Source organism: Bos grunniens, chromosome 2, assembly GCF_055505025.1.
Source record: "Bos grunniens cultivar Pamir isolate PY7600 chromosome 2, Bosgru_T2T1.0, whole genome shotgun sequence".
Taxonomy (NCBI): domain Eukaryota; kingdom Metazoa; phylum Chordata; class Mammalia; order Artiodactyla; family Bovidae; genus Bos; species Bos grunniens.
Window position 1 is genome coordinate 98,154,889 of NC_141166.1, and position 72,089 is coordinate 98,226,977.

Below are 72,089 nucleotides of genomic sequence, written 5' to 3' on the forward strand. Positions count from 1 at the left end.
GACCTACTTATTTGTCAGTAGTGTCAAAGATGTGGTTGATTGACAGCTCATTAAAGTTGACATATGGTCTTATCCCATCTGCCCTTTTCATGGTGCTCAGCTAAGAGCCCTGTTTACAGTGAATGCTTGGTAAACGTGCCTGTTGAATTCAACTAAACTAAATTTGCCCTTGGAAAACCACAATTTGACTTCTGCACCAGCATTTCTGGAAGTGGAGCCAAGGTAGGGCAGCTAGAATATCACTGGCTTTCTGATGTCCTACAGTTCAGTTAAGAACAGCAATCCCGTAGGCTTAGCGGGGTGGTTCACAGATGTGTTTTATTTCCAACTTTACTTGAAGAACTGGAAGATGCAGCACCACTGAACCAGCCCAGGATTAGGTACTTTGGGAAAAACTAGCAGCTGCCTCACTTTATGGTATATTTACATTCCTCACCACCTGGTTCCAGGCTTACCGTGAGGGGCTTGTAAACTCAGGTGCCTAGAGGAAACAGGCAGGTACAGAGAGGAGCAAAGCAAGCCAAAATGGGACCTCAGTGCCTTGCAGACTGGAGGATCAGTGCTCCACCCAAATCTGGCTGCTTACACTCAGATCCAGTCAATTAACATCATTTGAGAATAAGGGCCCAGAGTTTCAGTATTCTGTTTTCCAAGAGAAGTTTACAATCCAAATTTTATATTGAAATTTCCACATTTTTCTCATTACTTATTTGCTACTACCACCAAGAGCTGCATCTGTGGCCACTCCACCCGGGTCTACACCCAGGCTTCGCGGCTCCCTGCTGCTTCCTCCTACCCCTGGAGTCACCGCATAGCCCTGGGCCTTTCCTGCTGCGGTGGCGGCGGTGGGAGGGGCACACACAGGGTCTGTGCACGCACGCAGCTGCAGCGCAAGGACGCCGCATGCGCCCTCCCGACCGTGTTCTGCTCTCTCGACTGCCAGCAAAGGCAGGTATGGGCCGCAGGCTCCAGCTTCATCCATTTTCGGGGCGACTTGACTCGGCAGGTGAGTTGTTACACACTGCCCAGAGGGTGGGATTGGGTCCCAGTTTGCTGGGGGAGAAGCCGTGAGGGTCAGCTCTGAGGTGGCTCAGTTCAGTTCAGTTCAGTCGCTCAGTCGTGTCCGACTCTTTGCGACCCCATGAATCACAGCACGCCAGGCCTCCCTGTCCATCACCAACTCCCGGAGTTCACTCAAACTCACGTCCATCCAGTCGGTGATGCCGTCCAGCCATCTCGTCCTCTGTCATCCCCTTTTCCTCCTGCCCCCAATCCATCCCGGCATCAGAGTCTTTTCCAATGAGTCAACTCTTCGCGTGAGGTGGCCAAAGTACTGCAGTTTCAGCTTTAGCATCATTCCTTCCAAAGAACACCCAGGGCTGATCTCCTTTAGAATGGACTGATTGGATCTCCTTGCAGTCCAAGGGACTCTCAAGAGTCTTCTCCAACACCACAGTTCAAAAGCATCAATTCTTCGGCACTCAGCTTTCTTCACGAAAGTCCAACTCTCACATCCATACATGACCACTGGAAAAACCATAGCCTTGACTAGACGGACCTTTTTTGGCAAAGTAATGTCTCTGCTTTTCAATATGCTATCTAGGAGTAAGTGTCTTTTAATTTCATGGCTGCAATCACCATATTCAGGGATTTTGGAGCCCAGAAAAATAAATTCTGACACTGTTTCCACTGTTGCCCCATCTATTTGCCGTGAGGTGTCTCAGTTTCCTTTAAACGTGCGTTCTCCCCTCATCCAGCACCGCCACCATCACCCCCGAGCAAGAGGGTCCAGTGTGGGTGTTCATCATGGGTTGGAGTGCAGACTGTGGTGGTCCAGCTGGGGTCAGAGTCCCAGACTGGGTCTAATGGCTGCCTGTGGAAGCACCAAAAAAGGCTTCCCCTGCCTTGCTCAGACGCTGCTTTGAGTCCAAGCCTCTTGTCTCTCACAGCTGAACTCTGCCAGTCTATGCCACCCCTGCCCTGGTTTGGAGCTGCACTCCAAACCTGTTGGTTTGCTGAACAGTCAAGGCCTGCATGGGCTCTTGAGGTAAGGTTGGAAGGCAAGCTGTGGCAGTCTGGCCATAGACAGATCAGGGATGCTTCTGAGGTGCCACCTGTGTGAGCACCAGCAAAGGTTGCCTCTGCCTAGTCTGATGTCGCTTTGGGTTTGAACTGCCTCTCGGTCTCACAGCTGAGCCTTCTGGTTGTGAAACATGTGAGACAGGAGCTTTTGCTGGTCTCAGGCTGGTTGCATACCAGGGCAGTCCCAGGAAACTGGCCAGCTTCCTCTGCAGTTTTCAGTCTACCTTCCCTGCCCTGCTTTAGGAGCGAGCCAAGTGTGCTCTCAGGAGTAGATCCCAGGCCTCCTACAGCCCCCTGTTTGTCCCATTTACCCTCTGACCAGCCAAGGTGGCTTGTGTTTCCTGTATCAGTCCCCAGGACTGGGGTGCCCATTATGTGGCCAGAGCTCACATTCACTGCTCAGGGAGAATCTCCACCTGTGTAATTTCCCTTTTCCTCTGAGTCCCCGCCCAGGGGCACAGGTCCCTATCTGATCCCTTCGGTGGACCTGTCTTACAGCTTTGGTGTAGAAGAGCTTTTCTGCCAATTTTCAGTGAGAATCATTCCATATGTAGATGTAACTTTTATGTGCTTGTAGGGGAGGTGAGATCCGCACGTACTCCACCATCTTGATCTTCTCTCTAGATGTAGTTTCTTATATTCTGGTCAGCTCTGTAGTATCTCTGTCAGCAGCACACTTTTTGAGATTTTGGGGGAGAAGAGAAAAAGTCATGGCAGAGGAGGATAAGGTGGTGTTAGGAATGAGGTGAGGGAATCTGGTATACCATGATTTAGAACATTTTGTAAGCAGAAATATTAAAACATTGCTTCCTCCGGGAATAGACGTCTCAATTTGATATGATTTCCCTTTGTTGTTGTTGTTCAGTCGCTAAGCCTTGTCGGACTCTTTGTGACCCCATGGATTGCAGCACCCCAGGCTTCCCTGTCATCCATTATTTCCTGGAGTTTACTCAAGTTCATGTCCATTGAGTTGGTGATGCTATCTAACCATCTCATCCTATTCCATGATTTCTGTTACTCTCATACAGTGTGGGAATTCAAACAGTGATTTTTATGTGAAGTTTTCTGATACATTTGAATGTTTAGTATTTTAATAAATTTATCTTTTAAAATAATTTCTTTGAAACTTCATCACTGATTTCTTTCTAAGGTTCTCTCATTCTTTCCTCTTCCCAGATAGAATTGGAATGGCATCTTAATTTTTCTCTCAACCAGTGTTGGCTTACTTCTCTCTATTAGACTCACTCTTTTTACTGCTTCTGTAAACTAGTTCAAACCCATGTGAATCCTCTATCACCAAATTGGGCAACTGGAAACTTTCTTTTTATTGGAGTAATGAGTTTGGATATAGGAACTCCAGGAGTTCCCTGCTGCTGCTGCTAAGTCACTTTAGTCGTGTCTCTGTGCGACCCCATAGATAGCAGCCCATCAGGCTCCTCCATCCCTGGGATTCTCCAGGCAAGAACACTGGAGTGGGTTGCCATTTCCTTCTCCAATGCATGAAAGTGAAAAGTGAAAGTGAAGTCACTCAGTCATGCCCGACTCTTCGAGACCCCATGGACTGCAGCCCACCAGGCTCCTCCATCCATGGGATTTTCCAGGCAAGAGTACTGGAGTAGGGTGCCATCGCCTTCTCCTCTAGGAGTTTCCTAGGTGGTACTTTATTCTAAAGACAAAGTTTCTACCCTCAGCTTCTTAATTATGGAAATATCTGTTAGGTATAACACTTTGGTAGCAAGTATGAAAAATGAGCTAAATTTAAAAGTTGTATTTATTATCACTATAACAGAATGTCTCAGACATCCAGTGAAGAAAGGCTACTGGGCTTCAGGAGAGGACAAGAATGAGATATTGAAAATCTTTCATTCCCTTCTGTCTTAGCATCTCTCTGTACATCTGTTTCCTTCTTATTTCTCTTTGCAGCTAGCTTCCTTTGCCTCTCCAGACCACAGAATAGACAACAACCACCCCCAGCTCCTAGGTTTGCAGATTCTCATTCAATCTATTCACAGAAATGAGCTTGCTGTCATTATCATAAATCTGAATTCCAGAAGAGAGCATCTGATTGGTTTCTGCCTGGTCCCATTTACCATACCCAGGTGGCTGAGTCACACCGAATAAACATGGCTGCAGTTCAAGTAAAGGAAATTTCCCAAGACAGTGTGGGATAATTTAGCTTATGTGCTCAGTGTATACCCCAAAGTATGACTCACTGAAAAAAAAAAATCTCACTTAACCAATGAGGCTTACCAAACAGGCAGTGTAATATAGTGTATTTGTTTCAAACTTTTGTATCTAGATAATACCATCACAATTTTTCCATTTCCAAGTGCCAACTATCCCATTGCTTACTTAATCTATTTCTTGGATCAAATTTAAGATACCATATTTGCCTGTTCCTAAGCAATTTTCTAAGTTACAGGGTTGATGTGTTTTATTTTTTCTAGTATACATCTATAACTACTAAATTAAGCAGTTAAAATGGGGAAATTTTTTTTTTCATGGATGGTTCACTAATGACTCTCTCCTCTGGCCTACCTATTTATCCTCCTAACTAGGCACCTCAGATTCACCCTTGTCCATTTCCAGCCCATTCTCCATATTACAACCTGAGTGATCCTTTGGACACACATGTGTGATCATGCTGCCTCCCCTTCCCAACTGAAAATGTCTGGTGGTCTTCCTTATTCAGTGCATGGCAACTCCATTCAGCCCATGGTTCAGGTCAGGCCCTTGGGGTTATCCTTGACTCCTTTTCTTTCTCCAGAACTCTTCATCCTATTTCCCGTGTATCATGTGGTAGGCTCTATCTCGGAAACACCCAGGATCTGACCTCTCCTCACCACACCTGCTGCCACTGTCATCAGAACCACCATTGGTTTTACCTGGGTTATCAATCTAGATTCCCAACTGTTCTTTTACCCTTACCCTCTTACAGTCTATGTCCACAGAGCTGCTAAGGTCTAAAACATAAGTCATACCATATCAGCCTTGTGCTCAAAATGCTCCAAGGACTTCCCATTCCATTTAGAGTCAAAGTCAAGGACTGTACTTCAGCTCCAAGACCCTATTACCTGCTCCCTCTAAGATCTCTTCTAAAATCCTCACTCTTTCCTTTGCTGGCTATTCCAGGAATACTGGCTTCTCTGCTGTTTTAAGTATTTCAAGTACATTCCCATCTCAGGACCTTTGCCTGAGCTGTTTCCTCTTCTTAGAACACTTCTTCTTATAGCTAAGTGTTTTTCACCCTTACTTCTATCTTTTGCTAAACATTTATCATAACAAAAAAAAAAACTTTCTTTGTCACCCTTTGTATAATAAAATAGGACTTTGCACCACTCTTATTTTTCCCCTTGCCCTTTTAAATTAATTCTCATGGTACCTATCACTACTTGACACATTACATTTTATTTCTTTATTATCTTTATCTCCCTCCCCATGTAATCCCTATGATGGCAGAGATCTTACGTTCAACATTCAAACTTTGATGATCAGAACAATACTTGTTTCTCATTGGATGTTCAAAAAAATGGTTAAATGACTAAACCAGTGATGTAAGAATGAATGAATAAAGAAATGAATAAATGAACATAACCTTCATAGTTTCATGGTCTACCTTCAAAGTCCGCCTCCAGTCTTCTCTCTTGCCGTCATGCCTCTCCTTCTCCATGCTCTAGCTTTTAACTTCTGAAACATGCCATGTTCCCTTCTGCACCAGGACCTTTTACTCATATATTGTGTCTGCTAGGAATACACTTTCCCTTCATCCCTCTTTGCCTGCTTAAACATCAAAGAAGAGTTCTTGTATCCATGGACAGGCCAGATTCTATGTTCTCATAGCACTGTGTACCTTTGGGTCACTTGTCACAGTTCTAATCCTGCATTTATTATTTGATTGCCTTTCCACAAGAGTAGGATAGGGTCTTTCCCATCGATTGACCAATAAATATTCACTGAATAAATAAATGAATGCAGATTCAGGTCCTGGTAATGATTCTGTAGGTAATTTTCTGTGTAAATCTGGACAAGTCACTTTCTTTCTCTGACCATCAGTTTCCCTAATAGTAAAATGCAGAAGCTGGTCTATAAAAGGCCCTGTCCAGTTTTCCCTTCTGTCCCTTTGATTTTCTGTGGATTTGAGGGTAGCCATATTCAATACATGCCTTCTGTTTAGGTGAATGAAATCTAGGTGAATTCAGAATACATCCTACACACTCATTGAAGCAAATTCTGCTTTCTTTGTTCTTGAGCTCAAATCATCTTATAGGAAAAATTTATTCCCTTGGAGTTCTTTTTGTCTTCTTTCTTTTGTTCTCTGATCCTTTCCACTAGGAGGACACAGTTATCATGAAGCCTGTCTAACAATGAGGACATGAGTTGAGTTATGGAAGAGCTCTGCTAGAAGTCTCTACCCATCCTGACTCTTCCCGTAAATTATGCTGCTTCTTGAGAGTGTGTTGACTCCTTTTTAGGGTTTGTCTGTTACCTCATTTATCTCAATATAAGAATGTTGAGAACACGCTTTGCTTTAAGAGGCTTATTATGGGATAAAAGAAGGGACTGTGCCCCTGTAGATATGAAGCAAGCCCCAGATAAACATTTTATGAAAGGACAGTTTTCCAATTAAAGCCTTTTAGCTCCTATACTTAAGTCGTCTTTACATTCCCTGTTTGATCTCTGAGCATTGCAGAATTAACAATAAAGGACCGTATTCAATATAAGCCCCTGAGTCTGTGGATAAAGGAACTGAAACCTAAAAAAACTGACTGCGTTGTCTAAGGCTACAGAACTACTTAAATGCAGAACTAGGATTAAAATCTAAATCTGATTTCTGGTCTAGTGTGTTCCTAGGAACACTTAGGTTACTAGGAAACTCTAGGGACCTAAACATCAGTTACCTAAGTTGATGAGGTGGGCATGACTAAGTTAATGCAAATCAGCACTCCCACCACTGAACTCAGCACTGAGTTTCAATGCCCCACATCACAGCGTGGGGTGTTCAATTATCTCTATTTTTAAGTATTCAACAGTCAGATTGTATTATAGACCAATCTGGGCCTGGTGGAGGCAGAATATCAGCACCCAAAACCCCTTCATTTCAAATTAAATGTAAATTCACTCTATTTTTCTTCAAGGTGGCTCTTTGCTTTAGCTAGAACTTTCCCCTCACAATTGAAAGCCTTTCTTAGGAGGTTCCTATGTGCAAAAATGTTGGCTTCAAGGCCAAGTGGGTCAGAACCAACTGCCAGAGGCAAAAGATGTATTTAATTATAATGTTTTTGTTTCATGTGGGAGAGCAATCTAAGGATATTGGTGAGTGGCTTTTCTTTGAGTACCTATGAAACTCCACGTAGCAATTGACCAAGTATATCTATAGAGTATGTCATTGTGAAGGGCTCAGTGTCTTTTTGATACTGGAAAGCATGGTCTGAAGGCAGACTATGGAACCCTGTCCTCACATCTCTACTTTTTGCTGTGTAGCCTCAGGCAAGATACTAAATCTCTCTCTGCCTCAGTTTTTAGATATCAAGTGGAGATTAAAAGTATGGACCTGGGAGTTTTAAGTGAGTTAAACAAGGAGATCCAACCAGTCCATTCTGAAGGAGATCAGTCCTGGGTGTTCTTTGGAAGGAGTGATGCTAAAGCTGAAACCTCAGTACTTTGGCCACCTCATGGGAAGAGTTGACTCATTGGAAAAGACTCTGATGCTGGGAGGGATTGGGGGCAGGAGGAGAAGGGGACGACAGAGGATGGGATGGCTGGATGGCATCACCGACTCAATGGATGTGAGTCTGAGTGAACTCCGGGAGTTGGTGATGGACAGGGAGGCCTGGCGTGCTGCGATTCATGGGGTCGCATAGAGTCAGACACGACTGACCAACTGAAATGAACTTGGACCATGCCTGGCACATAAAACATAGTCACTACGTTTTTGTTGTTATTATTTCTTGTCTTGGAATCACATCAGTGAAAGATTTATAGGAAAAGACTCTGCCCAGAGACCTACATGGCAGCAGATGCCACGTGGGAGACTCTGAGGATCCATGTGCTCTTCACTGTCCCCCAGCGTTGGCAGAGGCTTTGTTGGGCCTGACTGTTTGATGTCTCCCTCTGCCCATCCTATCTTCCTCTCCCTCTTATCTTCCTCTTGCCTCACACAGAGGTTGGTCCCTGATAAATACTCCATTTATGTTTGTAAACTCCATCTCAGCATCTGGAGAACACACCCAGTGAAAATTGACTCGCAAAGGGTGTTAGTGACAGATGGTAGAAAGAATTTGGGAGCGATGACAAAATGGAAAAATATGGGAAAACATTTGAACTCTCAGGGTTTCAGTTTCCATATCAAACGGAAATTAGGTAAATGAAGGTAATTATCCTTAACATGCAATGTATTATGAGGATTAAGAGAAAGAGTAAAGGGCCAGGTCCCTAGTAGTGAATGTTTTAAGAGTTAATTTGAAACCCCCTCTATTTTACCCTTCTGTTTTCTTCAATTTACTTTTCTCTCTTCCTTTTCCTAACCCAGTCGTTTTTGCTGTTGACTCATATATTCCTTTTCCTCTTTGTTTTCTGTCTCTTCACTTGTCACCCCCTTTTAACTTTAATTTAGTCTTTAATCAGTGTTGTTGAGGTCCATTTTACACAAAATGCATACATTTTAACAGTTCAGGTGATGAGCTTTGAAAAGTGTATACACATGTGGATCCACTATCACAATGAAGATACAGAACGTTTCCATCATCACAAAAGGGACAGTACGTACTTTTTTTGTCTGGCATTTTTTTTTCCTCAACATAATGTTTCTGGGATTATCCATGTTGTGTGTGCACCGTAGTTTGTTCCTTTACATTGCTATGCAGTAGTCTATTTGTGAATGCATTGCAATGTTTCTGCATTTATCAGATGTTGGGCATTTGGCTGTTTCCAAGTTTTGGCTACCATGAATAAATCTGCCACGAACACTTATGTACAAGTCTTTGTGTGGATATAAGTCACCTTTTCTTTTCCAGTAGAACTGCTGAATCGTATGTTAAGTGTATATTTAACTGTATAAGAAAATGCCAATGTCATGTTGCATTCCACCTAAAAAAGTATGCATGTTTCAGTCGCCCCACATTATCTCCAGCACTTGGCATTCTCAGTCTTTTTTAACTATCCTAATAGATATAAAGTAAAAGTATCTCATTGTGATTTAACCTGCATTTCCCTGATGACTAATAATGTTTCACGCTTTACTGGCCTTTTGTGTGTTTTTTGTGATTGGTCTGTTAAAATATTTTTGCCAGGTTTTAATTGTTTTTTTCTTATTACTGAGTTGTATAGTTTTGGGCATGTATTTTCAATGTAAATTATTTCTCAGATTATGTAGTATAAATATTTTCTCCCAATTTTTGCCTTGTCTTATTTTGGTTTAGATCATTTTTCAGAAAAGTTTTAAATTTTGATGAAGGCCAATTTATTATTTTTTCTTTTAAAATGCTCTTTGTGTCCTATTTATAAAATCTTTTGACTACTCCAAGGTTGCAGACTCTCTCATATATTTTCCCCTAGAAGTGGCATAGGTTTTACATATTTAGGTTTCCCAATTAGTCTGATAGTCCATTTCAAGTTACTCTTTTTTTTTTTTCACATGATATAAGGTACAAGTCTCATTTTTTTCCATATTGATACCCAGTTCTAGTACCATCTGTTGAAAAGTCTTATTTTCCTCCATTGAATTGTTTGGCACCTTTGTCCAAAATTGTATGACTGTATATATATGTGTGTGTGTGTGTGTGTGTGTGTGTGTGTGTATATAGAGAGAGAGAGAATCTATTTCTGTTCCATTATCTGTATGTCTGTCCTTATGTCAGCAATAAATTCTCTTGATTATTGTGACTTTTTAATAGTCTTAAGATGTGTATATGCCCTCAAACTTTGTTTTTCTTGTCCCAATATAGTCTTTTGGCTACTTTAGGTCCTTTGCATTTCCACACGAGTTTTAGAATCTGCTTGTCAGTTTCTACAAAAAATGCCTGCTCTGATTTTCATTGGAATTTCATTGAATCTATTTAGGGTAAACTGACATCTTAAAAATATTGTCTTCCTGTCTCAGTATGATGTATCTCTTTATTTAGATCTTATTAATTTTCTTAGTAAGATAATTTAGTTTTTAGTGTAGACATCTTGAATGTCTCTTGAAAAATTTACTCCTAAATGTTTCAGATGTTATTTTAAATGTTTATTTTTTTAGAATTTCACGTCCTAATTGTTTGCTGCTAGAGTAAAGAAATAACAACTGATTTTGTGTATTAATATTCTTTGATATTGAGATCTTGCTAAATTCACTTACTACTTATAAAAGATTTTTTATGTGGATTTCTTTATACGTGTGCGTGGCTAATAATATCATCTGTAGATAAAGACAGCTTTACTTTTTCTTTTCTAATATGTATGCTTTCATTTATTTTTGGTTTTTGCACTGGCTAGAACCTATAGTACAACAATTGAGAATTGGTATGAGCGATAATCTTGTCTTATTCAGTTTCTTCCCATTAAGTTACTTGTAGGTTGTTTGCAAATGCCTTTCATTTGGCTTAAAAGCTTCTAGTCCTAGATTGCTGAATTTTTATTGTGAATGGATATTCAGATTTGTCAAATATTTGTTTTTACAGCTATTGATATGATTGTATTTTTTTATTCTGTTCAGATGATTTCTATCAATTCAGGTTTAAAATATACATTTCTGAAATGAGTTTGTGCAGTAATACCACTTGTCATGGTACACTAGCCCGTAGACGTATTGCTGGATTCAATTCGATATTTTCTGTTTGGAGAGGTTTTAAATTATGTTGTTTTGACATAAGGCTATTTAAAGATTTTTTGTTTTTTTGTTTGTTTGTTTTCCCTTGAGTTGGCTTTGGTGATTTGTGCCTTTCAAGGAATTTTTTTCATTTCCTCTAGTTTGTCAAATCTATTGGCATAAATTTGTTCTGATATTCCCTTACTATTCACTTAAAAGAATCTATAGTAAAATCCCCTTTCATTTCTGATATTGGTAAGTTGTATCTGCTCTCCTTTAACTTGTTCAGCTTACATACAAATTTATCAATTTTACTGATTTTTTCAAAATACAAGCTTTTCATTTCATTGATGGTTTTTGTTGTTTGTTTTCTAGTTCATTGATTTCTACTCTTATCTTTGTTTATCTCCTTCTTTCTGCTTGCTTTTGCTTCAAACCCAGAAGGTTTGAAGAAAGTTTATAGTCTTCTTCAAATTTGGGAAAATTTTTGGCATTATATGCTTACATGTCTCGCCACCTACCCCCACTCACCATCTTTTTTCCCTCTTCCTGGTATGCCAGTCACATGTATGTCTTAATTGGACCCTTGAAGGTGGTGGTGTTACTGTTTAAAGTAATAATGGAAACAATATATTTAGAGGTTTATAATGAAAAATGTTTAACAATTATGCCACAAAAGAGAGAAGAAAGGAGATACGTTGTTACTGCTGCTATTGTCTTCTTCCTCTCTCTGCTTCATTTTTGAGAATAAGTATTGCATTTTCTTTAAGTCCACCATATTTTTCCCAGTTCCTAATCTCCTGTTAATTATCTCCAGCAAGGGAGATGTTATAGATGTTTTATATGTTGTAGTTTTCATATGTTGAAGTTCTTTTTTAGTTCCTTTTTATATCTTCTATTTCCATCCTCTTTGGATTCATTTTCCTCTGATTCTCTATTCTCTATTCTGATTCTCTATTTTTCTTCCTTTCCTCCCTCCCTCTCTTCTTCTTTCCTTTCTTTCTGGCTGCATGACTTGCGGGATCTTAGTTCCCTGACCAGGGATCAGACCCACACCCTTAGTGAAAGCGTGAGTTCTTACCACTGGACCACCAGGGAATTCCCTTCCTCTGAATTCTAAAGCATAATTATCATAATTGTCTTGTAATTTCTGTCTCCTGATTCCACATCTCTGTGCAATTTCTAGATTTGTTACTATAGACTGATTTTCCTCTTGGTTGGTTATATTTTCTCTTTTTTATACATGTGTAGTGATTTTTTTATTGGATTCTGAACATTGTAAATTTTATGTTATTTGAGAGCTGAATTTTGTTGTAGTCCTTCAAAGAGTGTTTGTTGAGCTTTGTTATATTAATCATTTAGCTTATTGGCAGATAAATTTGATTCTTTCAAAGGTTTTTTTTTTTTTTTAAAGACTTCAGTAAAACACATCTAGAGTAGACTTTATAGCTTTATGGCTAGTTAAGACAACATGAGGTTGATTCTTCTGTGGTCTCCATTGAATGCTTTTTCTATTTCATAGGGACTTCTTACCCTGGCTATTTGTGAACTCAATATTTCCAGTAATGTGTGAACTCTGGGGGTGTTCTGCTTGCAACTCTCTGGCAGTTGTTCTCCTTAGAAGTTGTCCTTTACATACTTACAGAATTTCACCTTATGAATGTGCAGATTAATACTTAGCCAAATAATAAAGGGGACCCAGTGAATATTTCTCTCTCCATTACTCTTCTCCACATAATCTACCTCCCTCTAAGTTTGGGAAATTTCCTCCAGGCAGAACTACTAGGACTCAGAGGGTTCACCTTCATTAGAGTTTCCCGTAAATCAGCTTCCAAAGTCTTATGCTACCTGTTGTTCGTATGGTTTGCTCAAGTTTCTAGTTAATTATGGCCTGACAGTAAGTCCAAATTTTGTTTCTTCCTAATGGCTTAAAGCAGAAGTCCAAATTTTCATTGTTATCCAAGGTTATACCAGCACAGAGATTAGAGTCCATTTTCCAATGTTGCAGTCCCCTGTCCTTGACCCCAATACTCCCTCCCAAAAGCAATCACTTCCCAATCTTTCTGTTGTTTTCATGTTTACTTCCATTTTGTTTATGTTGCTATTTCTTGAGGCTTTTGTTTTTAAAATCTGAATTTCTACTGTGGAATACAGAGATGTGGCTCTTTATCATATTCTTCAGCTTTACTCCATACATGAAACTTTCGCATCACTCCATCTTCCCAACAACCATTATACCATAATTTTGGTTGAGTAAATATTCAGTGTTTACACTATGTTGGTTTGTGGTTATTTGTATAGCTGGACCATATAACATACTATGATTATTTTTATTTATTGGACACATTTTTGTTTCCCTCGTGGTGGTGGTAAGTTGCTTCAGTCATATTCAACCCTATGGACTGTAGCCCTCCAGGCTCCTAGGTCCATGGGATTCTCCAGCAAGAATATTGGAGTGGGTTGCCATAGTTGATAACTATCTTGCTTTTTTAATCACCAAAACCTCCTCTAGTTATGTATGTATCATCTTGGTATGTCTAAACACTTAAGGTATTCTAGCTTTATCTTATTGAAGAAGATAAAGTCTCTAGAGCCTAATGCCTTTTAACCTGCTTTTATTTGGTCTTGTCATCCAGGTCCTTAGAACATTTTCCCTGATATCTTCTTTTACCATAATCCTAGAGATTACCTTTGCCTGTTTATTGGTTTAAATTCCCTGTTTCCTGTATCCCATGTTTTCTTCTTGGTTTACCACCTCATTTTTGGTGGATCAAATTCTCTGGTAACTACCTGAGAAAAGATACCTGAGAAATTGTTCTTTGTTTGTTTTTTGTGAAGTTGTATGCCTTTATTTTACCTGAATATTTGATCAATAGTTCTGCAAGTTATATTTTTATAAATAATTTTTATTTGATTAAGAGTGTTTTCTCATTTCCTTGTTTGTTAAGAATTTCTTAATAAATAGGTGTTAAATTTTATCAAATGTCTTTTCTGCCTCTGGTTATATGAAAACTTTTCCCTTCAGAACTTGGAAAGTTTTGTTTTCTTCTAGCTTTCTAATATTGTTGAGATATTTGATCTCTGTGTGATCTTTTTCCCTCCAGAAGCTTTTAGGGTTTTTTTTAATCCCTAGTGTTCTAAAATCTCACGATGATGCATCTTTGTATGTTTTAGTGTTGGTTTTCCAGATAAGAAAAAGTTAAGGTTGTATGAGTTTCAAATAGGATTCTGGGACATCCTCCCACTCTTTAGTGCCAACAGAAAAGCCTCAGGGCAGGAGTCAAGAGGCATGCAGTACTGGCTTGAAGTGAGACATACGTGAACCAGATCTGGTTGCCATAGCAGTGACTGAAACAAGAGACCAGGAGGATCTGATGTTTTACATAAGAGGTAGCTGACACATTGTGGGTCTTTTTGCTTCCATCATGCTGGGGTTTTCATGAGCCCTTTTAGTCTAGAAAGTGATGCTGAGTTTATGAAAAATGTACCAAATTACCTTTTGATGATTCCGTCTCCTCATTTTCTCTGTTTTCCTTTTTTGCAACACCTGCTAAGTAAAATTTGGATTTTCTGAATTTTTCCTGAAATCTTATGTTTTCTCCATTATTTCTGTACTATATTGTATTGCCTGACTTTTGGAGAGATTTTCTCAGCCCCACCTTCCGATTCTTTGTATTTCTTCATTTCCACTCACATCTAAATTGACAAAGAAATTTATTGTTGTTTCTGAATATATGTATTTATGTATACACATACACACACATACACATACCGGATGTTATTCAGTGCTTACAGCATTTGTTTCTGAATTCTCTGAAATATTAGTTATAGCTCATGTGTTGTTTTCTGGGTTTTCTTCTTCATAAAAATAAAGTCTTTGTTTCCTCTATGTTTATCTTTTCTTGTTAGTTTTGATCTCCGTATTTGTACTAGTGTTGCTCTCCAGGTGTTTGCTAATTAAGAGTGGAACTCTAAAAAGCTGCCTGAAGGCTCTCTGTGCATGGGCAAAATATAGCTTTCAACATCATCTCAAAGACTTTAATTCTTGGCTGGTCAAATTCCGTAGAGAAAACTCTTACAATCTTTGACCTGAAGGGTATATGACAGGCTGCCAGTGCTCAGGAATCCAAATGGGCAAAAGACTGAAAGCAGGACATTTAATACACAAACTTTTGTGGGTTAAGTATAAAGTAGAAGAGTGCATGCTGTGTTTGTGATAGGGATGTTACAGGCTTTAGACATAATATAATGGAGGTGGGCTTCCCAGGTGGCTCAGTGGTAAAGACTCTGCCTGCCAATGCAGGAGACACAGGTTTGGTCCCTGGGTCAGGAAGATCTCCTGGAGTAGGAAATTGCAACCTGCTTCAGTATTCTTGCCTGGAAAATTCCATGGACAGAGGAGCCTAGCAGGCTACAGTCCATGAGGCTGCAAAGGGTCAGACACAACTGAGGAACTGAGCATGCAAAGAACGTGGGAAGACTTCATTCAAGAGGCAGATGACTCTACCTAACCAGAGAAGGAATTCATCAAGATGGTTCTCGCTTTTGCTTCTTAGCTGATCCTTAGGACTTGGGTGGTAGGAACTCAGGGGAGTTATATAGATGTAGCAAGTTGGAATATAGTAGCAGCTCCAATGAGTATCAGATCGGATCAGTTGATCAGTCGTGTCCGACTCTTTGTGACCCCATGAATCCCAGCACACCAGGCCTCCCTGTCCATCACCAACTCCCGGAGTTCACTGAGACTAGTTTAGGGTATAACTTGGGTTTCCCAAATTTCAAGATATTTCATGTATAATAATATATATTTCAAATATGTGTATAACAGTAATCAAGTTTCTTCTAGTAACAGAAACACATTGTAAAACAAAGTGTTAATTGTTTAGTTGTATCTGACTCTTTGCAACCCCATGGACTGAAGCCCACAAGGCTCCTCTGTCCATGGGCTTCTCCAGGCAAGAATACTGGAGTGGGTAGTCATTCCCTTCTCCAGGGGATCTTCCCGACCCAGGGATAGAACCCAGGTTTCCCACATTGTGGGTAGATTCTTTACCATCTGAGCCACCAAGGAAGCCCCTCATTGCAAACTACTTCAAGCCAAAAATAAAATTCTATTGACCAATGTAATTGACAAGGTCAATGATAGAATGGATCAGGTATGATAAGGACTCAATGCTCAAGTAGTATCATCAGGAATTTCCTTTTCTATATCTCTTGGTTTTGCTTTACATTGGCTTGTTTTTTTGGTGGGTTTCTCCATATGGTTGAAATTATGAGCATCAACTGGAGTCATAAGTGACTAGAAAAACTTTCTATATCAGAGAATCTTCCTTCTTAGCTCCTATATTTAGGAAGTGTCATGAGAGGAACTCTGCTGGCCTGCTTTAATGGACCAGTCATGAAGGATAGAGGATGATTAATTGAGTATGAATCACATGGGAAAAGAAGAGCTTGAGTCTGGTGCCTTACCAGGCCAATCTGATACTCTTAGTCACCTGGGACAAAGCAGTTTCTCAGGCAAGAGGAGCCCTAGGAAGGGAGAGTGAAAAGTGTTGTTACAGACCCAAAATTACTCATTTTAGCTTAATTTATACCATTCAGCAGTTAAACATGGTTTTTCCTTGAGTTTCATGTTGTATATAGTAAAAGTCACCACCGACTTTAGACATCGGTAAAAGAATGGAGTGTTGCAGTTGCGGGGCATTACACATTTATGAGTTATCCCAACTTTTAGGTATTTTCTGTCATTGAAGACCCCACTGTTGAGAATGTAACTTCCTGGGGACTCAGCTCCTATCATGACCATCAATAAATCTGGAACTCACAATAGTAATGTGCTGATGGAAAGGGTGATTCTTTTTAGGTACTTTTGTTCATGTTTCCTAGGAGTCTTCACACCTATTTTCTATAGAAGCACAGGGAATTGTATTTGTTTGTACTTAAAGTCCTTACCTATTGGTAAGACCTTGGTAGCCTAAGAGGAAGAACTAAATCTTCTGAATCCTGTTTCATGTCAGGAGGAAAACAGAGGAATGAAAGTGTCCCAGGCAAAAGACCAAGGCCTTAAGACCTCCAGGAGTTGAAAGGGTAGGGAAAACTGCAAGGCCCCAGGACAATTAAAACCTTAATAACTATTGTAGCATTTCAGATTCAGGGTTTTTAGGTGGTTCCAGTACATATGAAAGAGAGAGAGGCACGATGATTGGGAAAACATGGCTTGGCACATAGGCCAGTGGTATGGATACAAAAAGCCTGGGCATCAGAGATATTGCCTAGACCTCATCTGGTTGTGTGGTTGTGACTGTCTTGAGTACTCTGTTGAAAAGGGTTCAGAAGCTGCAGGGAGGAGAGCTGTAATTAGTTCAGAAGATCAGTCATGATCTTCTGGGTATGATAGAAGATATATAAGCCTAATAATTCTTTCAAGGACATTTGGTAGAATGGTCTAAGGAGATGTTCAGAACTCAAACCTAAACACAAATACTTAGACTGATGCATGGAACAAGAAATCGGAGTTATAAAATGCTTTAATCTGTCAAATACTGTAGGAATTAAACTGAGAAACACATTGGTGGATTCTTTAAGATTGTTAGTTGGAGGCAGGACTTGGGGGAATCCATGGATAAATACATTCAAAAAATTATGTCAATGACTTCAAAAATCACTTGTGAGTTTTTTTGGGAAAAAAAATTGTGCTTATTAGTAACCAAACAAATGCAAGGACTATTAGAGCAGACTGTTAATTAGCAATCAGCCTTGCCTAATCTTAGTGTACTTGTATGTTTCGGTTGCCACTCAATCAGTTTAAGGATGCTACTTTGTATACAAAATAATACAAAGTTTCCAAGCACCTCTAAAAGTGTTTTCCTTCATTCAGAAATCAAATGTTTATTGAGCTTCCACTGCATGCCAGATGTGCTAGGCTCTGGAATATAGGACTGGTTATGATACACTTCCTCTCCATGTGAAGTTAAAATGTAACACATGGCAACAGCCACAGAGCTGGAAGAAAAGAGAGGAAGATTCATCCTGCCTTAAGATTTGGGGACTATGTCACAAAGGAGGTAACATTTGAGATAGGCTTTTAAGGAATGACTAAATATGTTTGCTCCATAAATTCCCCTGATACACCTGTGTGCTTTATTTTTAAATTTCTGAAAAGTTTGAGCTCCTTTATAGATAAGGTATGACAGGGAACTAAACAAAGGAAGACTTGAATTAAAAAAAAAAAAAGAATGTACCTATATATTATAGTTTAATGGAGTGTTGAAACATCAGAGGAAGAGCTATAAAACTCTGAGTAAATTAAACAATCTAATTATATATTATGTGGTGACAGTTCCTCTATTTTTATTGTAGTAAGAGCACAATATGAGATCTACCCTCTTAACACATTAAGTATACAATACAGTATTGTTAATTATAAGCACAATGTTGTACAACAGAACTTTAGGATTTACTCATTTGGCTTATCTAACACTTTATACCTTTTCTGTAGCTCTCCCTTTTCCCCCTCTCCTACGCCCAGATGGTGGCAACCACCAGTCTACACTGTTTCTATGAATTTAACTATTTTTAGATACCCCATATAAATGGAATCATGTGAAATTTGTTTTGCAGTGACTGGTTTATTTCACTTGGTATAATATCCTCAGGTTCACCCATGTTGTTGCATATGGCACAACTGCCTCTTTTAAGGTTGAATGATCCTTATTGCCAAATTCAAACTTAAATTGAAGAAAGTAGGTAAAATCACTGAACCATTCAGGTATGACCTAAATCAAATCCCTAATGATTATACAGTGGACATGAAAATAGATTTAAGGGACTAGATCTGATAGAGTGCCTGATGAACTATGGACAGAGGTTCGTGACATTGTACAGGAGACAGGGAGCAAAACCATCCCCAAGGGAAAAAAATGCAAAAAACCAAAATGGCTGTCTGAAGAGGCCTTAAAAATAGCTGTGAAAAGAAGACAAGCAAAAAAAAAAGGAGAAAAGGAAAGATATACCCATCTGAATGCAGAGTTCCAAAGAATAGCAAGGGGAGATAAGAAAGCCTTCCTCAGTGATCAGTGCAAAGAAATAGAGGAAAACTATAGAATGGGAAAGACTAGAGATCTCTTCAGGAAAATGAGAGATACCAAGGGAACATTTCATGCAAAGATGGGCTCAATAAAGGACAAAAATGGTAGGGACCTAACAGAAGAAGAAGACATTAGGAAGAGGTGGCAAGAATACACAGAAGAACTGTACAAAAAAGATCTTCATGTGTGAAGTCAAGAGGGCCTTAGGAAGCATCACTACAAACAAAGCTAGTGGAAGTGATGGAATTGCAGTTGAGCTATTTCGAATCCTAAAAGATGATGCTGTGAAAGTGCTGCACTCAATGTGTCAACAAATTTGGAAAACTCAGCAGTGGCCACAGGACTGGAAAAGGTCAGTTTTCATTCCAATCTCAAAGAAAGGCAGTGCTAAAGAATGCTCAAACTACTGCACAATTGCACTCATCTCACACAGTAGTAAAGTAATGCTCAAAATTCTTCAAGCCAAGCTTCAACAATACGTGAACTGTGAACTTCCAGACGTTCAAGCTGGTTTTAAAAAAGGCAGATGAGCCAGAGATCAAATTGCCAGCATCCTCTGGATCATCAAAAAAGCACGAGAGTTCTAGAAAACTATCTATTTCTGCTTTATTGACTATGCCAAAGCCTTTGACTGTGTGGATCACAATAAACTGTGGAAAATTCTGAAAGAGATGGGAATACCAGACCACATGACCTGCCTCAAGAGAAATCTGTAGGCAAATCAGGAAGCAACAGTTAGAACTGGACATAGAACAACAGACTGGTTCCAAATAGGAAAAGGAGTACGTCAAGGCTGTATATTGTCACTGTGCTTATTTAACTTATATGCAGAGTACATCATGAGAAACGCTGGGCTGGATAAAGCCCAAGCTGGAATCAAGATTGCCGGGAGAAATATCAATAACCTCAGATATGCAGATGATACCACCCTTATGGCCGCTGCTTAAGTCACTTCAGTCGTGTCCGACTCTGTGCAACCCCATAGATGGCAGCCCACCAGGCTCCTCCGTCCCTGGGATTCTCCAGGCAAGAACACTGGAGTGGGTTGCCATTTCCTTCTCCAATGCATGAAAGTGAAAAGTGAAAGTCAAGTCACTCAGTCATGTCCAACTCTTAGCGACCCCATGGACTGCAGCCTACCAGGCTCCTCCATCCATGGGATTTGCCAGGCAAGAGTACTAGAGTGGGGTGCCATTGCTTTCTCCACTCTTATGGCAGAAAGTGAAAAAGAACTAAAGAGCCTCTTGATGAAAGTGAAAGAGGAGAGTGAAAAAGTTGGCTTAAACCTCAACATTCAGAAAACTAAGATCATGGCATCCGGTCCTATCGCTTCATGGCAAATAGAAGGAGAAACAGTGGCAGACTTTATTTTTTGGGGCTCCAAAATCACTGCAGATGGTGGCTGCAGCCATGAAATAAAAAGACACTTACTCCTTGGAAGACAAGTTATGATCCACCTAGACAGCATATTAAAAAGCAGAGACATTACTTTGACAACAAAGGTCCATCTAGTCAAGGCTATGGCTTTTCCAGTAGTCATGTATGAATGGGAGAGTTGGACTATAAAGAAAGCTGAGCACTGAAGAATCAATGCTTTTGAACTGTGGTGTTGAAGAAGATTCTTGAGAATCCCTTGGACTGCAAGGAGATCCAACCAGTCCATCCTAAAGGAAATCAGTCCTGAATGTTGATGCAAAGAGCTGACTCATTTGAAAAGACCTTGATGCTGGGAGGGATTGGGGGCAGGAGGAGAAGGGGATGACAGAGGATGAGATGGTTGGATGGCATCACCAACTCAATGGACATGAGTTTGAGTAAACTCCAGAAATTGGTGATGGACAGGGAGGTCTGGCGTGCTGCAGTCCATGGGGTTACAAAGAGTCAGACACGATTGAGTGACTGAACTGAACTGAAACACTGTTTTATGTATATACCACATTTCCTTTATCAATTCATCCATTAATGACCTTTTAAGATGTTTTCATAGCTTGGCTATTCGTGAATACTGGGACAGCAAACATGGGAATATATATATATATATATATATATATATATATATATATGGTCCTGATTTCAATTCTTCTGAATATGTATTCAAAAATGAGATTGCTGGATCACATGGTAGTTATATTTTTAATTTCTTGAGAAACCTCCATACTCTTTTCCAAAGTGGCTTCACCAGTTTGCCTTCCCATCACAATGTACAGAGTTTACATTTTTCCATATCGTCACCAACTCTTCTCTCTTTTATTTGTAATGGCCATCCCAACTGGTGTGAGGTGGCATCTCATTTTGGTTTTTTCATTTCATTTCCCTGCGATTAGTGATGCTGAGAATCTTTTCATAGCTCTGTTGGCGATTTATATGTCTTCTTTGGAGAAATGTCTGTTCAAGTTTTTTGCCTATTTTTTGAATGGGCTTTTTGTTTTATTGGTTTTTCACTATTGAGTTGTAGGAGTTCCTTGTGTATCTTGAATATCAACTATGAAATATATGGTTTGCACATATTTTCTCCCATTCCGTTGGTTGCCTTTTCAGGCTGTTGATTATTTAATTATGAAAGCTTTTTAGTTTAATGTAGGCCCACTTGTCATTTTTGCATTTGTTGCTTGTGCTTTGGTGTCATATCCTGCATGTACTTTAATTTCTGCATTCTTTATTGCATATTTACTGAGTATAATCCAGAGACCAAATGAAGACCTGGAGGTGGTAGAAGCAAATCCATGTTTCTCAATAAAAAAGATAATCTTGTAGTTCTCAAATAAATTTGGATTCCAAAGGAAATGGCCATCTTTGTTGAGAGACTATATAGCAAAGTGATAAAAAGTGCAATTCTGGAGCCTATCTGCCTATGTTGAGTATATCTTAGACAGTTTTGTTGTTGTTCAGTCACTAAGTTGTAGCCAACTCTTTGTGACCCCATGGACTGCAGCATACCAGGCTTCCCTGTCCACCACTGTCTCCTGGAGATTGTACAAGTTCATGTCCATTAAGTTGGTGATGCTATCTAACCATCTCATCTTCTGCCACCCTCTTCTCCTTTTGCCTTCAATCTTCCCCAACATCAGAGTCTTTTCCAATGAGTTGGCTCTTCTCACGTGGCCTAAGTATTGGAGCTTTATCTTCAGCATCAGTCCTCTAAGCGGATATTCAGGGTTGAGTTCCTTTAGGGTTGACCAATTTGATCTCCTTGCAAGCCAAGGGACTCTCAAGAATCTTCTTCAGCACCACAGTTTGAAAGCATCAATTCCTTGGTGCTCAGCCCTTTTTCTTTTCTTTTTTTTTTTTGATCCAATTCTCATATTCGTACATGACTACTGGAAAAAATCATTCCTTTAGATAGACCTTCGTTGGCAAAGTGATGGCTTTGCTTTTTAATATGCTAATTATGTTTGTCATAGCTTTCCTCCGAAGAAGCAAGCATCTTCTAATTTCATAGCTGCAGTCACCATCCACAGTGATTTTGGAGCCCAAGGAAAAATCTGTCACTGCTTCTACTTTTACCCCTTTCATTTGCCATGAAGTGATGGGATCAGGTGCCATGATCTTAGTTTTTTGAATGTTGAGTTTTAAGCCAGCTTTTTTACTCTGCTCTTTCACCCTCATGAAGAGACTCTTCTATTCCTCTTCACTTTCTGCCATTAGAGTAGTGTCATCTACATATCTGAGGTTGTTGATATTTCTCTTGGCAATCTTGACTCTAGCTTGTAACTCATCCAGCCCAGCATCTCACATGATGTACTCTGCATGGAAGTTAAATAAACATAGTGATAATATACAACCTTGTCATACTCCTTTCCACTTTGGAACCAGTTAGTTGTACCATGTAAGGTTCTACGTGTTGTTTCTTAACCTGCATACAGATTTCTCAGGAGGCTGGTAAAGTGGTCTGGTATTCCCATTTCTTTAAGAATTTTCCCTAGTTTGTTGTGATCCATACAGTCAAAGGCTGTGAAGCAGAAGTACAGTCACTGAAGCAGAAGTAGATGTTTTTCTGGAACTCCCTTTCTTTCTCTGTGATCCAGTGAATGTTGGCAATTTGATATCTGGTTCCTCTGCCTTTTCTAAAGCCAGCTTGTACATCTGGAAGTTCTCGGTACACATACTGCTTAAGCCTAGCTTGAAGGATTTGAGCATAACCCTACTAACACATGGAACAAGTGCAGTTGTGAGGTAGTTTGAGCATTCTTTGGCACTGCCCTTCTTTGGAATTCGAATGAAAACTGACCTTTTCCAGTCCTATGGCCACTGCTGAGTTTTCCAAATTTGCTGACATTTTGAGTGCAGCCCTTTAACAACATCATCTGAGGTTATTGATATTTCTCCCAGCAATCTTGATTCCAGCTTGTGCTTCCTCCAGCCCAGCATTTCTCATGATGTACTCTGCATATAAGTTATATAAGCATGGTGGCCATATAGCCTTGACGTACTGCTTTTCCTATTTGGAACCAGTCTGTTGTTCCATGTCCAGTTCTAACTGTTGCTTCAAAAAGGACAGAATGATCTCTGTTCATCTCTAAGGCAAACCATTCAATATCACGGTAATCCAAGTCTATGCCCAGGCCAGTAATGCTGAAGAAGCTGAAGTTGAATGGTTCTATGAAGACCTACTAGACCTTCTAGAATTAACACCCAAAAAAGATGTCCTTTTCATTATAGGGGACTGGAATGCAAAAGTAGGAAGTCAAGAAACACCTGGAGTAACAGGCAAATTTGGCCATGGAGTACAGAATGAAGCAGGGCAAAGGCTAATAGAGTTCTGCCAAGAGAATGCACTGGTCATAGCAAACACCTTCTTCCAGCAACACAAGAGAAGACTCTACACATGGACATCACCGATGGTCAACACCGAAATTAGATTGGTTATATTTTTTGCAGCCAAAGATGGAGAAGATCTATACAGTCAGCAAAAACAAGACCAGGAGCTGCCTGTGGCTCAGATCATGAACTCCTTATTGCCAAATTCAGACTTAAATTGAAGAAAGTAGGGAAAACCACTAGACTATTCAGGTATAACCTAAATCGAATCCCTAACGATTATACAGTGGAAGTGAAAAATAGATTGTATCAGGTGTGATTATTTTTCAGACTTTTGTAACTTTAGGCATCCTAGTTAATCAGATGTGAAACCTGAGTGGGGGCATCTGGTGTGTCACAAATGAAGTTTGCTTATTTTCTGAATAAAGAAAATGTAATTAAAATGTTTTTTTAACCCACCAAAAGCTTTCTTTGACCACCAGTGGCAATCTTCTCTCAAATCTTTGCTTATTTTTATTCTTTAAAAAAGAAAATTGAAGTTTAATTAACATAGCAAAATGCACAACTCTAAGTATGCAGCTTAATGTTTGGCTTTTTTTTTTTTTTTTACATATATGCATTCCAATGTAACCATCAGCCAGGTCAAACAGAATATTTCTGTAACCCTACAATGGTCCAAGGCCATTTTTAACTTATATTTTTATAACACTGATTGTTGGGCCACAAAAGAGCATGCTTTCTCTTGGTTTTCATCTCAAGTCTCTCACCACATTTCTTTAAGATGACATCCCCTGTCTCACTGAAACTTTATATCTCATGGCCTGTCCACTTAGGACATAGCTGCCTATTGGTTAAGAAATAAATCAGGTTTATTGCATAGAATGTTAAAAACTAATACTTAAGTTATTACTTTTCCCCTAGATAATATTTTAAATAAAGCTTTCCATGCTTTAATTCCCGGAAGTGATCAACGAATGGTAGGAATTTTAGCTATTACTATGGTATTGCTTTGGTATTGTTTTTGCACCAGAGGTCTGTCATACTCCTAAAATTGTGTCATGTTTGCGCTCCTATACACTACTGACATAAATCAAATTCACTCAGGTGGCATAGTGGGATCCTGTAACCTAAAGGTGGGGTCAGCAAATTTTTTTCTGTGAAGGGCCAGATAACGTGGCTTTTTTTTTTTTTTTTTGGTTTTGTGTGCTATGCAGTTCCTGTCAAGACTTCTCTGTCATAACTAATCAACTGCTGTTATAGAGCAAAAGGAACCACAGGCAAGACTATAGAGTTGGAAAGGGCTATGTTCCAATGAAACTTTATTAAAAAAAAAAAAAAAGAAAGCAGACAGTGGGCCATTTTTGGCCTGAAAACTGTAGTTTGCCCATCCTTTGTCTGAGCTTAGCCTCATACCAGTTCTGTGACTTAAACTTTTTTTCTTCATCAGTAAATAAGGATACTGCTCCCTTTTTTCTTCATCAGTAAATAAGGATACTGCTCCCATCAAATTTTTATAAAATCACTTTGTAAACTGCCTAGTGCCCAACTAATTGGTTCATAATAATAATACACGAGCTTTGAGACTTAACCAACTAATATTGGGGCTCCTGGAAAACTGTCATCTTTGTTTCTTTTCTTGTCTCTACCCTGTTCCCTGCTGTTAATCCCTATTCACAGTCCCTCCACCAACACACACAAATACCACATCTTTGGATCTCTGTTCTCATCTGTTCCGGCTGCACCCTAGGGCCCCCTTTTCCCATGCACACCTACCAGGCTTCATTTTTGCATGCTCCCTATCAGCTCTTCCTCTTCAGATTAGACCTTTAGTGACAGAATAAATATCACGACTGGCCCAACTTTCTAAAAGGAGTGATTTTTAGATAAATGACTTTTTCTAAGATGCCCTTGGAGCATCTCACAATAGTAGTCTAAAAATTCAAGTAGGGTTTGTGATTCTAAGTATGTTAAATCACTTCTGAGAAATTCACTTACAGCCCAAACAGCAACTCAGCTCTGAGAAACAAGGAGATATCCAGGCTTAGAGGATGCCATGTGAAACTATGTACATGCATAAAGTTGTATTCACAAAGGAGGGAGCCACTGACAGCAGGCACCTGCAGGCAGGTTAGGGAGAAAGGCTGGATCTAGACCTAGCAAACCACCTGTCAGCTGCCAAAATATACAAATTAAACAGTGGTTTGTGGCAGTGCTACGCTGGTAAACCAACTCCCTAAGGGGAAGCAGGACTGCAACCCAGCACTGTTTGTAACACTTAGAAATTTCCATGGTGTAAATACTCCTACCAAGGCTTCCCTTGTGGGTCAGCAGTAAAGAATTCACCTACAGTGCAGGAGACACAGGCTCGATACCTGGGTCAGGACGATCCCCTGGAGAAGGAAATGGCAACCCACTTCAGGGAAATCCCATGGACAGAAAAGCCTGGCAGGCTGTAGTACATGGAGTCACAAAAGAGCGACTAAACAACACTTCCACCAGGGATCAATATAACAAAATATCAAGCTACCAATGGATTAACAGCCAGCTCACAGAATCACTGAATATTTCACAGTCACTTGTTCCTGTCAGTGCTTTCGCATCACTGGCTCCATGGCTTCAACTATCAGGCAGGTGGGGTAAGATGAAACAGTTTACCTCTAATGGTCACTAGAGGAATGAAAGCTTCCCAGTTTTCTCACTCAGACCAGATAGGTTTATAGGCGGCGATTTTTCTTGACCCTAGGTCCTAAGAAAATGCATGAATATTAAGCTCTTCCTCTGAATTAAATAGTATAACTAGTTAACATTATTTGATCTACACACACACACCTTACTATATGCTTCATGAGCTGATGACTGATTTCCCCCTCAAAAGTATTCACTCCACACTCTTTGTACATTTAGGAAGATTTTTGACAGAAATCTCAGTCCTTGCCTTTTTCAAAATGTAGTCCTTAGATAAGCAGCACCACATCACCAGAGAGCATTTTAAAGCAAAATTTCAAGTTGTACTTTTCATGTTTTTAAACCAGATTTAAAAATGCATTAAAGTTTGGGAAATGCTGCTTTGTGCTCCATTCAATTTATAGTTAGAAGCTAGACAAAAAAAAAAACCCTGATGAAATTTGCCATTTACCAGACCACAAAAATAATCAAAATAATCAGGCTTCTCTCTTTGTAGTGATGATTTGAAAAATTCTATACAGATTTGTTTTCACTTGAGATATAAAAATATTCAGAATTAGTCTGATTTAAAACATGAAACTGTCCTTTGCCCAGTCACAGCCATGTACTCTTACTGCTACTGCTAAGTCACTTCAGTCATGTCCGACTCTGTGCAATCCCATTGACGGCAGCCCACCAGGCTCCCCTGTCCCTGGGATTCTCCAGGCAAGAACACTGGAGTGGGTTGCCCTTTCCTTCTCCAATGCATGAAAGTGAAGTCGCTCAGTTGTGTCCGACTCTTAGCCACCCCATGGACTGCAGCCTACCAGGCTCCTCCGCCCATGGGATTTTCCAGGCAAGAATACTGGAGTGGGGTGCCACTGCCTTCTCCGCATGTACTCTTAGGTAACTACTAAAAATGAGGCAAATTGGAAAGATGTTCTTGTCTTCGTTCCACCTTCCCCTTCAGCCTTCTGTCCATCATTTAATCACATGCTGTGGTAGAAAGTGTAGTGCCCCTCCCCCAAGATGGCTGTGTCCTAATCCCCAAAACCTGTGACTACATAATCTTACATGGCCCAAGGAACTTTACAGATGGAATTAATTAAGGATTTCAAGACACAAGAGTATCCAGGTGTGCCCAATGAGGTCACAGGGCTCTTGAAAGAGAGACGAGGCAGGCAGGAGTCAGAGGAGCTATGACGACAGAAGCAGACGTCAAAGTTGTCCAACCACAAATCAAGGAATGTAGTGTCTAAAAGCTGAACAATGGAAAAATAACAACAGTTCTCCCCACAACCTCCAGAACAACCGTGATCCTGCCAGCATCAGCCCAGTGAAATCTGTTTCAGAGGTCTGACCTTCAGGACGGTAAGATTGCGAATTATGTGACCTTTTTTAAGTCCTAAATGTATAGTAACTTTTCTGTAGCAATAAAAACCCCAAACCTGTCTCCCCAGTTAGAATGTAAGCATTTCAAGACCATGATTATGTTCTATTTTAACTGTAGTGCCTAACCAATAGGTTCTTCATAAAGGTTTGGAGAAAAAAATGAGTGATTGGGGTAGTAGCCGTCCTTCTACTCTGCATCTAAATCTCATCTCACTCTTTCACTACATGAAACTTTCCATGGTTTTCCACTGCTCTTAGGATAAACAGAACCCTTGCCATGGCCTGCATGCCTGCTGGGCTAGCCTGGTGCCAGCACTCACTTCTGGCTACGCTGGCGGTTTTTCATGTTTGAATCCCTCCCCTCCCTCTGCCCCTCCCCCTCCCCAAGTATGTGATTATACCCTATTTCTTATTTCAGAACTTTCTCAAACATCACTTTCTCCAGGGATCTCATCCATCTTTGATTTAGATATTGAATTATTTTTTTTAGCACTTCCATTTGTAAATATAAAAAGATTTTCCTCCAACATGGGATTCTAAGCTGTATGAGAGTAGAGACCATTTCCACCATATATTTCAGTGCCTGGCATAGAGCAGTAACCCTGTAGTCATTATGTGTTGAGTGAAATTTTTTAAATAAAAATTAGTCATTGCATATATAAAAGAAAAGAGAAAATGCTTTAGTGATTTGAGTCTCACTTGTAAAAAATTATATATTAGGAAAAAAGTTTTAAGAAAAAAATCAGAAGTCTCTATACCATACAGCACTGTTGTTAGATTTCAGTTTCTGACCGCAATTTAGAATCTTCTATATTGAGCATAGAATCTTCTGCATTGAACTACATTTAATGGTAGTTGATATTTATCTGATAGAGTTGTTGAATGACCTCCCTCTGCCACTCCTCCCTTCCTCCTTTCATCTTTCCTGTACGTACACATATTTCCTGTATGCTATACCTGTACGTACACCCTACTACCTGTAGTCTTTTCTTTCAGAGATTTATCAAGTGGTACAGAGTTTGATGTACGCAGCCTTGAGACATTACAAGTTCAACTTGTGGGGACATGAACTTTAAATTCATTGTGTCACTCTACGTTCATTGTGTCAGGTCAGGTATTGAGAAATTCATGATCCCTCAAACATCAATCTCTCAAGGAGCTCTTCTCCTCAGTAAAAATCAGTTATCTTGGAGTGGTCTTCAGTTCCCCCATAATATTAACAGCTCTTCAAATTCAAATACAGAGCTTTTCCTTGTGGAATCTGGGCATAAGGTCCTCCAAGGCTTTCAGGAGCAAGAAAGGACAAATCCCAAAGACTTAACTACTTTACATTCACAGTTGGTTTATTTCTGTCACTTAATACTATAATAGATAAATGAATATGAGCTCAAAAAGTTTCAGTTCAGTTGCCCAGTCATGTCCAACTCTTTGTGACCCCATGAGTTGCAGCATGCCAGACCTCTCTGTCCATAACCATCTCCTGGAGTTCACTCAGACTCACGTCCATCGAGTCAGTGATGCCATCCAGCCATCTCATCCTCTGTCGTCCCCTTCTCCTCCTGCCCCCAATCCCTCCCAGCATCAGAGTCTTTTCCAATGAGTCAACTCTTCGCATGAGGTGGCCAAAGTACTGGAGTTTCAGCTTTAGCATCATTCCTTCCAAAGAACACCCATTCTGATCTCCTTTAGAATGGACTGGTTGGATCTCCTTGCAGTCAGGCCATAAGTAAAAACTGTGCTTAAGTATCCCAGCCTAACATTCAAAGCAGCCTTATGGCTTTGGACATGTATGCATGCTAAGTTATGTAAGTCATGTCCAACTCTTTTGTGACCCTATGAATTGTAGCCCACTAGACCTCTGTGTCCATGGGATTCCCCAGGCAAGAATACTGGAGTGGGATGCCAGGCCCTCCTCCATGGAATCTTCCCAATCCATGGATCAAACCCATGTCTCTCAGTCTCCTGCATTGGCAGGCAGATTCTTTACCACTAGCCTCACCTTTGGGCAAGCAAAAGCAGATACTCATCTCTACTCTTAAAGTTCTTCTGCTCTCAAAAGAAGATAGGATTCTTGTGCTGATCACCTGCTGAGCACTAGCTTTAAGTAGTTAACCTTCTCTTAAGGTGAAAGGTCTTGTGATTTTTTTTTTTTTAGGGCTTCAGTTTACTAAAGGTTCTAATCTCATTTGACAAACGCTTAATGGAGTCACAAACTACATAGTCTGTTTAAAGTCTGTTGGTGCTCTGCACATAGTAAAGTGAAGTCGCTCAGTCGTGTCCAACTCTCGGCGACCCCATGGACTGCAGCCTACCAGGCTCCTCCATCCATGGGATTTTCCAGGCAAGAGTACTGGAGTGGGGTGCCATTGCCTTCTCCTGCACATAGTAGGGTTTTACTAAATGATGGAGAGTGATTTTAACCACTTTCTTATCATTTTAAGTGCCCATCAGCATTCAGTAATATAAGTCAGTTGCTTCTTTTTTATTTTCATTTTTTTACCATTTCCACCTTGTTAAGAAATCTTAACCTTCCATCCAGGATATTTTGAATGGTGCTATAGCTCTTAGCAGTGGTGAGATATAGAAAAGAGAATTTCATTCTTAGTGAACTAAGTGCATAAAAAAAGATTGCAGTAGTCTGAAGTTTATTAGTAGATAACAGAGAACACATCTTAATAAGGATAAAATTAAAATCAAGAAGATGAATTCTTCCAGTCTTACTTGAATTTCATCATTAAAAGAATGGGCCCTCAACTGTTTCTAAATACTTGGAATAAGAAATGCTCTTAAATAAGTAACACCTACAAATGATACTCGGAGAAGGCAATGGCACTCCACTCCAGCACTCTTGCCTGGAAAATCCCATGGACGGAGGATCCTGGTAGGCTACAGTCCATGGGTCGCAAAGAGTTGGGTACAACTGAGCGACTTCACTTTCATTTTCACTTTATCCAGTTTTAAAGTAACTTTTTAATGTTTCATAAGTGTGACTCAGCAAAATATTGAAGGGCAATTTGCCAGTAGCTGTTAGTTTAGAATTTAAAATTTTACTTCTAAGATTTCTAAAGAATGATTTGCACGAGTACATAAAAATAATCAAGCATGTTTGACTTTGGAAAAAATTAATAGCCTAATTGTCTAATAAGAAATCTATTAACTGCTCAAATCCCTAATCATCAGGGAAATGCACAATGAGATATCACCTCATACTTGTCAGAAGGGCTATCATCCAAAAAGAAAACAAATAACAAATGTTGGTGAGAAAGTGGACAAATGAGAAACCTGGTACACTGTTGGTGGGCATGTGAATTGGTACAGCCACTGTGGAAAACAGAATGGAGGTTTCTCAAACTAAAAATAGAACTACAGTGTGACTCAGTGATTCCACTCCTGGGTATATAACCAAAAATAGCAAACACCAGTTCAAAAAGATATATGCACCACAGTGCTCATAACAAAACTATTTATAATTGCCAAGATACAGAAACAAACTGCGCATCAACAGATGAATGGGTGAAGAACATGTGGTATGTATACACGCGATGTATGTAATACACATACACAAGACAGAATACTACTCGGCTGTAAAAAGGAGCAAAATACCACCATTTGCATCAGTATAGATGGACTTGGTATTGTGCTGCGTGAAATAAGTCAGACAAAGATGAATATATGTTAAGTCTAAAAGATAACAAACTACTGAATATAATAAAAAAGATTCACAGAAAACAAACTAGTAGTTACAAGTGGGGAGAGAAGGGAGGGACAATATATGGGTAGTGGGGTGGGAGATAAAAAATACTGGATGTAAGATAGCTCGAAGATGTACAACACAGAGAATATAGTCGGTATTTTTAAATAACTATAAATGGGAAGTGATCTTTTAAAAATTGTATTAAATATAGCTTCTGTTACAATTTTGGTATCTATCCTTCCAACAAATTATATAGCATCATATATAATATATATGTGCAAATTATGTAGCATTTGAAAAATTTTTTAAATCTATTAAATTACAGTACAACTATTGCTGTTTGGGAAGAAAGTTATTAACACAAATAATATCCATGCTATATTGTGCTGTGGTAAAACAGGTTATATGACAGTATTATTTATGTGTTTATACATTAAAAAGTCTAGAATACTATGGCAAACTATTAAAAGTGGATATATCTAAAAAACGGGATTGGAGAAGGAGGCAATATTTTAACCTTCTATTTTTATATACTTCTATGTCCCTTACTACTACTACTAAGTCACCTCAGTCGTGTCCGACTCTGTGTGACCCCATAGACGGCAGCCCACCAGGCTCCCCCGTCCCTGAGATTCTCCAGTCAAGAACACTGGAGTGGGTTGCCATGTCCTTCTCCAATGCATGAAAGTGAAAAGTGAAAGTGAAGTCGCTCAGTCATGTCCGACTCTCAGCGACCCCATGGACTGCAGCCTTCCATGGGGTCCTCTGTCCATGGGATTTTCCAGGCAAGAGTACTGGAGTGGGATGCCATTGCCTTCTCCATCTATGTCCCTTAGGTTTATATATATATATAATATATAAAATATAAATATATATATATATATATTTTGGTGTTAATATATGTATGTCTTTTACACTATTTGTATATGGGTGTATATTTGCAATAATTTTGTGCAAATGCCTGAGTAGAATTCTTGAGTCACTACATTCCTATCTGCTGCTGCTAAGTCGCTTCAGTCATGTCCGACTCTGTGCGACCCCAGAGATGACAGCCCACCAGGCTCCCCCGTCCCTGGGATTCTCCAGGCAAGAACACTGGAGTGGGTTGCCATTTCCCTCTCCAATGCATGAAAGTGAAAAGTGAAAGTGAAAGTGAAGTCGTGTCCGACTCTTAGCGACCCCATGGACTGCAGCCTACCAGGCTCCTCTGTCCATGGGATTTTCCAGGCAAGAGTACTGGAGTGGGGTGCCATTGCCTTCTCCAACATTCCTATCAGCAATATGCAAATATGATGCTGTTTGATGCTGTTGTTAGGGATACGTATTGTTTTTTGTTTTTTTCACTATTTCCAACTGTGGGCTGCTAGTATGTAAAGATGCAATTCATTATTGAAAATTGGTCTAGTTAAACTCATTTATTGTAGTGGGTATTTGAATGTTCCCTAGAATTTTCTGTCTACATGATCATGCTATCTAGGAATATAGTTTTACAAGTATTGTTGTTCCATCACTAAGTTGAGTCAGACTCTGCAACGTCCTGGAATGTAATACGCCAGGCATCTTTATCCTTCACTATCTCCTGAAGTTTGCTCAAATTCATGTCCATTGAGTCGGTGGTGCTGTCTAACCATCTCATCCTCTGCTGCCCCTTTCTCCTTTTGCCTTCAGTCTTTACCAGCATCAGGGTCTTCCAATGAGTCAGCTCTTCTCATCAAGTGACCAGACTATTGGAGTTTTGGTTCAGCATCAGTCCTTCCAATGAATATTCAATTTTGATTTCCTTTAGGATGGACTGATTTGATCACCTTGCAGTCCAAGGGATTCTCAAGAGTCTTCTCCAGCACCACAGTTCAAAAGCATCAATTCTTCAGTGCTCAGCCTTCTTTATGGTCCAACTCTCACATCCATACCTGACTACTGGAAAAACCATAGCTTTGACTATATGGACTTTGTTGCCAAAGTGATGTCTCTGCTTTTTAATATGCTGACTAGGTTTGTCATAGCCTTCCTTCCAAGAAGCCAGTAATTCCATGACTGCAGTCACAGTCCACAGTGATTTTGGAGCCCAAGAAAACAAAATCTGCCCCAGCTTCCACTTTTTCCCCCCTTGCCATGAAGTGATGGGACTGGATACCATATCTTAGTTTTTGAACATTCAGTTTTAAGGCAGATTTTTCAGTTTCCTCTTTTCACCCTCATCAAGAAGGTCGTTCGTTCCTCTTCACTTTCTGCCATTAGACTGGTGTCATCTGCATCTGAGGCTGTTGATATTTCTCCCCAGAAATCTTAATCTCAGCTTGTGATTCATCCAGCCAGGCATTTTGCATGATGTACTCTGCATAGCAGTTAAATAAACAGGGTGACAATACACACCTTTGACTCTGTGAACCAGTCTGTTATTCCCTTTCTGCTCTATCTTTTGCTTCTTAACCTGCATACAGGTTTCTCAGGAGGCAGGAAAGGTGATCTGGTTTTCCCACCTCTTAAGAATTTTCCACAGTGTTATGATCCACACAGTCAAAGGTTTTTGTGTAGTCAGTGAAGCAGAAGTAGATACTTTTCTGGAATTCTCTTGCTTTTCCTATGATCCAGTGGATGTTGGCAATTTGATCTCTGGTTCCTCTGCCTTTTCTAAATCCAGCTTGTGCATCTAGAAGTTCTTGGTTCATGTACTGTTGAAGCCTTGCTTGAAGGATTTTGAGCATTACCTTGCTAGCATGTGAAATGTGTATAATTGTGTGATAGTCTGAACATTCTTTGGCACTGACCTTCTTTGGGATTGGAGTGAAAACGCGTTTTCCAGTCCTATGGCCACTGCTGAGGTTTTCCAAATCTGATGGTACATTGAATGCAGCCCTTTAACAGCATCATTGTTTAGGACTTGAAATAGCTCAGCTGGTATTGCCTCACCTCCACTAGCTTTGTTCATAGTGATGCACTCTAAGGCCCACTTGACTTTGTACTCCAGGATGTCTGGCTCTAGGTGAGTGATCACACCATTATGGTTATCTGTTAGGTCTGTACCATTTCTGTCCTTTATTGAGCCCATCTTTGAATGAAATGTTCCCTTGGTATCTCTAATTTTCTTGAAGAGATCTCTAATCTTTCCTGTTCTTTTGTTTTCCTCTATTTCTTTGCATTGATCACTTAGGAAGGCTTTCTTATCTCTCCTTGCTACTCTTTGGAACTCTGCATTCAAATGGGTATATCTTTCCTTTTCTCCTTTGCCTCTTGTATTCTTGCCACCTCTTCTTAATCTCTTCTGCTTCTGTTAGGTCCTTACCATTTCTGCTCTTTGTCATGCCCTTCCTTGCATGAAATGTTCCCTTGATATCTCCAGTTTTCTTAAAAAAATTCTAGTCTTTTTCATTCTTTTGTTTTCCTCTATTTCTTTTCATCATTCACATAGAAAAAATAAATAAAAATACAAGAAAAAAAGAAGGCTTTTTTTTTTTAATCTCTTCTTGCTCTTCTCTGGAACTCTGTATTCAGTTGGGTAGATCTTCCCCTTTTCCCTTCCCTTTTACTTCTCTTCTTTTCTCAGCTATTTGTAAAGCTTCCTCAGACAATTACTTTGCCTTCTTGCATTTCTTTCATTTAGGGATGGTTTTGGTCACTGCCTCCTGTACAGTGTTACGAACTTCCATCCATAGTTCTTCAGGCACTCTGTCTACCAAATCTAATCCCTTGAATCTATATATCATCTCCACTATATAATCATAAGAAATTTGATTTATGCCAAATGACCTAGTAATTTCCCCTACTCTCTTCAATTTAAGCCTGAATTTTGCAATAAGGTGCTCATGATCTGAGCCACAGTCCGCTCCCTGTCTTGTTTTTGCTGACTGTATAGAGCTTTTCCATCTTTGGCCACAAAAAACATAATCAGTCTTATTTCCATATTGACCATCTAGTGATGCCCATATCTAGACTTGTCTCGGGTTATTGGAAGAGGGTGTTTGCTGTGACCAGTATCTTCTTTTGACAAAAATCTGTTAGTCTTTATCCTGCTTCATTTTCTACTCCAAGACTAAACTTACCTGTTATTCCGGGCATCTCTTGACTTCCTACTTTTGCATTCCAGTCTCCTATGATGAAAAGGACATTGTTTGGGGGTGTTAGTTCTAAAAAATCTTGTAGGTCTTCGGAGTACCAGTCAACTTCATCTTCTTCAGTATCAGTAGTTGGGGCATAGACTTGGATTACTGTGATGTTGAATGGTTTGCCTTGGAAATGAACTGAAATGATTCTGTTATTTTGGGGATTGCTCCCTGGTACTGCATTTCAGACTCTTGTTTACTACAAAGGCTACTCCTTTTCTTCCAAGGGATTCTTGCCCGTAGTAGTAGATATAATAGTCATCTGAATTGAATTCTCCCATACCCATCCATTTTATACCCATCCATCAATCCAGTTCATTGATTTCTAAAATGTCGGTATTCGCTTTTGCCATCTCCTGGCATCTTCTAAATTGCCCATATCCAGTTCTCCTTGATTCATGGACCTAACATTCCAGGTTCCTATGCAATATTGTTCTTTACAACATCTGACTTTACTTTCACCACTAGACATATCCACAGTTGAGCATTGTTTCCACTTTTACCCAGCCACATCATTCTTTCTGGAGCTATTAGTAATTGCTCTCCACTCTTCCCCAGTAGCATATCAGACACCTTCCAGCTTGGGGGGCTTATCTTCCAGAGTCATACCATTTTGCCTTTTCATACTGTTCATGAGGTTCTTGAGGCAAGTATACTTGAGTGGGTTGCCATTTCCTCCAGTGGATCACGTTTTGCAGTAACTCTTCTCTAATGGGGCTTCCCTTGTGGCACAGCTGGTAAAGAGTCTGCCTGCAATGCAGGAGACCTGGGTTCGATCCCTGGGTTGGGAAGATCCCCTGGAGAAGGGAATGGCTACCCACTCCAGTATTCTGGCCTGGAGAATTCCATGGACTTTATAGTCCATGGGGTGGCAAAGAGTCAGACACAACTGAGCAACTTTCACTTTCACGTCACTTCTCTAATGACCTGTCCGTCGTGGGTGGCCTTGCATGGCATGACTCATACCTTCATTGAGTTACACAAGTTCCTTCACCATGATAAATCTGTGATCCATGAAGGTGTTTACAAGTATACTTGTCTCCTAATCTCTGTGCTTTTTGTTCTTTCCTTATTGCCTGAGTGGGACCACTTATACAATGTTAAATATAAGAGATAAAAAGGTATGTTTTGGTTTCCAGTCATATGGACAAAACAACTTAGTATTTCATCATTAAATATAATGTTAAATGTAGGCTCTTTATGGATGCCATTAATCAGGTTGAGGAAATTCCCTTCTATTCCCTGCTTCTGAAAGTTTTTTTAATCATGTATGACGTTTGCATGCATGTCAAATATATTTTTCATATCTACTGAAATTATCATATGGTGTTTTATTCCTCTTTTAATATGATGAAATACATTGATTCTTAAATGATAAATCAAACTTGATTTCTTGAAATGGAACTTAATTTTTATAAATTGCTGGATTGAGAATATATGTTGTTGGATTCAATCTTTTTATCCCCCCCTCCAAGTTTTATTAAAATATAATTGAAATAAAACATCATATTTAAGGTATGCAAAATAATAATTTGATATGTACAGATTGTGGAATGATTGCCACAGTTTAGTTAACATGCATCATCTCACATTTTATATATATATATATATATTGTGTGTGTGATAAGAACTTTTAAGATCTACTTTCCTAGAAACTTTCAAATTACAGTACTGTACGTAACTAGTCATCCTGCTGCACGTTGTGGGTGTTTGTGTGTACACTCAGTCCGTGTCTGACTCTGCAGCCCCATGGCCTGTAGCCTGCCAGGCTCCTCTGTCCATGGGATTTTTAGTCAAGAATACTGGAGTCAGTCACCATTTCCTACTCCAGGAGATCTTCCCAACTCAAGAATCAAACTCTTGTTTCTTGCATCTTCTGCATTGGCAGGCAGATTCTTTACCACCAGCACTGCCTGGGAAGCTACAGGCAGTGTATATATATCCCCACCACTTTTTTTTTCTGATTATACTCCATTATAGATTATTACAAGATACTGAATATAAATCCTTGTACTGTATTAGTAAATCCTTATTGCTTAGCTATTTTATGTATAGTAGTTTGTGTCTGTTAATCCCATGCTCCTAATTTGTCCCTCCACCCCTCTGTCTTCCCTTTGGTAATCATAGATTTTTTTTTTAATGTCTGTGTGTCTGCTATTTATATAGATTCATTTGTATTTTTATATACCACATGTAAGTAATATCATACAGTATTTTTCTTTCCTGTCTGACTTACTTTGCTTTGTATGATACTTTCTAGGTCCCTTCATGTTTATGCAAAGAAAATAGTTCATTCTTTTTCATGGCTGAGTATTATTCCTGTGTGTGTGTGTGTGTGTTTGTGTGTGTGTGTGTGTTAAGCAAATTGTCTGGACACTTAGGTTTTTTCCCATGTCTTGGCTATTGTAAATAGAGATGCCATGAACATTGGGGTTCATCTTTTCAAATTAGAATTTTAAATTTTTTATGGATATGTACCCAGAAGTAGGATTGCTGGATCATGTAGTAGCTTTATTTTTAGTCTTTTAAGGGACCTCCATTCTAGTGACTGTACCAATTTATGTTCCCACCAACAATGTATGAAGGTTCCCTTTCCTCCATGCCCTCTCCAGCACTTACTGTTTATAGACTTTTTGATTAGCCATTCTGACAGGTGTCAAGTGATAACTCATTATGGTTTTGCTTGGCGTTTCTCTAATAACTAGTGATGTTGAACATCTTTTCATGTCCCTGTTGGCCATCTGTAGGTCTTACATGAAAAAAATGTTTGTTTAGGTCTTCTGTCCACCTTTTGACTGGGTGGCTTATTTTTTGGATTTGAGTTGTATGACCTATTTGTATATTTTTGAGATTAATCCCTTGTCAGTTACATCATTTGCAGATATTTTCTCCCATTTAAAAGTTGTCTTTTCATTTTGTTGATGCTTTACTTTGTTGTGCAAAATCTTTTAAGTTTGATTAGGTCATATTTGTTTATTTTTACTTGTATTTATTATGACTTGGAAACTAAGAAAATACTGCTGTGAATTATGTCAGACAGATTATGTTCTCTTCTAGGAATTTTAGGCTATCATGTCTTATATTTATGTCTTTATATATATCTTATATATATATATATCATATCTTATATTTATGTTTTTATCTTGTATATGGTGTGAGGGAGATTCTAACTTCATTGATTTACATGTAACTGCCCTGATTTCCCAGCTCAACTTGTTGAATAGACTGTCTTTTGGCATTGTATATTTTTGCCTCTTTTGTCATATATTAATTGACTGTAGGTATGTGGGTTTATTTCTGGGCTGTATATTCTGTTCTTTTGGTCTATATAACTGTTTTTGTGCCAATACCACGCTATTAAAAAGAAAACACTTTGTATTGGGGTGTATCCGATTAATGTTGTGATAGTTTCAGGTGAATAGCAAAGGGACTCAGCCATACATACACATGTGTCCATTCTCCTCCAAAATCCCCTCCCATCCAGGCTGACACATAACACCACATAATCAGAGTTCCATATGCTTATAGTAGGTCCTTGTTGGTTATCCATTTTAAATATAGCAGAGTGTATGTACATGTCCATCCCAAACTCCCTAACTATACCTTGCCCCCATCCTTCCCCCCGGCAACCATAAGCTTGTTCTGTCTCAGTGAGTTTCTTGGCAAATAAGGAGGCTTGTCTCCTCCACACAGGACCCCGGGACTGGGATGCCCAGATTGTGGCTCAGTCTGCTCACTTTCCAGGGAAAGGATACCTTTTTGTTGTTGTTATATTCACTAGTTTGTATTGTTTAGATTTTACATGTAAGTGACATCATACCATATCCTCCTGAATAGAAAAAAAATTTGCAAATGACTTGACTGATAAGGGATTATTATCCAACATATATGAACCGCTCATAAAACTTTGCATCAAAAAAATCAAACAACCCAATTAAAAATGGGGAGAAGAATTGAATAGACAACTCTCCAAAGAGAAAGTGTAGGTGGCCAACAGGCGCATGAGAAGGTATCGTGAGGACCTTCTCTTCCTACAGATTACTCCTGGGAAATAAGCTCTAACTGATGTCCTATGTTTTTCTGGCTACCTGTTTCTATGGAGAACTTTCTTACAGCTTTGGTTGTATAGGATCTCTTTTGCCAATTTCCAGTTTTTCATGAGAATTGTTCAATATGTAGATGTATTTTTATTTGTTTTTGTGGGGAGGTGCTGAAGAATTGATGCTTTTGAACTGTGGTGTTGGAGAAGACTCTTAAGAGTCCCTTGGACTACAAGGCAATCCAACCAGTCCATCCTAAAGGAGATCAGTCCTGAATGTTCATTGTAAGGACTGATGTTGAAGCTGAAACTCCAATACTTTGGTCACCTGATGCGAAGAGCTGACTCATTTGAAAAGATCCCTGATGCTGGGAAAGATTGAGGACAAGAGGAGAAGGGGACGAAAAGGGATGAGATGGTTGAAAGGCATCACCGACTCAATGGACATGGGTTTGGGTAAACTCCAGGAGTTGGTGATGGACAGGGAGGCCTGATGTGCTGCAGTTCATGGGGTCATGAAGAGTTGGACACAACTGAGTAACTGAACTGAACTGAGGTCCATGTCCTCTTACTCTGCCATGTTGATTGTAGCCCCAGAACTTACTAATCTCATAACTGAAAGTTTGTACCTTTTGACTGCTTTCATCTGATTTTCCCATCTCTAACAACCAGAAATCTGATACCTGTCTCTATGACTTTGGGGTTTTTTAATTCCATATATTAGATCATATGATATTTGCCTTCCTTTGTCTGACTTACTTAACTTAATCACAATGCCCTTGAGCACCATTCGCATGATTGAACATGGCAGGATCGCCTCTTTTATGACTGAATAGTACTCCATTGTATATATACACGCCACATATTCTTTAGCCTTTCCTCTGTTAATAGGCTTGTTGTCATACCTTGGTTGTTGTCATATCTTGGCTATTGTAAGTAATGCTGCAGTGAACATGGGGATGCAGATATCTTTTGGGACTGTGTGTTGTTTCCTTCATATGTTTACCCAGATGTGAATTTTCTGGATCATATGATAGTTCTGTTTCACTTTTTAAGAAACCTGTATACAGATTTTTATAGTGGCTACACCAGTTTACATTTCCACAAACAGTGCACAAGTGTTCCTTTTTCACATCCTCACCACTTATTATCTTTTTGATAATACCCATTCTGATAAGTGAGATGAATTATCATTGTTTTAATTTGCATTTCTCTGATCTTGAGCACCTTTTCATGTATAGTTAACCATTCATATATCATCTCTGGAAAAATGTTTATTGAGATCTGTCTTTTTTATTTACTCAGATTGTTCCTTTGCTATTAAGTCATGAGTTCTTTATATATTTGAGCTATTAACCCCTTTTCAGATTTGAAAATATTTTATTCTATTTCATAGATTGTATTTTCATTTTGTGGATGGTTTCCTTTGCCATGTGGAAGATATTTGATATAGTGGTATCTTCTAGAAGTTTCATGGTTTTGTGTGTTACATTCAAGTCTTTAATCCATTTAATCACTTTGCATGTATGGTGTAAGATAAAGGCCTAGATTTATTTTCTGCATGTAGTTGTCCAGTTTCCAAGAATCATTTATTGAAAAGTCTATCCTCTCCTCATGGTATATTCTTAGCTGCTTTGTTGTACATTAATTGACCATATATGTACGTGTTTATTTTTGAGCTCTCTGTTCCACTGGTGTTTGTTTTTGTACGAATACCATACTATTTCAGTTACTATACCTTGGTAATGTGTTTTGAAATTTGGAATTGTGATGCTTCCAGCTTTGTTCTTCTTTCTAAATAGTGATTTGTCTATTCAGGATCTTTTATGGTCCCACATAAATTTAAGAGTTGTATGTTCTATTTCTGTGAGAAATGCCATTGGAATTTTGATAGATTGATTAAATATAAATGGTTTCATGTAGTATGCACAGTAGTATGCACAGTGGGAAAAGTATTATTGTTAAAATCTATGAGCACAGAATAAATATTACACTTATCAAATTTATTCACCACTGTCTTATGGTTATCAGTATACAGGTCTTGCACTTCCATGGTGAAATTTGTTCTACATGTTTTATTTTTTGGATGCAATTATAAATGGGATTATTTCAGTTTCTTGTAGCTTATTGTTAGCATATAGAAAGCAACTAACCTTTATATATCTTTATTTGAATCCTGCAGCTTTAGTGAATTCATTGATTAGGTATAACAGTTTTGTGGGTTTGGGTTTTTTTTTTTTTAGTCTTTTTAAGTTTTTCTATATATATCATCTATAAGTAAAGATTATCTTTTCCCCAACTTGGATGCCAGTGATAAACCAAACTTACATTCTTGTAACCACTCCAGTACTCTTGCCTGGAAAATCCCATGGACGGAGGAGCCTGGTAGGCTGCAGTCCATGGGGTCGCTAAGAGTCGGACATGACTGAGCGACTTCACTTTCACTTTTCACTTTCATGGAGAAGGCATTGGAGAAGGAAATGGCAACCCACTCCAGTGTTCTTGCCTGGAGAATCCCAGGGATGGGGGAGCCTGGTGGGCTGCCGTCTATGGGGTCACACAGAGTTGGACACGACTGAAGCAACTTAGCAGTAGCAGTGATTTAAAATATGTTGTTCATCTTTCTTTTTTTTTAAATTTAATTTTATTTAACTTTACAATATTGTATTGGTTTTGCCATATATCAAAATGAATCTGCCACAGGTATACATGTGAATTTTTAAAAAGATTTGTGAAAATAAAGATAGCAACTATGTTAAAAAAAATGTTGTTCAAACCAATTTCTGTTACCACAAGTATTTTGATCTATCTCCACGAGAAATACTGGTTTATAGTTTATTTATAATGTCTTTGATTATGGTAACATGATAATGTTGGCATCAAAAAATAGATGAACAATATTTATTTTGAAACAGTTTGGATAGGCATGGTATTTCTTCCTTAAATACTTGATAAAATTTACCAGTGATAACATCTGTGCCCAGATTTTCTTCATAACCAAGTTTTTAAATGTACTTTCAGCTCATTTAACTGATACAAAATTGTTTAGGTTTTATATTTCTTCTTGAAGAAGTTTCCATAATATGTTTTTCCAAGAATTTGTTCATTGCACCCACCCTGGTCATCAAATTCATTGACATAACTTTGTCCATAATATTTTCTTGTTATCCTTTCGATGTATATAGGGTATCTTCTTTTACTGTTTTTCCTTTTACAGTTTTTCTACTGATAACTTGTGCCTTTCTATCTCTTTCTTGAAACATTGCTCTACAATTTTATTAACATTTTCAAAGAACTCAAGAAGAAGGAACACAAAAGTTTAACAAAGAATTAGAAAATATAAATGATCAAATATAGCTGAAAAATATGATACCTGAAATAATACACTACAAGGAATCAGCAGAATAGGTGATGAAAAGGAGTGAATCTGCAGTCTGAAAGACAGTAGTGGAAATCACTGAAACTGAACAGAAAAAAAAAAAAAAGATAATCAGGCAGTTTGAGATCTCTGGGAAAACCTCAAGCATATTACCTTTCACATCATACTAATCCAGGTAGTAGAAGGTAAAGAGAAAGGGACAGTAAACTTACTTGAAGCAATAATAACTGAAAACTTCCCTAGTGACCTAGGAAAGGAAACAGACATGAAGGTCCAAGAAGCATAGAGTCCCAAACAAGATTAAACCCAGGCAGATCCACAATGATACATTGTCATTAAAGTGGCAAAAATTAAAGAAAGAATCTTGAAAGCAGCAAGGGAAAAGCAACTGGTTACATATAAGGGAGTGCCCAAAAGACTGTAAGCTAACTTTTCAGCAGAAACTGTAGGCCAGAGGTTAGTGGCCTACAGCCGTTAGTAAACATAGAACCAGGAACACTCTATCTGGCAAGGCTTTCATCAGATTTGAAGAAGAGAGAAAGAATTCTACAGACAGGCAAAAGCTAAGGGAGTTAAGCAGCATTAAACTGGATCTATAAGAAATGTTAAAAGAAATTCTTTTAAGTGGAAAAAAAAACAGAACACAAGAAGAAATATGGAAATTATGAAAGAAAACTTCATTGGTAATGGCAGGTATACATAGAAGGCAGTAGATCACCCATTTAGAATACCAGTAGGCAGTGAAATGAAGAAGTAAAGTCACTCAGTCGTGTCTGACTCTTTGCAACCCCATGGACTGTAGCCTACCAGGATCTTCCGTCCATGGGATTTTCCAAGCAGGAATACTGGAGTGGGTTGCCATTTCCTTCTCCAAGTAGGCAGTAGATCAACCATTTACAATACTAGTTCAGTTCAGTTCAGTCGCTCAGTCGTGTCCGACTCTCTGCGACCCCATGAATCGCAGCACGCCAGGCCTCCCTGTCCATCACCAACTCCCGGAGTTCACCCAGACTCACGTCCTTTCTCTGGGCTTTCTCTTCCGATAGTGGCTTAGTTCCTCATTGCCCTTTGGGGAAGGGAATTAGTGTTTCCTGTGCACAGGTACCATGCCCAACATATTACACATTTCAACTTATTTTTTGCTACTTCTGTGTGAAGTGGTGGTTACCATCCTGGTTCTACCCATGAGGAAAAACTCAGAGGGTGCTTGCTAGTAAGTAGAAGGAACAAAGATTTTGTGGTACTGAAGAAAAATGCACCAGCCTAAAACTTGCGAGTTGAGTTTTATTCAAGGACCTTAACTGAGGACTATATTCTCTCTGATAGCTCTGAGGAACTGCTCCGAGGAAGGAGCCAGTATATATAACAGATTTTGTTGGAAATATTTTTGGAAATGTTAAAAGACAAGGCTACTAAAATCATCTGTATCAACAACGAGTAGCTAATGGATGCACAAAACAAAGATGTAAAATATAATGTCAAAAACAGTAAACATAGAGGAAGGAGTAAAACACAAGGTTTTTAGAATGCATTAGAATTTAAGAGATTATCAGCTTAAAATAATAATGTACTTGTTGCTGTATATAAATCTGGTAAGCTCAAACCAAAAATCTGTAATAGATACACAAAAAAGAGAAAGGAGTCAAAGATAACACTAAAGCTTGTCATCAAATCACGAGGGAAAATACCTAAACAAGGGGAAAATCTATTTTAAAAAGAAAAAACAATCATAACTCTGTTTTTTTGTTTTGTTTTGTTTTTGTTTTTAATTTTATTTTATTTTTAAACTTTACATAATTATATTAGTTTTGCCAAATATCAAAATGAATCCGCCACTGGTATACATGTGTTCCCCATCCTGAACCCTCCTCCCTCCTCCCTCCCCATACCATCCCTCTGGGTCGTCCCAGTGCTCTAGCCCCAAGCATCCAGTATCGTGCATCGAACCTGGACTGGCATCTTGTTTCATACATGATATTTTACATGTTTCAATGCCATTCTCCCAAATCTTCCCACCCTCTGAAAACATTTAAGAAAATGGCTGCGAGTACCCACCTATCAATAACTATTCTAAATGTAATGACTAAACGCTCCCATCAAAAGACAGTGAGTTTATCTTTGTGTATGGTGTTTGGAAGTTTTCTAATTTCATTTTTTGCATGTAGCTGTCCAGTTTTCCCAGCACCATTTATTGAAGAGACTATCTTTTCTCTGTTGTATATTTTTGTCCCCTTTGTCAAAGATAAGGTTCCCCTAGGTGCATGGGTTTATCTCTGGGCTTTCTGTCTTGTTCCACCTTCTAGAGTAATGGCAATAAAAAATAAATAAACAAGTGGGATCTAATTAAACTTAACAGCTTTTGCACGGCAAAGAAAACTATAAACAAGGTGAAAATACAATCCTCAGAAGGGGAGAAAATAATAGCAAATGAAACAACTGTCAAAGGATTAATCTCCAAAATTATACAAGCAGCTCATGCCCCTCAATACCAGAAAAATAAACAACCTAAACAAAAAGTGGGCAGAGGACCTGAACAGACATTTCTCCAAAGAAGACATACAGGATGCTAATAAACACATAAAAATATGTTCAACATTACTCATTATTAGAGAAATGCAAATCAAAACTACAACAATGTATTAACCTCACACTGGTCAGAAAGACCATTATTAAAAAAATCTACAAACAATAAATGCTGGAGAGGTGGTGGAGAAAGGGTAACCCTCTTGTGCTGTTGGTGGGACTGTAAGTTGATACAGCCACTGTGAAGAACAATATGGAGGTTTCTTTAAAAACTAGCAATAAAACTATTAATACCATATGACTGAACAATCCCACTACTGGGTATATACTCTGAGAAGACGAAAATTGAAAAAATCACATGTACCCCAGTGTTCATCACAGCACTATTTACAATAGCTACAATATGGAAGCAACATAGATGTCCATCAACAGATGAATGGATAAACAAGCTGTGGTACATAAATACAGTGGAATATTACCCAGCCATGAAAAGTAATGCATTTGAGTCCGTTCTAATGAGGTGGATGAACCTAGAGCCTATCATACAGAGTGAAGTAAGCCAGAAAGAGAAAAACCAATGCCATACATTGATGCATACATGTGGAATCTAGAAAGATGGTACAGATGAACTTGTTTGCAGGGCAGCAGTGGAGAAGCAGACATAGAAAACAGACTTGTGGACACAGTGGGGGAAGGGGAGTGTGGAACGAATTGAAAGAGTAATGTGGAAACATACATACTGGCGTATGTAAAAAAGATAGCTAGTAGGAATTTGCCGTATGACTCAGGGAGCTCAAACCAGAACTCTGTGACAACGTGATAGGGTGGGGGAAGAGAGGTGGGGGGAGGTTTGAAAAGGAAGGAACATATGTTTAGCTATGGCTGATTCATGTTGATGTGAATCAGAAACCAATATTGTAATGCAGTTATCCTCCAATGAAAAATAGGCAGTGGCTGACTGAATACAAAAACAAGACTCATATATGCTGTCTACAGCAAACAGATACACTTCAAATCTAAAGAAACACACAAACTGAACTTGAGGGGGATGAAAAAGGGTATTCCATGTAACTAGAAATGAAAAGAAACCTGGAGAAGTAATATTTTATCATATAAAATAGACTCTAAAATAAAGGCTTAAAAAGAGACAAAGGACATTACAAAAGGATTAACCCAAAAAGAAATAATAATTATAAATGTACCCAAAAGAGTACCTAAATATATAGGATAACAAACATAATGGGAGAAATTGATGAGGAAGTGAAGTCTCTGTTGTGTCCGACACTTTGCGACCCCATGGACTGTAGCCTACCAGGCTCCTCTGTCCCTGGGATTCTCCAGGCAAGAATACTGGAGTGGGTTGCCATTTCCTTCTCCAGGGATCGAACCCAGGGATCGAACCCAGGTCTCTCGTATTGCAAGCAGACACTTTACCATCTGAGCCACCAGGGAACTAGTGAATTTTAACACTCCACTTACATCAATGGACAGATGATCCAAACATATTAGGCCTATTAGGCCACATGAATTTTTAAAAAATTTATATTGGAGAATATTTGATTTACAACGTTGATAGTTTCAGGTATACAACAAAGTGATTTAGTTATACATATATCTATTTTTCAGATTCTTTTTCTGGTCTAGTTTATTATGGAATATTGAGTAGAGTTCCCCTTGCTATACAGTAGGTTCTTGCTGATTATCTGCTTTATATATAGAAATGTATATATATTAATCCCAACCTCCTAATTTATCCCTTCCCCCTCACCTTTCCCCTTTGGTAACCATAAGTTTGTTTTTTAAGCAAGTCCGTTTATGTTTTGTAAATAAGTTCATTTGTATCATTTTCTTTAGATTTCACATATAAGTGATATTACATGATATTTGTCTTTGGTTTACTTCACTTGGTATGATAAATCTCTAGGTCCATCTATGTTGCTGCAAATGGCATTATTTCATGCTTTTTATGGCTGAGTAATATTCCATTTTATGTATGTATCACATATTATCCATTCTTCTATCAATGGACATTTAGGTCACTTGCATGTATTGGCTATTGTAAATACTGCTGCTGTGAACATTGGGGTTCATGTATTTTTTTAAAGTGTGATTTTTCTCTGTGTATATACTCAAGAGGGGTATTGCTGGATCGTACGTGGCTCTATTTTTAGTTTGCCATAGTGGCTGTAACAATTTATATTCCTACCAACAGTATAGGAAGGTTCTCTTTTCTCCACACCCTCTCCAATATGTATTGTTTATAGACTTTTTGATGATGGCCATTGTGACCAGTGTGAAGTAATCCCTCATTGCCGTTTTGATTTGCGCTTCTTTAGTCATTAACAATGTTTAGCATCTGTTTAGCACTGAAGAACTGATGCCTTTGAACTGTGGTGCTAGAGAAGACTCTTGAGAATCCCTTGGACTGCAGGGAGGTCAAACCAGTCAGTGCTAAAGGAAGTTAATCCTCATTATTCTTTGGAAGGACTGATGCTGAAGCTGAAGCTCAAATACTTCGGCCATCTGATGCAAAGAACTGACTCAATGGCAAAGACCCTGATGCTGGGAAAGATTGAAGGCAGGAGGAGAAGGGGATGACAGAGAATGAGATGGTTATATGGCATCACTGACTTGATCGACATGAGTTTGATTAAGCTCCAGGAGTTGGTGATGGACAGGGAAGCCTGGCATGCTGCAGTCCATGTGGTTGCAGAGTCAGCCACGACTGAGGGACTGAACTGATGGGATCGCAAAAAGTTGGACAGAACTTATCAACTTCACAACAGAAAACTTGACTTATATATTTTATTCCATTTTCTAATTACTTATGTTAGGAGGGCAGTTCTGTACTTTTGTTACTCTTTCATGGCCAGAAGTGGAAGCCTGTATTATATTTAAGTGAATCTCAACATTTGGAAACAAATTTAAATTATAGAATTTAAAAGTTTAAATTTATAGAATTGTTTTAAGATGTGTTAGTTTCCTACTTGCTGCCATAACAAGTTACCACAAACATACTGGCTTAAAAATGGCAATTTATTATCTTACAGGTTTATAAGTCAGAAGCCCACGTATGTCTCACTGGGCAACAATAACTGTTGATGGGGCTACATTCCTTCCTAAAAGCTCTAAAGGAAGGTTTATTTCCTGAGCTCTTAAAGCTGCTAACAGGCCCTTCCTTTAACCTCAAAGCCAGCAATATTGCATCTGTCATGCCTGTTTTCCATAATCATATCTCCCTCTAACTACCCTCTTCCTCTTCCATTTTTAAGAACCTTTGTGATTACATTGGTCCCTCCCAAATAATTCAGGATAATATTCTCTTCTTAAAATCAGCTGAATAGTGACCTTAATTCCAGATGTACGCTTTATTCCTCTTTGTTGTTGTTTAGTCTCTAAATCATGTCTGACTCTTTTGCAACCCCATGGACTGTAGACCACCAGGCTCCTCTGTCCATGGGATTTCACAGGCAAGAATACTATAGTGGGTTGCCATTTGCTTCTCCAGGGGATTTTCCCAAACCAGGGATCAAACCCACGACTCCTACATTGGCAGGTGGATTCTTTACCAGGGAAATATTCACAGTTCTGGGGATTAGGATGAGGATATAGTTGGGGGCTCATACCCCATAAATAGTGTGAAAAGGCAAAAAGATATGACACTAAAAGATGAACTCCCCAGGTCAGTAGGTACCCAATATGCTGCTGGAGAAGAGTGTAGAAATAGCTCCAGAAAGAATGAAAGGCTGAACCAAAGCAAAAACAGTGCCCACCTATGGATGTGACTGGTGATGGAAGTAAAGTCCCATGCGGTAAAGAACAATACTCCATAGAAACCTGGAATGTTAGGTCCATGAATCAGGGTAAATTGGAAGTGGTCAAACAGGATATGGCAAGAGTGAACATTGACATTTTACAAATCAGGGAACTAAAATGGACCAGAATGGGCAAATTTAAATCAGATAACCATTATATTTACACAGTCAAAGGCTTTGGCATAGTCAATAAAGCAGAAATAGATGTTTTTCTGGAACTTTCTTGCTTTTTCGATGATCCAGTGGAGGTTGGCAATTTGATCTCTGGTTCCTCTGCCTTTTCTAAAACCAGCTTGAACATCTGGAAGTTCACTGTTCACATACTGCTGAAGCCTGGTTTGGAGAATTTTGAGCATTACTTTACTAGCGTGTGAGATGAGTGCAATTGTGCAGTAGTTTGAGCATTCTTTGGCATTGCCTGTCTTTGGGATTGGAATGAAAACTGACCTTTACCAGTCCTGTGGCCACTGCTGAGTTTTCCAAATTTGCTGGCATATTGAGTGCAGCACTTTCACAGCATCATCTTTGAGGATTTGAAAGAGCTCAACTGGAATTCCATCACCTCCACTAGCTTTGTTCGTAGTGATGCTTTCTAAGGCCCATGTGACTTCACATTCCAGGATGTCTGGCTCTAGCTGAGTGATCACACCATCGTGATTATCTGGGTTGTGAAGATCTTTTTTATATAGTTCCGTGTTCTCATTGGAAAAGACTCTGATGCTGGGAGGGATTGAGGGCAGGAGGAGAAGGGGAAGACAGAGGATGAGATGGCTGGATGGCATCACTGACTCGATGGATGTGAGTCTCAGTGAACTCTGGGAGTTGGTGATGGACAGGGAGGCCTGGCGTGCTGTGATTCATGGGGTCACAAAGAGTCAGACATGACTGAGCGACTGATCTGATCTGATCTGTGTTCTTGCCACCTCTTCTTAGTATCTTCTGCTTCTGTTAGGTCCATACCATTTCTGTCCTTTATCGAGCCCATTTTTGCATGAAATGTTCCCTTGGTATCTCTAGTTTTCTTGAAGAGATCTCTAGTCTTTCCCATTCTGTTGTTTTCCTCTATTTCTTTGCACTGATCGCTGAGAAAGGCTTTCTTATCTCTCCTTGCTATTCTTTGGAACTCTGCGTTTAGATGTTTATATCTTTCCTTTTCTCCTTTGCTTTTCACTTCTCTTCTTTTCACAGCTATTTGTAAGGCCTCCCCAGACAGCCATTTTGATTTTTTGCATTTCTTTTCCATGGGGATGGTCTTGATCCCTGTCTCCTGTACAATGTCATGAACCTCCGTCCATAGTTCATCAGGCACTCTATCAGATCTAGTCCCTTAAATCTATTTCTCACTTCCACTGTATAATCATAAGGGATTTGATTTAGGTCATACCTGAATGGTCAGGTATGACCTAAATCTTCTTCAATTTCAGTCTGAATTTGGCAATAAGGAGTTCATGATCTGAGCCACAGTCAGCTCCCAGTCTTGTTTTTGCTGACTGTATAGAGCTTCTCCATCTTTGGCTGCAAAGAATATAATCAATCTGATTTCCGTGTTGACCATCTGCTGATGTCCATGTGTAGAGTCTTCTCTTGTGTTGTTGGAAGATGGTGTTTGCTATGACCAGTGCGTTCTCTTGGCAAAACTCTATTAGACTTTGTCCTGCTTCACTCGGTATTCCAAGGCCAAATTTGCCTGTTACTCCAGGTGTTTTTTGACTTCCTACCTTTGCATTCCAGTCCCCTATAATGAAAAGGACATCTTTTTTGGGTGTTAGTTCTAACAGGTCTTGGAGGTCTTCATAGAACCGTTCAACTTCAGCTTCTTCAGTGTTACTGGTTGGGGCATAGACTTGGATCACTGTGATATTGAATGGTTTGCCTTGGAACCAAACAGATCATTCTGTCGTTTTTGAGATTGCATCCAAGTACTGCATTTCGGACTCTTTTGTTGACCTTGATGGCTACTCCATTTCTTCTAAGGGATTCTTGCCTGCAGTAGTACACATAATGGTCATCTGAGTTAAATTCACCCATTCCAGTCCATTTTAGTTCACTGATTCCTAGAATGTCGACGTTCACTCTTGCCATCTCCTGTTTGACCACTTACAATTTGCCTTGATTCATGGACCTAACATTTCAGGCTCCTATGCAATATTGCTCTTTACAGCATCGGACCTTGCTTCCATCACCAGTCACATTCACAGCTGGGTATTGTTTTTGCTTTGGCTCCATACCTTCATTCTTTCTGGAGTTATTTCTCCACTGATCTCCAGTAGCATATTGAAAGGGATGGTAATACCAGACCACCTGACCAGCCTCTTGAGAAACCTATATGCAGGTCAGGAAGGAACAGTTAGAACTGGATATGGAACAACAGACTGGTTTCAAATAGGAAAAGGAGTACGTCAAGGCTGTATATTGTCATCCTCCTTATTTAACTTATATGCAGAGTACATCATGAGAAAAGCTGGGCTGGATGAAGTACAAGCTAGAATCAAGATTGCTGGGAGAAATATCAATAACCTCAGATATGCAGATGACACCACCCTTATGGCAGAAAGTGAAGAGGAACTAAAAAGCCTCTTGACAAAAATGAAAGAGGAGACTGAAAAATTTGGTTTAAAGCTCAACATTCAGAAAACGAAGATCATGGCATCTGGTCCCATCACTTCATGTGAAATAGATGGGGAAACAGTAGAAACAGTGTCAGACTTTTTTTTTTTTTTGGCTGCAAAATCACTGCAGATGGTGATTGCAGCCATGAAATTAAAAGACGCTTACTCCTTGGAAGAAAAATTATGACCAACCTGGATAGCACATTCAAAAGCAGAGACATTACTTTGCAAACAAAGGTCCATCTAGTCAAGGCTATGGTTTTCCCAGTAGTCATGTATGGATGTGAGAGTTGGACTGTGAAGAAGGATGAGCGCCGAAGAATTGATGCTTTTGAACTGTGGTGTTGGAGAAGACTCTTGAGAGTCCCTTGGACTGCAAGGAGATCCAACCAGTCCATTCTAAAGGAGATCAGTTTGGGGTGTTCTTTGGAAGGAGTGATGCTAAAGCCGAAACTCCTGTATTTTGGCCACCTCATGCGAAGAGTTGACTCATTGGAAAAGACCCTGATGCTGGGAGGGATTGGGGGCAGGAGGAGAAGGGGACAACAGAGGATGAGATGGCTGGATGGCATCACCAACTCAATAGACATGAGTTTGAGTGAACCCTGGGAGTTGGTGATGGACAGGGAGGCCTGGCGTGTTGCAATTCATGGGGTCGCAAAGAGTTGGACAGGACTGAGTGACTGAACTGAACTGAACCATTATATCTACTATTGTGGCCAAGAATCCCTTAGAAGATATGCAGTAGCCCTCATAGTCAACAAAAGAGTCTGAAATGCAGTACTTGGGTGCAATCTCAGAAATGAAATAATGATCTCAGTTTGTTTCCAGGCAAGCCTCTCAATATCACAGTTATCCAAGTCTTTGCATGAACCACTAATGCTGAAGAAGCTGAAGTTAAATGGTTCTATGATGACCTACAAAAACTTCTAGAACTAACACTGAAAAAAAGATGTCCTTTTCATCATAGGGGACTGGAATGCAAAAGTAGGAAGTCAAGGGATACCTGGAGTAACATGCAAGTTTGGCCTTGGAGTACAAAATGAAGCAGAGCAAAGGCTAACAGAATCTTACAAAGAGAACTCACTGGTCATAGCAAACACCCTCTTCCAGCAACACAAGAGACAACTGTACACATGGACACGACCAGATGGTCAATACCAAAATCAGATTCATTTTATTCTTTGTAGCCGAAGGTGCAGAAGCTCTATACAGTCAGCAAAAACAAGACGGATAGCTGACTGTGGCTCAGATCATGAATTCTTTATTGCCGAATTCAGACTTAAATTGAAGAAAGTATGGAAAACCAGTATACCATTCAGGTATGACCCAAATGAAATCCCTTAACGATTATCCAGTGGAAATGACAAATAGATTCAAGGGATTAGATCTGATAGAGTGCCTGAAGGACTGTGGATGGAGGTTTGTAACACTGTACATGAGGCCGTGATCAAAACCAATCCAAGAAGAAATGCAAAAAGGCGAAATGTTTGTCTGAGGAGGCCTTACAATAGCTGAGAAAAGAAGAGAAGTGAAAGGCAAAGGAAAAAAGAAAACATATATCCATCTGAATGCTAAGTTGCAAAGAATAGCAAGGAGAGATAAGAAAGCCTTCCCAAGTGATCAATGCAAAGAAATAGAGGAAAACAAAAGAATGGGAAAGATTAGAGATCTCTTCAGGAAAATTAGAGATACCAAGGGAACATTCCATGCAAAGATGGGTACAATAAAGGAAAGAAACGGTATGGACCTAACAGAAGCAGAAGATATTAAGAAAAGGTGGCAAGAATTCACAGAAGAAATATACAAAAAAGATATTAATGACCCAGATAACCACAATGGTGTGATTGTTCACCTAGAGCCAGACATCCTGGAGTGCAAAGTCAAGTGGGCCTTAGGAAGCATCACTACAAACATAGCTAGTGGAGGTGAGGCAATTCCAGCTGAGCTATTTCAAATCCTAAAAGATGATGCTGTGAAAGTGCTGCACTCTATATACCAGCAAATTTGGAAAACTCAGCAGTGGCCACAGGACTGGAAAAGGTCAGTTTTCATTCTAATCACAAAGAAAGGCAATGCCAAAGAATATTCAAACTACTGCACAATTTCACTCATCTCACATCCTAGCAAAGCAGTGCTGAAAATTCTCCAAGCTAGGCTTCAACAGTGCGTGAACTGAGAACTTCCAGATGTTCAAACTGGACTTAGAAAAGGCAGAAGAACCAGAGATTAATTTGCCAACATCTGTTGGATCATAGAAAATGCAAGAGAATTCCAGAAAAACATCTACTTCTGCATCATTGACTATGCCAAAGCCTTGGACTGTGGATCACAACAAACTAGGGAAAATTCTTAAAGAAATGGGAATACCAGACCGCCCTACCTGCCTCCTGAGAAATGTGTATGCAGGTCAGGAAGCAGTGGTTAGAACCAGACATGGAACAATGGAATAGTTTCAAGTTGAGAAAGGAGTACCTTAAGGCTGTATATTGTCACCTTGCTTATTTAACTTATATGCAGAGTACATCATGCGAAATGCTGGGCTAGGTGAAGCACAAGCTGGAATCAAGATTTCTGGGAGAAATATCAATAACCTCAGATATGCAGATGACACCACCCTTATGGTGGAAAGCAAAGAGGAACTAAAGGGCCTCTTGGTGAAAGTGAAAGAGGAGAGTGAAAAAGTTGGCTTAAACCTCAGCATTCAGAAAACTAAGATCGTGGCATCTAGTCCCATCACTTCATGGCAAATGGATAGGGAAATAGTGGAACAGTGTCAGACTTTATTTTTTTGCGCTCCAAAATCACTGCAGATGGTGACTGCAGCCTGAAATTAAAAGACGCTTCCTCCTTGGAAGAAAAGCTATGAAAAACCTAGACAGCATATTAAAAAGCAGAGACATTACCAACAAGGATCCATCTAGTCAAAGCTATGGTTTTTCCAGTGGTCATGTATGGATGTGAGAGTTGGACCATAAAGAAAGCTGAGTGCCAAAGAATTGGTGCTTTTGAACTGTGGTGTTGGAGAAGACTCTTGAAAGTCCCTTGAACAGCAAGGAGATCAAATCAGTCCATCCTAAAGGAAATCTGTCCTGAATATTCATTGGAAGGACTGATGCTGAAGCTGAAACTCCAATACTTTGGCCACCTGATGTGAAGAACTGACTCATTGGAAAAACCCTGATGCTGGGAAAGATTGAAGGCAGGAGAAGAAGGGGACGACAGAGGATGAGATGGTTGGATGGCATCACTGACTCAATGGATATGAGTTTGAGCAAGCTCTGGGAGTTGGTGATGGACAGGGAACCTGGTGTGCTGCAATCCATGGGGTCACAAAGAGTCGGACATGACTGAGCAACTGAACTGATAGCTGGGGGGCTATCAGCCTACCTCAAAGGAGAAAATCTTCCAATTTTTGATAATGGGTTTGGCTTAAGACCTAAATCAAAAAGAGTAACTTCAACTTAAAAACCCTACTGTTTACAATCTTAAGTATACCATTGACAATAGACTTTAAAAAGTATTAATTTCTGCTTTTTTTGTGAAACAGAATATAGATGTGAAAACAAATTTAATTTTTTTATTCTGGTATCTATAATTACTGCAGTTCTTTTTCTTATATTCACAAGTTGTGTTAAGTATATAAACAGATGTAGATATAGTGTCGCTATACTGCACCTCATCTACAGCTTTGCAAATCTTACATAAAGCTATGTGCTTTTATATCAAAGTGAAGTTCCTTTTTCTAAGGATGAGATCTTTCTGTATGTGTTTTCTAGTTTTGTTGATAAATAATGAACCTACAGCACCATGCAGATTTGAAGTGTACAGCATAATGATTAGACTTACAAACATTGTGAAAAGATTGCAACCATAAGTTTAGTAAACATCCATCATCTCATACAGATACAGAAAGAAAATTGTCTTCCTTGTGATGAGAACTCTTGGAATCTGCTTTCTTACCAACTTTCTAATATACCTATGGCGATGTTAACTATAATCATTAGGGTTGTATGTTACGTTCCTAGTACTTTGTGCATCTTATCATTTGCTGCTGCTGCTGCTAAGTCACTTCAGTCGTGTCCAACTCTGTGCAACCCCATAGATGGCAGCCCACCAGGCTCCCCCGTCCCTGGGATTCTCCAGGCAAAAACACTGGAGTGGGTTGCCATTTCCTTCTCCAATGCATGAAAGTGAAAAGTGAAAGTGAAGTCGCTCAGTCGTGTCCAACTCTTAGTGACCTCATGGATTGAAGCCTACCAGGCTGAAGTTTCTAGTATTTTACTACCTTTGTTCAGTTTTCCCTCCTTCCACCATAATTCTGATCTCCTTTTTGTGGATAGTGATCATGGGTAGTGGTGGTGATTTTTTTAGAATCCACCTCTAAGTGCGATCATACTGTATTTGCTTTTCCCTGTTTTGCTAATTTCACTTAGCATAATTTCCCTCAAAGTCTATTCATGTTGTCACAAGTGTCAAAGTCTCATTCGTTTTATGGCTGAATAGTCATTCTCTGTGTGCATGTATGTGTATCACATCTTACTTATTCATTCATTGTTCAATGGACACTTACATTGTGTCCATATTTGGGCTATTATAAATAATGCTGCAGTGAAAATGCAGGTGCAGATATCTTTTCAATTTAGAGTTTTTATTTTCTTCAGATAAATGCACAGAGGTAGAATACCTAGATCATATGGTAGTTTATTTTGAATTTTTTTGAGGCAACTTCATACTCTTATAGTGGTTATACCAGTTAACATTCTTATCAAAGTTCACAAGGATCCCGTTTTCTCCATATGCTTGCCAACACTTGTTTTTTGATATAGCCATTCTGACAGGTGTGAGATGATATCTCATTGTGGTTTTGATTTGCATTTTCCTGATTAGTGATATTGAGCATCTTTTCATGTGCCTGTCAAGCCATTTTTATGTCCTCTTTGGAAAAATGTCTATTCAGATCCTCTGCTCGTTTTTTACTCAGATTGTTGGGGTTTTTTGTTTGTTTTTGCTATTGAGTTGTGTAAGTTCTTTATGTATGATTTTGGGTATTAACCTCTTACCAGATAAATTACTTGCAACCATTTTTTTTCCATTCAGTAGTTTGCCTTTTTACTTCTGCTTTTTTTTCTTTTCATGCAAAGCCTTTTTAGTTTGATGTAGTCCCAGTTGTTTATTTTTGCTTTTGTTGTGTTTGTTTTGAAATAACATCCATAAATCATCAGCAAATCCATTATTAGAAAGCTTACCACCTATGTCTTCTTTTATTAGAAGTTTTATGATTTCAAGTCTTACATTCAAGTTAATTCATTTTGAGTTAATTTTTGTGAGCAGTGTAAAATAAGGATCTAGTTTCATTCTTTTACATGTGAATATCTAATTTTCCCAACATCATGTATTGAAAAAACTGTCTCGTTTCCATTAAGTATTCTTGGCCACCTTGTGAAATATTAGTTGATGATATACACATGGGTTTGTTTCTGGGTCTTAATTCTGCTACCTTGGTCTATTTATCTAGTGGCTTTTTTCCTACCTTACTGTTCGATTACTATAGCTTTATAATATAGCTTAAAATCAAGAAATGTAGTGCTTCTTACTTCTTTTTCATGATTGCTTTGACAAATCAAAGTATAGCTTCATATAAGTTTTAGGATTAATTTTTTTCTATTTATGTAGAAACTGCCATTGGAATCTTGACAGAGATTGCACTGAATCTATAGTTCACTTTCAGTACTATGGAAGAGTTAATATTGTTAAATATCTAATCAATAAACATAAAATACTTTTCCATTAATTTTAGTCTTCAATTACTTTCATAAATGTCTGTAATTTTCTCTGTAAAGATCATTCATCTCCTTTCTTAAATTTATTCTGTTTTATTATTTTGACACAATAGTAAGAGATTTTTTTTTAATTTGAGATTATTTGTTAGTATTTAGAAACATGGCTTTTTGTATGTTAATTTTGTGTCCTACATTTTACTGAATGTAGGACATTTTTACTGAATTTGTGAAGTAGCTCTAACAGCTTTTATGGTGTGGTCATTAAAATTAAAGTAATAATTTGAAATAGTCTTGCTTTACAATGTTGTATTAGTTTCAGGTATACAGCATAGTGATTCACTGTTTTTGCAGATTATATTCCATTACAGGTTTTTGTACAATAATGGGTATAGTTCCCTGTGCTATACAGTAAATCCCTTTTTAAAGCTATTTCATATATAAAAGATTTTTTTTTTTTTCTGTTAATCCCATTACCCTAATGTGTCCTTCCCTACTTTCGTCTACACTTTGGTAACCACAATTTGTTTTCTTTGTTTGTGAGTCTGTTTCTGTTTGCATATACATTTATTTGTATTATTTCTTAGATTCCACATATAAGTAATAGTATATGGTATTTGTATAGTTTGTCTTTCTTTGGTTTATTTCAGTAAGCATAATATTCTCTAGGTCCATTCACACTGCAGCAAATGGCAGTATTTCATTTATTATGGTTGAGTAATATTCCTTTGTGTGTATATACTACATCTTCTTAATCCAGTCATTTGTTGATGGGTACTTAGATTTCTTCCAAGTCTTGGCTATTTTACATAGTGCTGCTGTGAACTTTGGGGTGCATGGATGTTTACAAATTAGTGTGTTTGTTTTTTTGCAGATATATACCCCGATTGGAATGGCTGGGTTGTATGGTCGCTCTGTTTTTAGTTTAAGGAACCCCCATGCTGTTTTCCTTGGAGAAGGCAATGGCACCCCACTCCAGCACTCTTGCCTGGAAAATCCCATGGGCAAAGGAGCCTGGTAGGCTGCAGTCCATGGGGTCGCAAAGAGTCGGACATGATTGAGTGACTTCACTTTCACTTTTCACTTTCATGCATTGGAGAAGGAAATGGCAACCCATTCCAGTGTTCTTGCCTGGAGAATCCCAGGGACAGGGGAGCCTGGTGGGCTGCCGTCTATGGGGTCACACAGAGTTGGGCACGACTGAAGTGACTTAGCAGTAGATGATGTATTCCATAGGTGCTGCACCAATTTACATTTCCACCAATGGTGAATGAGAGATTCCTTTTCTCCATGCCTGTCTAGCATTTATTATTTGTAAACTTTTTCATAATAGCCATTGTGACAAGTGATATGTCATTGTGGTTTTGATTTCTACTTATCTAATATACCAGACCACCTGACCTGCCTCTTGAGAAACCTGTATGCAGGTCAGGAAGCAACAGTTAGAACTGGACATGAACAACAGACTGGTTCCAAATAGGAAAAGGAGTACGTCAAGGCTGTATATTGTCACCCTGCTTATTTAACTTCTATACAGAGTACATCATGAGAAAAGCTGGGCTGGATGAAGCACAAGCTGGAATCAAGATTGCTGGGAGAAATATCAATAACCTCAGATATGCAGATGACACCACCCTTATGGCAGAAAGTGAAGAGGAACTAAAAAGCCTCTTGATGAAAGTGAAAGTGGAGAGTGAAAAACTTGGCTTAAAGCTCAACATTCAGAAAACGAAGATCATGGCATCCGGTCACATCACTTCATGGGAAATAGATGGGGAAACAGTGGAAACAGTGTCAGACTTTAATTTTGGGGGCTCCAAAATCACTGCAAATGGGGACTGCAGCCATGAAATTAAAAGACACTTACTCCTTGGAAGGAAAGTTATGACCAACCTAGATAGCATATTCAAAAGCAGAGACATCACTTTGCCAACAAAGGTCCGTCTAGTCAAGGCTATGGTTTTTCCAGTGGTCATGTATGGATGTGAGAGTTGGACTGTGAAGAAGGCTGAGCACCGAAGAATTGATGCTTTTGAACTGTGGTGTTGGAGAAGACTCTTGAGAGTCCCTTGGACTGCAAGGAGATCCAACCAGTCCATTCTGAAGGAGATCAGCCCTGGGATTTCTTTGGAAGGAATGATGCTGAAGCTGAAACTCCAGTACTTTGGCCACCTCATGCGAAGAGTTGACTCATTGGAAAAGACCCTGATGCTGGGAGGGATTGGGGACAGGAGAAGAAGGGGACGACAGAGGATGAGATGGCTAGATGGCATCACTGACTCGATGGACGTGAATCTGAGTGAATTCCAAGAGTTGGTGATGGACAGGGAGGCCTGGCGTGCTGCGATTCATGGGATCGAAAAGAGTCGGACACGACTGAGCAACTGAACTGAATAATTAGCTATGTTCAGCATCTTTTCATGTTCCTCTTGGCCATCATCAGTGTGTCGTCTTTGAAAAAACAAAATCTATTCAGGTCTTCTGGCCGTTTTTTGATTGGATTGTTATTTTTTGATACTCAGTTACATCAACTGTGTATTTTGAATATTAACCCCTTATTAGTCACACCATTTGCAAATATTTTCTCTCAGTAGGTTAATTTTTTGGTTGATGGCCTCCTTTGCTGTGAAAAAGCTTTTAAATTTAATTATGTCCCATTTGTTTATAGTTGCCTTTATTTTTTATGTTTTAAAAGACAGATCTGAAAAAAAAAAGACAGATCTGAGAAAATATTGCTATGAATTATGTCAAAAAGTGTTTTGCCTATGTTCTTTTATAAGTTTTATAATTTCATGTTTTGCTTTTAGTTCTAGCCACCTTGATTTTATTTTTTTGAATGATTTTAGGGAATGTTCTAATTTCATTAACGACATCAACTTTTTCAGTCCATACTTTCTGTTTGTGTCATCTTCAGTTTCTTTAATCAGTGTCTTAAAACTTTTCCAAGTACAGGTCATTTGTCTCCTTAAGTAGGATTTATTCCTGGGGTTTTATTCTTGTTGATGTGATTGTAAATGGTCTTGCTGATAGTTTATTGTTAGTGTATAGAAATGCAATGAATTTCTGTGTGTTAATTTTCTGTCCTGCAGCTTTGCCAGATTGACTGGTGAGCTCTAGTAGTGTTCCTGGGGCATCTTTAGGATTTTCCATGTGTAGTATCATGTCATCTGAAAACAGTAACAATTTTACTTTTCTTTCTTTCTAATTTGGATGACTTTTATTTCTTTTTCTTTTCTGATTGCTATAGCTAGGACCTTTAAATCAATGTTGAATAAAAGTGATGAGAGTGTACATCCTAATCTTATTTCTGATCTTAGAGGAAATGCTTTCAGCTATTTACCATTGAGTATGATGTTACCTGTGAATTTGTTATACATGACCATTATATTGGGGTATGTTTCCTCTATACCCACTTCCTGGAGAGTTTGTACCATAAATGGATGTCGAATTTTGTCAAAAACTTGTTCTGCATGTATTGAGATTCATTTATTTATTTATTCTTTGATTTGTTAATGTGGTGTATCATACTGGTCTGTGGATATTAAAAATCCTTGCATTCCTGGGATAAGTCCCAGTTGATCATGGTGTATGATCCTTTTAATATGTTGGCTTTATTTGCTATTATTTTGTTAAGGATTTTTGCATCTTATGTTCATCAATAGATAAACTATAAATTTCTTCTTTGTGTGTGTGATATCTTTGGTTTTGGAATTAGAGTGATGTCAGCCTCATAGATGGAGAAGGCAATGGCACCCCACTCCAGTACTCTTGCCTGGAAAATCCCAGGACGGGGGAGCCTGATGGGCTGCCGTCTATGGGGTCGCACAGAGTCGGACACGACTGAATCGACTTAGCAGCAGCAGCAGCCTCATAAAAAGTGTTCAGAAGCATTTCTTCTTCTGCATTTTTGGGACAGTTTGAGAAAGATAGGTGTTAAACTCTTCTCCAAATGTTTTGTAGCATTCACCTTTGAAGCCATCAGGGCCTGGACTTTTGTTTTTCAGAAGTTTTTATTACTGATTCAGTTTCATTACTGGTAATTGGTGTTCATATTTCTTGGTTCAGTCCTAGGAGATTATAACTTTCTAAGAATTTGTATATATATCTTCTATATTGTCCATTTTATTAGCATATAGTTGTTTGTAGTAGTCTATTATGATCTTTTGTATTTCTCTGCTATTGTATATAAGTTCTCATTTTAGATTTTATTGATTTGGGCACTCTCTGTTTTTTTTCTTGACGAGTCTAGATAAAAGTTTAGTAACTGTCTTTTCAAAGAACCAGCTTTTAGTTTCACTGATCTTTTATTTTATAATTTTAATCTCTAGTTTTATTAATGCCCTGATCTTTATGATTTCTTTCCTTCTGCTAACACTGGATTTTGTTTGTAAGGTTAGGTGATTTGAGATTTATCTTGCTTCCTGAAGTAAGCTTGTGTCATAAACTTCCCTCTTAGAAGTGGTTTTGCTGAGTCCCATTGATTTTTGGATCATTGAGGTTTTTTGTTGTTGCGTTTGCCTCTCTTTTTTATTTTTTCTTCTTCTCTCTTTCTTCAGTGACCTATTGGTTGTTTAGAAGCATATTGTTTAGCTTCTAGGTGCTAATGGGTTTTTTGTAGTTTTTCTCTTGTCATTGATTTCTAGTCTCAAAATGTGGTCAGAAAAGATGCTTGATATAATTTTTGATATCAAGAAAAGATGCTTGATATAATTTATAATTAAGTTTTCTTAAATTTATCAAGATGTACCATCATATGATATACCCTGGAGAATGTTCTACCAGCATTTGAAAAGAATGTGTATTGTTGCTTTCTGATGGAATGTTCTGTTTATATATGATCTAATATTTCATTTAAGGCCATTGTTTCCTTATTGATTTTCTGTCTGGATTATCTGTTCATTGATATAATAACTATATTTTGTTGTTGGTTTCTCCTTTTATGTTCATTAGTATTTGCCCTGTATATCTATGTCCACCTATGTTCAGTGCGTATATATTTGCAATTGTTATATTTTCTTCTTGGATTGACCCCTTGATCATCTTATAGTATCCTTTTTATCTCTTAAAACAGTCTTTATTTTGAAGTCTGTTTTGTCTGATATAAGTATTGGTGCCCCAGCTTTCTTCTGACTTTACATTTACATAGCTTTTTCCATCCCCTCACTTGCAGCCCATGTGAATCTCTAGATCTGAACCGAGTCTCTGGTACACAACATATATATGGGTATTGTTTTTATCATTTTAGCCACTTTGTGTATTTTGGTTGGAGCATTTAATCAACTTTCATTTAAGGTAATTATCACTATGCTCTTACTGCTGTTTTGTTAATTGTTTGGAGGTTGTTTTTGTAGGTCTTCTTTTCCCCTTCTACTTTTGTTCTCTTGTGATTTGTTGATTTTTAGCATTGTGTTTGGATTTTTCATTTTTGTGTGTATAACTATTAGAGGTTTCTGTTTTGTGATTACCATGAGGTTTCCACACATCTAGCTAGCTGTCTGATTGTTTGAAGTTGCTGATATCTTAATATCAAAAGCATTTAAAAAATCCTGCATTGTTACTCGCCTTCTCTCATGATTACTGTTTTTGATATCATATTTTACATCTAATTGTTCTGTATATTCCTTAATTGCTTTTATGTGTGTGTGCTGATGGGTGGGGGCATGTCCCTGCCGTTTTTTGGCCTGAGGTCCTAGCACTGATGCTTACAAAAGGCTTTTGATTGGGGTCAGGTCTTGGCACTCATAAGCTGGAGAAAAGATTCCAAGATGGCACACAGGTTGCCTAAAGGTTTCCTGAGCCCACAGCTGCTACTAGGCATGTCCTTAGACACAGCCCTGCCCACCAGAGAACCAAGAACCAGCTCCACCCACCAGTAGGTAGGTTCTGATCCTGCCCTTCAGGAAACCTGCTGCTGCTAAGTCGCTTCAGTCATGTCCGACTCCATGCAATCCCGTAGACAGCAGCCCACCAGGCTCCCCCATCCCTGGGATTCTCCAGGCAAGAACACTGGAGTGGGCTGCCATTTCCTTCTCCAATGCATGAAAGTGAAAAGTGAAAGTGAAGTCGCTCAGTCGTGTCTGACTCTTCACGACCCCATGGACTGCAGCCTACCAGGCTCCTCCGTCCATGGGATTTTCCAGGCAAGAGTACTGGAGTAGGTTGCCATCTGCACTAGCCTCTAAAACAGACTTACCACTGGGGGGCAGACAGGGACACCAGACACAAGAAAATCACATTCCTGCAGTGTATAGATCCAGCCCACCCACACTACCCCAAGATGATACTCCAGCAGCAATGTTCATGTGGTAGAAAGCTCCTAAATATGGCTTCCACCAGCATCTATGTCCTTAGGGTTAGGTGAAGCTGCCCCTTGTCTACCTTGGAGACTTTCCAAGACCATTAGGTAGGGCTGGCCCAGGCTTCTATCAAATTACTGCTCTTGTCCTGGATCCCAGTCCACATGAAATTTTGTGTGTACCCTAAGAGTGAAGTCTCTCTTTCCCCCAGTCCTTTGGGATTCCTGAAAGTAAGACCTGCTGGCCGTCAGAGCCAAATGCAATGCTCTGGGGGCTCATCTTCCTGGTTTAAGACACCAGGGGATCGCAGTGTGGGGCTCAGAACTCTCACCCCTGTGAGAGAACCCTGCAGTATAATTATTCTTCAGTTTATGGGTCACCCACCTGGGTATGTGGGACTTGATTATATCATGAATCTACCCCTCCTGTGTTATTGTGATTCCTTCTTTACGTCTTTAATTGTAGAAGATCTTTTCTGGTAGGTTCCAGTGTTTTTCATAGATGGTGGCTGTGCAGATAGTTATGATTTTGATGTGCTTGTGAGAGGAGATGAGCTCAAGATCTTTATCCTCTTCCATCTTCCTAATCCCATACCTTGAGTTCTTTTTTTTTTTTTTATTTTCCTATATCTGTGGTAGGTTTTCGATTTGTGGTTACCATGGAGATCAAGTATGTTGATCCATAACTGTATCTACTTGTTTAAATGGCATCATTGAAGTTCAAAGACATTCTATAAGATCTATATTTTTGCTTTCCTCCCCTATACTTTGTGTTTTTATTTCATATTTTACATCTTCATGATTTCCCCTTTACTGTTTATTGTAGTTATGGTTGCTTTTGCTATTGTGTTTTTGTTTTTTTAATCTGCACACTGACTTATTTATCTTCAATTGTTACCATGTTTTGATATCCTTACCATGTATTGATACTTACATTTTCTATTGGGATTCTCTCCTTTCTATAGATTCTTGCTGCTTTTTTATTTAGAGATATTCAAATTTTCTTTTAGAGTAGGTTTAGAATTTTTCTATTTTTTCTTTTTCTGAGAAATAATTTATCTTCCCTTCTAGTTTAAATGATAATCTTCCTGGATAGAATATCATAGGTTGCAGGTTTTTCTTTTTTCTTTCTTTCTTTCTTTGTTTTGAAGTTCTACCACAGCTTTATTTTTTTAATATAAATTTATTTATTTTAATTGGAGGCTAATTACTTTACAATATTGTATTGGTTTTGCCATACATTGACATGAATCCGCCACGGGTGTACACATGTTCCCCATCCTGAATCCCCCTCCCTCCTCCCTCCCCATCCCATCCCTCTCGGTCATCCCAGTGCATCAGCCCCAGGCATCCTGTATCATGTATTGAAACTGGACTGGCGATTCATTTCACATGTGATAATTTACATGTTTCAATGCCATTCTCCCAAATCATTCCACCCTTGCCCTCTCCCACAGAGTCCACAGGACTGTTCTATACATCTGTGTCTCTTTTGCTCTCTCACATACAGGGTTATCATTACCATCTTTCAAAATTCCCTGTATATGCATTAGTATACTATATTGGTGTTTTTCTTTCTGGCTTACTTCATTCTGTATAATAGGCTCCAGTTTCATCCACCTCATTAGAACTGATGCAAATGTATTCTTTTTAATGGCTGAGTAATACTCCATTGTGTATATGTACCACAGCTTTCTTATCCATTCATCTGCTGATGGACATCTAGGTTGCTTCCATGTCCTGGCTATTATAAATAGTGCTGCGATGAACATTGGGGTACACGTGTCTCTTTCCCTTCTGGTTTCCTTGGTGTATATGCCCAGAAGTGGGATTGCTGGGTCGTATGCCAGTTTTATTCCCAGTTTTTTAAGGAATCTCCACACTGTTCTCCATAGTGGCTGTACTAGTTTGCATTCCCACCAACAGTGTAAGAGGGTTCCTGTTTCTCCACACCCTCTCCAGCATTTATTGCTTGTAGACTTTTGGCTCGCAGCCATTCTGACTGGCGTGAAATGGTACCTCATTGTGGTTTTGATTTGCATTTCTCTGATAATGAGTGATGTTGAGCATCTTTTCGTGTGTTTGTTAGCCATCTGATGTCTTCTTTGGAGAAATGTCTGTTTAGTTCTTTGGCCCGTTTTTTGATTGGGTCGTTTATTTTTCTGGAATTGGGCTGCAGGAGTTGCTTGTATATTTTTGAGATTCATTCTTTCTCAGTTGCTTCATTTGCTATTATTTTCTCCCATTCTGAAGGCTATCTTTTTACCTTGCTTATAGTTTCCTTTGATGTGCAGAAGCTTTTAATTTTAATTAGGTCCCATTTGTTTATGTTTGCTTTTATTTCCAATATTCTGGGAGGTGGGTCATAGAGGATCCTGCTGTGATGTATGTCGGAGAGTGTTTTGCCTCTGTTCTCCTCTAGGAGTTTTATAGTTTCTGGTCTTATGTTTAGATCTTTAATCCATTTTGAGTTTATTTTTGTGTATGGTGTTAGAAAGTGTTCCAGTTTCATTCTTTTACAAGTGGTTGACCAGTTTTCCCAGCACCACATGTTCAAGAGATTGTCCCTTTCCCCATTGTATATTCTTGCCTCCTTTGTCACAGATAAGGTGTCCATAGGTGTATGGATTTATCTCTGGGCTTTCTGTTTTGTTCCATTGATCTATATTTCTGTCTTTGTGCCAGTACCATACTGTCTTGATGACTGTGGCTTTGTAGTAGAGCCTGAAGTCAGGTAGGTTGATTCTTCCAGTTCCATTCTTCTTTCTCAAGATTGCTTTGGCTATTCAAGGTATTTTTGTATTTCCATAAAAATTGTGAAATTATTTGTTCTAGCTCTGTGAAAAACACCGTTGGTAGCTTGATAAGGATTACATTGAATCTATAGACTGCTTTGGGTAGTATACTAATTTTCGTTATATTGATCCTTCTGATCCGTGAACATGGTATATTTTTCCATCTATTCATGTCCTCTTTGATTTCTTTCATCAGTGTTTTATAGTTTTCTATATATAGGCCTTTTGTTTCTTTAGATAGATATATTCCTAAGTATTTTATTCTTTTCATTGCAATGGTGAATGGAACTTTGACAATATCATACCACTTCCTTCTGACATGCAAGAATATCTGCAGAGAAACTTGCTGATAGCCTTATGGAGATTCCCTTATAACTGACTCTTTTTCTCTTGTTGCCTTTAGAATCCTCTATTTATCTTTCACGTTTGCCATTTTAATTATAATTGTCTTGATGTGGTTCTGCTTGGGGTCATCTTTTTTTAGGATATTCTCTGCTTCTTGCACCTGGGTATCTACTTTCTTCTTTAGGTTCGGGAAGTTTTTGGCCAGTATCCTTCAAATAAATACATTTTCAGTTGCCTTCCTTTTCTTCTTCTGGAGTCCTTTTATAGGTTGTAGTCCTATGTAGGTTGGCATGTTTTATAGTAGATCTCATATGTTGTTTTTGTTTTTTTAATTTGTTTTTCTATCTGTTGTTCTAATTGGGTGATTTTCATTTTTCTATCTTCCAGATCACTTATGTTTTGTTCTGTATCATTTAATTGACTATCAATTGCTTCTGGAATGGTTTTTTCTCAGAAATTGAAATATATATTTTTGATTAGGTCATCTTTATAGATTCTAGTTCCTTGTTAAGTGATCTACATTTATATTGATACTCTTTCTTAATTCAGTTAGCATTTTTATTACCAACTTTTTAAACTCAGTGTCTGGTAGACTAATTACCTGTTTTACTTTTTTTTTTTCGGTGGCTTTCTCTTATCCTTTCTACTGGGAGTAGGTCCTCTGCCATTTATTTTACTTAACTCTCTCTGTGTATGAATTTAGGTGAAACAGTAATTCATCAAAGTCTGAAAAGTGTTTTTATGTGGGAGCATCTCTGTATAGAGATAGGGGTTTTGGTTGGTTTTGGAGGAGCTAAAATTTATGCAGTGTGTGGGGATAGGACTTCCCTTCTGCTTCATGGCTGTAGCCACACTATCAGGAGCAATGTCTACTCCCCAGTTACTGAAGGGGAAGCCTTGAGTTTAATCTGGCTCTCTTCTTTAAATGTGTGTTATTCTTTCTCCCTGCCCTTGGATCTTTGGCCCAAAGGAAGGGAGTGCTAAAGTAAACGATGCCCATGCTCTCACATAGGTTTGATGCACTGCCTGTGAAGGCATATGTGGCTCCCCTCAGATGCAGTCCAAGTTTGTGTTTTTCCTCTTATTGTGGTTGTCCCAAATCTAGCACAGAGTTGTGGCTTGGAGTGGGCAGGGCCAGAGCATTTTCTTGACTGCGACTGGGATTCAGGTCTTGTAGTTGCAGGAACTGAAGCAGCAGCACAGCTATTAGAGGTCTGGGGTGCTTCTTGAAAAAAATGCCAACAGTAGCTGCCATTGCCACACCTGAACCCCCAGACCTTGAGCCTCCTCTGCATCCCTAGATCGGATATTTTCCTAGGACTTATTTGCTCCTGATCCAGCATCAAGCTGTGATGTGGAGTGAATGGGGCCATAGCATTAACTCAGGTGGGAATGGAAACTGCGGTGTGTTGGTTTGTGGGGGTTTAAGGAGCCATGCTTGACCACCTCCAACTTACCTTGATTCATGGATCTAACATACCAGGTTCCTATGTAATAATGTTCTTTACAGCACCACAGTTTACTTTCACCACCAGACACATCTACCACTGGTGTCATTTCTGCTTTTGCCCAGCTGCTTCTTTCTTTCTGAAGCTATTAGCGATTGCCCTCCACACTTTCCCCTGGTTCGATTCCTGGGTCAGGGAGATGTCCTGGAGAAGGATTAGGCTACCCATTCCAGTATTCTTGGGCTTCCCTGGTGGCTCAGCTGGTAAAGAATCTGCCTGCAATGAGGGAGACCTGGGTTCAATCCCTGGGTTGGGAAGATCCCCTGGAGAAGGGAAAGGCTACCCACTCCAGTATTCTGCCCTGGAGAATTACATAGACTGTATAGTCCGTGGGGTCGCAAAGAATCTGACATGACTGAACAGCTTTCACTTCACTTTCTGCTCTTCCCCAGTAGGATATTGGACACCTTCCGACCTGGGGGGCTGATCTTCTGGTCTCATATCTTTTTGCCTTTTCATACTATTCATGTTCATGGGGTTCTTGTGGCAACAATACTGGAGTGGTTTGCCATTCTTTCCTTCAGTGGACCATGTCCTGTCAGTGAACACTGACATCTTAGAAATAAACTAAAATGGACAGGAATGGGAGAATTTAATTCAGATGACCATTATCTCTACTACTGTGGGGAAGAATCCCTTAGAAAAAAATGGAGTAGCCCTCATAGTCAACAAAAGAGTTTGTAATGCACTACTTGGGTGCAGTCTCAAAAATGACAGAATGGTCTCAGTTTGTTTCCAAGGCATACCATTCAACATCACAGTAATCCCAGTCCATGCCCCAACCACTGATGCCCAAGAAGCTGAAGTTGACTGCTTCTGTGAAGACCTACAAGACCTTCTAGAACTAGCATGAAAAAAAAAAAGATATCCTTTTCATCATAGGGGATTGGAATGGAAAAGTAGGAGGTCAAGAGATACCCAGAGTAACAGGCAAGTTTGGCCTTGGAGTACAAAATGAAGCAGGGCAAAGGCTAACAGAGTTTTGTCAAAAGAACATGCTAGTCATACAAACGCCCTTTTCCAACAACCCAAGAAACGACTGTACACATGGACATCACCAGATGGTCAATACAAAATCAAATTCATTATATTCTTTGCAGCCAAAGATGGAGAAGCTTTATGCAGTCAGCAAGAACAAGACCTGAAGCTGACCATGGGCTCAGATCATGAACTCCTTACTTTAAAATTCAGGCTTAAATTGAAGAAAGTAGGGAAAACCACTAGGCCATTCAGGTATGACCTATATGAAATCCATTACTGTTATACAGTGGAGGTGACTAATAGATTCAAGGGATTAGATCTGGTATACAGTGCCTGAAGAACTGTGGACCGAGGTTCATAACATTGTGCTAAAGGAAGTGACCAAAAGCATCCCCAAGAAGAAGGATTGCAAGAAGGCAAAGTGGCTGTCTGAGGAGGCTTTACAAAAATAGCTGAGGGAAGAAGAGAAGTGAAAAAGCAAGGGAGAAAGGGAAATATTATCCCCAACTGAATGCAGAGTTCCAGAGGATAGCAAGGAGAGATAAGAAAGCCTTCTTTAATGAAAAATGCAAAGAAATAGAGGAAAACAATAGAATTGGAAAGACTAGAGATTTCTTCAAGAAAATTAGAGAGATCAAGGGAACATTTCATGCAGAGATGGGCACAATAAAGGAGAGAAATGTCAAGGACCTAACAGAAGCAGAAGATATTAAGAGGTGGCAAGAATAACAGGACTATACAAACAAGGTCTTAATGACTCAGAAACCAAGATGGTGTGGTCAGTAACCTAGAACTAGACATCCTGGAGTGTGAAGTCAAGTGGGCCTTAGGAAGCATCACTATGAACAAAGCTAGCAGAGGTGATGGAATTCCAGCTGAGCTATTTCAAATCCTGAAAGATGATGCTGTTTAAAGTGCTGTACTCAAAACACCAGCAAATTTGGAAAACTCAGCAGTGGCCACAGGGCTGGAAAAGGTCAGTTTTCATTCCAGTCCCAAAGAAGGGCAGTGCCAAAGAATGTTTGAACTACCAGAGAGTTGAGCTCATTTAGCATGCTAGTAAAGTTATGCTCAGAATTGTTCAAGCTAGGCTTCAGCAGTACGGGAACCAAGAGCTTCCAGACATAGAAGCTTGCTTTAGAAAAGGCAGAGAAACCACAGATCAAATTGGCAACATTCGCTGGATCATAGAGAAAGCAAGGGAATTCCAGGAAAACATCTACTTTTTGCTTCATTATGTGAAAACCTTTTACTGTGTGGATCTCAACAAACTGTGGGAAATTCTTAAAGAAATGAGAATTCTTTAAGCCAGACCACCTTACCTGTCTCCTGAGAAACCTGTGTGCGGGTCAAGGAGCAACAGTTAGAACCTTACATGGAACAACGGGCTGATTCCAAATTGAGAAAGAAGTATGTCAAGGCTGAATATTGTCACCATGTTTATGCTATTCATAACATGAGGAGTGCCATCATGCCAGACGCCAGGCTGGATGAGTCACAAGCTGAAAGAGTGCCAGGAGAAATAACAACTTCAGATAGGCAGATAATACCACTGTAATGGCAGAAAGTGAAGAGGAACTAAAGAGCCTCTTGATGAGGGTGAAAAAGCTAGCTTAAAACTCAACACTCAAAAAACTGAGATCATGGCATCTGATCTCATGGCAAATAGAAGGGGAAAAGTGGAAACAGTGACAGGTTTTCTTTTCTTGAGCTCCAAAATCACTGTGGATGGTGACTGCAGTCATGAAATTAAAAGATACTTGCTTCTTGGAAGGAAAGCTATGACAAACCTAGACAGCATATTAAAAAGCAGAGACATCACTTTGCTGACAAAGATCTGTATCATCACATCTCTGGTTTTTCCAGTAGTCCTGTACAGATGTGAGAGTTGGACCATAAGAAAGGGTGAGCACTGAAGAATTGATGCTTTCAAATTGTGGTCCTGGAGAAGACTCTTGAGAGTCCCTTGGACTGCAAGGAGATCAAACCAGTCAATCCTAAAGGAAACCAACCCTGAATATTTATTGGTAGGACTGATGGTGAAGGTGAAGATCCATTCTTTGGCCACCTGATGCAAAGAGCCGACTCATCAGATGAAAGACCCTCATGCTGGAAAAGATCGAAGTCAGAAAGAGAAGAGGGTGGTGGAATGAGTTGGTTAGATAGCATTGTTGACTCAGTGGACATGAGTTTGAGCAAATTTTGGGAGACTGTGAAGAACAGGGAAGCTTGACATGCTGCTGTCAATGGTGTCACAAAAAGTCATACATAGTTTTAACAACTGAACACACACACACAGCCATGCTGCCATCAGAGGTCAGCACTGCTTTCATGATGCCTCCTGGGCAAGTGCTAATGTTGGCCACCATCGGTCTACCCAGACAACATCTTAGTCCCCTGGGCTGCTCCTGTGTCCCCATAGCAAGTCTTCTCCCAGGCCCTGGCAGCCCTAGACCCA

General features: G+C 39.1%; 1 protein-coding gene across 1 annotated transcript; it reads left to right on the plus strand.

Annotated features, from left to right (window-relative positions):
* The first annotated feature begins 357 nt into the window (after window positions 1-357).
* Window positions 358-24,141, plus strand: LOC147378387 (protein CFDP2-like). Its single transcript, XM_086353930.1, has 2 exons — window positions 358-1,006; window positions 23,614-24,141. The coding sequence occupies exons 1-2, from the start codon at window positions 904-906 to the stop codon at window positions 23,931-23,933; spliced, it is 423 nt and encodes a 140-aa protein (XP_086210056.1). The 5' UTR covers window positions 358-903; the 3' UTR covers window positions 23,934-24,141.
* The last annotated feature ends 47,948 nt before the right edge of the window (window positions 24,142-72,089 follow it).

What these genes read in the sequence shown, in the direction of transcription:
- LOC147378387 (XM_086353930.1), top strand. Translation starts at nt 904, where the DNA reads ATGCGCCCTCCCGACCGTGTTCTGCTCTCTCGACTGCCAGCAAAGGCA. An exon ending in GGGGCGACTTGACTCGGCAG is followed by an intron (nt 1,007 to 23,613) that starts GTGAGTTGTTAC and finishes TTTTCATTATAG; the next exon opens with GGGACTGGAATGCAAAAGTA.